Source organism: Gossypium hirsutum, chromosome D12, assembly GCF_007990345.1.
Source record: "Gossypium hirsutum isolate 1008001.06 chromosome D12, Gossypium_hirsutum_v2.1, whole genome shotgun sequence".
Taxonomy (NCBI): domain Eukaryota; kingdom Viridiplantae; phylum Streptophyta; class Magnoliopsida; order Malvales; family Malvaceae; genus Gossypium; species Gossypium hirsutum.
Window position 1 is genome coordinate 41,299,175 of NC_053448.1, and position 72,089 is coordinate 41,371,263.

Sequence of the window (72,089 nt, forward strand, 5' to 3'; positions counted from 1 at the left end):
CATGCATACATATAAATGAATTACAAATAATTACACGTAAATTTATATACTAAATCAACTTTCCAAACATATCAATAAATATGAACAATATAATTAATTAAATTATTTGTTTGTAACACTTGTTGATATCCCTTTTAATATTTTTTTAAATCTAAACCGACCTTCTTTTTATAATTTTTAGGTACAAGTATCATGGAGGCTTACGTATTAAGAATCAAATTGCATTTTGCCCCTGCTTAAAAAAAATGGGGTTGTTAGTCTGATTAACGAGCAAATTGGTTCTTCCATGGAGGCCCTTGTACTAGGAGTTAGATTGCATTTTATCCCTTCTACTCGGAAAATTGGCAAATTAGTCTTTACACATTAAATCAAAGAGCAAACTAATTATTTTGTTAAAAATTCTATCAATTTCTACTGTTAAAAACTGGTCCCTGTAAGTCAGAATAAGATATACGTTGCATGCTACGTGTAACTGTCTAGTTATTCTATCTGTCACGCTAGTTTTTAATAATAAAAATTGATGAATTTTTTAATAGAAATGATAAATTTACTCTTTAATCAACATATAAAGAATAATTTACCTATTTTTTTGAATAAAAAAATAAAACAAAATCTGATTTATAATACAATAATTTTCATGAAATTTTATCAAAATTGCAAGGTACACCCTACCTCAAATATCTTAAAAAAACCCTAGGGTTGGTACCTTAAAATTTTTTTGTTGTGTGGGGGATCCCCTTCCATAAGAAAAATTGAGCACTAGGCCAAAGGCCAATCAAAAGAAACACAAAGTGAAATTGGTCTCCGCATGGGGTGTACGATGGACATTCACCCCCAAAGACCACACTTTGTCCCACACCAATCATCCATTTCCAGTAATATTATTATCTCCCTAAAAGCCTCTAAAATTTTCTCTAGTCAACCCCTCTCTCTAATTATTTCTTTTTAGATTTTGAGATTTTGGGTATTTTTTAAAAATTTAGAATTTAGTTCTTTTATTTTTTTAAATTTCAAAATTCAAGTTGAACGGTTAATTTTTTAAAATTTTTTTGTTAAACTCAAGGTTATCACGACGTTATATTTTTAGTTACATAGTTATCAAATGAATATTTTTTTTATTTTAAAATGTCACATCTATAAATTTAATAAAAAATTTAACAGTATTAACAATTGGATTTCAATTATGAAATTTGAAAAGTAGAAGAACCAAAATATTTTAACCAAAGAAAAATGAGAACAATTCATTAAGATTCTATCAAGATACAATAGCTTTTCTTTTTCCACTTTATATAAATATATATTTAATTGATTTACTTAATTGAATCTAAAATTAACATATTCATAATTTTTTTACAATCGATTCCTTAATTGAATTCATCAATATAATTAAACTTATCATGTAAATCGATCTAATATATTTATCATATTAATATAATATAATGCCTTTTTCTAATATATCTTTGGTGGTCAAAATTTTTTTACGCTAAAAAATAATTAAATATCGTAAAAAATGATAAGAATATGTAAAACTACTATAATTGATGCCATTGAAGATTTAATTTATTTTTTTATAAGATAATTATGGATCTAATCTCTAATCCTAAAGGAATCTGCTGGATTAGATTGAAAAGATTATGCAACAAAGAATAATTATCTTAGCCCTAAAGAGTTGCAAAGAGCCAATTTTTTTTATTGGATTAATTAAATTTCAAGAATCAATATTACTGATCATAATAAACAAATAATTAACATGAAAATTAATTATAATTTCTTTTCTATAGTCAACATGTGCGAATTTACAAAGTATATTTAGAATTTATTTCTTTTGCTTTTTGGATTGTTAACATTATTATCAACTTTTTAATTCTACTAGTACCAACTCAGTTTTTTTGAATTTAACCCAACAATTTTAATGGTGTTAACAATTAAAATTAAACTTAAATTTTGAAATTAGAAAAAGTATATAGGAGACTAAATTCTAGAAAATTAAAGTAGAAAGACTAAATTTCAAATGCACGAAAAGTATAGGGACTTGAACCATATTTTAACCAAATATATAAATAAAAAATCTACGTAGTTATCACTGTTTCTTATTAAAGAGACAGCTTGAAATTTTTGACAAGCCATTATTTGTTTATTCATTTTCGTCCTTCAACTAGAATATGATTTGTTTCCCCTTAATTTCTCTGTTGGGGTTTTTTTTTTTAATTTAATTTAGTCAAAAGAGTTGCTTATAATCTTGAAAAGATTCAAAGTTAGAATAAAATCTTCATCTTTAAGCTTAACTAAAATTTTGTTCTACAAACATCAACTTGCCCCTCTCCTCTAATTATTATTATATAATATTGTTATGGATACTGTATAGCCTTGGTTGATTAAAATAGTATTTTTAAGTTATAATTCTATTTCTAGTCCCTGTATTTTTTCACACATTTGAAATTTAGTTCCTCTACTTTTAATTTTATTCATTTAATCACTCTATTATGTTGATTTAATAATTGAAGTTCAAATGATAACACGGATAAAAGAATTTTCATTAAACCAAACTGTGACAAAAACATCGTTTTAGAAAAAAGAGTAAAAGTCGAAACCTTTTTTAATGTTATAGTCAAGAAACAATGAAAATATTAATTAAAGAGGATCTCAACAACAATTTGTGTCTGAGGTTCATTTATATTTATTAGGGTTTATCTCCTAACTATAAAAATTAATTGCATATAAATTATAACTACATATTAAAGGGTATCTCGACACCCACGGATGTCATGATTATATGTCAATTATAATTAAAATATCCAAAAACCATAATTAAATATAAAACATTTATTTGATGTATAGATAACTCAATATTTATGGATATCAAGATTATTTAATCATGCGCCCAACACCGAAAGGAGTTAGAGATATCCTCTAAAAAAGTGTTTTGAGAAATAAATTTGGGAAAATAACATAAGATAGGAAATAATTAAAATTTTTAGTACATTGAAGTAAAAAAAAAAAAAAACTCAAAGTAAACACATATTTTGACAATATTCGGTTGTTTACCGATTTAAAGTATAGTTTCGATAGTAATTTTTTAATTTTAATTGAGGACCAATCCGGTCTTTTTTTTATGATATATACTTTAGTGAATAGTATAAATAAAATATTTTATTTTAACTTAATTATAAAATTATATGTTATTTAAGAATTGTTAAGTTTAATCTTGCTATTGATATGTAAAACGAGTCTTATGAAATTTGGAGTTGTTGAGTAATTTTATTTCGTATCTTATTAATGGGAATATTTGAGTATTTATACATATTATTACTGTTCACAACATGGCCCCACTGTTCATGACTTGACCACACTGTTCCTAGGATTGACATTCTGAACAGACTTCAGGCATGTTGGACACGTGTTTCACTCTAGGTTGCCTGCCAGACCCTGTAACCTCTCTTCTGCGAGCTCATTGAGTATATTATATGAGAACTAAGACCACGACCTTCTCTTGGTTCATGCGAGCTCTCCTTGAAAGCTGGGTCCATGAGCTCTCCTTGTTGTCTTCTCACGGTTTGCCTCACACTCAATCATCTGGTGGGACCTATACGGGTCGCGGGTAGGAGACCCAGATCCTACCTAGAATTCAAACAAGTGATCACGGATGTATAACAGAAGTGGAGTCAAGTCGAGTTTCTAAATAAAATTTAAAGGTTTTTTAAGATTATTTTATTTATATGTTCACGAAAATCAAATTCAAAACTTTATTATTTTTTTACCAATAATCATTTCAAAGTTAATTAGTATTTTTTTCATTTAAGAAAAAAAAACAAAATCGCTATCAAATATAGTGTATTTTATCTTCTTGTTATTGTAAAATTATTATAAAAAGGTAGCCATTATAGACTAAGAGATGTTAATTTATACTAGTAGAATACATAAAAAGTAGGCATAGGCAAGATAAATAATATGATGGTTAGATTCAAATTGAATCGACTGGTTGAATCGCGAATGATACTATAAAATTAACAGAAAATTAAATTAGTGTAGAATCGATTCAACCATTAAAAGACTAATTAAACCAAGTGAAAGACTAATTAATAAAATAATTTGAGATAACTTTTAAGTTAAATTAAAAAACGATTGGCTGATTGAGTTTTAATTCGATTGACATCGATATCATTATTAATTCAGGAATACATAAGTTCGAGTGCATTAAAATGTATTATCCTCTTATTTAATAGTTAAAAAATGATAATCAATTAAAAAATTAAAAATTGATAATTCAACTAATTCTATTGGACAAAAGTTATGATTTTGAGACAGGCAATTTAAAGACTTTAAATGCAATGGTGCTGGCGTATAGTATATTCGTATTCAGTGTCAATTTATTGCATGATTAAAGTCATATCCCTATTTGTGGTTGGTGGTTCAGTTGACAACGTGTTATGTCCTTGTTCCCAAACATGACATAATTTTGCCTCTCAATCTTAATTTCAATCCCTCTCAACATCAATCAAGTTTTTTTTTTTCTTCTCAACATCAATCAAGAAGTGTTGAGGGGTCTTTTGATTTAGTTCAAATAGTAGCATAGTTGTGCATAAGAGTCTTATATCTTGTAAGGTAGGCAGGGTGAAATTAAAAAATTATTTTAAGGGAGTTAAGATAAATCATAAATTTTAGAGAGATAAAATATAATTTTATCATTATATTTAATATGTATTTTCATAAAAAAATTAAAAGGTTAAATTGTAAATTTATCATTTGGCGGGAGAAGGGCAAAGCTACTACCTACCCCTTTGTGTTCGCCCTTATTGTAAGGTATGAACTCAAATCCTACTAAAGACGAAATGTTTACATTTTGTTGGTAGCTCGCTGTGTACTACCAGACCTGATCATGGATCGAGCTACTTGTTTAGGTTTGAAGACCCATCTGAAAAGTGAGAATATTTGGGTAAAAATATAAACTCAAAAAATGGACTTGGACAAAAAATAAGACTCGTTTTCTAAACGGGTCGAGTCGGGTCTTGGGTAGGATTTTTTTTGCTCAGACTCGAATCAATTGTTTTGTTGTCATTTTGTTATTGTATTATTACTATTTTATTGTTATTGTTTGGATATTGTATAACTATTGTTTTATTGCTAATTTTATTACTATTTTAGAGACATTTGCTTGTTAAATTGCAACTATCTTAGTGTTATTTAAGTATAAAGATTTTTTTTATATTTTCAATTTGTTGGGAAACATTTACTTTGATATTTTTAGTGCATTTGATGTATTATATTTTTTAAATTTATTTTTTATAAAAAAATAATCTAAAAAAATTAATACAGGCGGACTGAGTCGAGCTCAGGTTTAAAGTTTAGCATTTTTAATCTAAGTCAAACTAAATCTAAGCCTAAAAATGGGTTTAAAATTTTGCATCGGCTTGGCCCATAATTAAGTCTCTGTACTATATACAGTACCTCTCAACAAAGCACTCTTACTCTATTGATTATATTGCCTCTTCAAACAGTTTCAAGCACTTGGGGTGGGTATGGATGGGCGTTGGGATGCGGTGCGTTTAACTTATTTTTTATCTCACGCTACAGTATCGTTATAGTATCTAATATCACCACCGTGGTTATTTTTACACTAACCACATATAAACGCACTGTCCATCCAAATCCATCATCAAACTTTCCACATAATCACGACAGGTGCTGAAATTTGTGTCTCAAAGAACACTTGGTTGCTTAAGTTAGCAAAGGTTGAAGTTGAGACAGGAGAGTAAGGTAGCTTAAGGCGATAAAGAGGCAAACAGTCGAGATAAGATGAGAGTCATATATTGATATATTTATACTTCGGCTCGTTCCTTAAACTTTCCCCAGCCTCAGCATGTGAATATTAGATTTTTAAAGTTAAAAAAATATTAATATTTCAACAAAATAATTATAAAATTAGAATTATATTCGTCGCCCAAGCTAGGTTTATAATATTACTTTTTCATTGCATATTTAATAATAAATAACATAAATGGATTTTCCTCTAGATATTTATTTGGCTTTATTAGCCTGCTAGCTGTTGATTATAAGCAATATTCTTGGTTTAATTCATAGCATGTAAGATTTTCGGAATCTATATTTGATTCTAAAATATGTTTTTGGTACAATTATTTTATCCCCCACGTGTTGTATCGAAACCTAAGAAAACTAAAAACCTAATAAACCAACCGTAGATACTTGTTTTTTTCTCCTAGCTTGCCAATCAATAATAATTCCGAAAAACATTGTTCCTTGCATGAGGGACCTCCAGAGCACTTTTATTTGGGAACAACTCTGTATTGCTTGCGAATGACTCTTCGGAAATAAACTTGGAAGGTTGGTGGGATGTTCTAGAGAGTATAGCTTGGAGGCTCATATATAAAAATTATTAAGAGTTTCTTCGTACCTTTTCTTTCTTATTTCTTTAATGAACAAATGTTATATCGTCACTTAAAAGGCTTTCATTGCTAAAATACTTCAAGTGGGTGCAACTTTTATTAATCGCCATTATACCCATCATATATATAAGTTACTTTCCATTTCCCACATTTAAGTAACTGTCTTTAATCTCGCCACCCCATTTTAGCATGTTCATGCCCACCTTTTCTTCATAACTTCCTTTTTAAAGGCTTACAAGTAGAAGTTTGAGTATCTCATTTGAGATTTTTTTATCTTGTGGCAAACTTAGCTATCTAAGTATTCTCTCTGCAACTTTCTTTTGATAGCCACAACCACCACCACAGTTCTTTATTCTTTTCAGCTCATCACTTGCCACCTCACTTGTTTCCCAGAGTCTGCTTCGATCTTTCTCTTGCCATTTCTCCACGACATCTTTTTTTGCTAGATTATAGTGTCTCTTCACCTTACCAAAAGAACCCTCAACACCAACAAAAAATGAGACTGAGTATTAAAATAATAAAATCACATGGAAAACATGAGGTTATATATCGATCATTGTTGAATTGAGTGATAAGGAAATCAATGTCTCTTTTAAGTATTCGATAGGATGAAGAAAATAACATTAAGAGAGATTAATTCCCGTTTAGAACAATATTATTTGAATTGAACCTAAACAAGTGGTTGGATCCGAAATATCATTCCAAACATAGGGGTTGAATCAACCTCTAAGCAAACTGTTCAAAATTGATAGGAAATAAAAAAAATTGGTACAAAAAATGACTTTTGAGTTGATTTATATATATATATTTAATTTTTATGAATTTTAACTAATTTTTTAAGTAGTGTCAAATAGAATATCAAACTGGTTGAACCAAGAACTAGTGATTTGATCGATTAGACTCGAGAGAGGTGAGAGAGGGGCAATGTAGTGCCCAAAAAACTAAAAAAAGAAAAAAAGAAAGAAAATTTGCTAATATAATTCTTTTAGTTATTAGGAAATCACAATGTAGTATAATGATAAATTTACACTTTTACTCTTAAAATTTTTTTATTGATTTTTTGCCTCAAATAATTTCCTAACTTAGCCCTGATTAAACTATCAATTCGATTATTAAAACATTAATTTATAGATTTAATTCAACTTGATTTCAAATTTAATCGTAACTCAATTTAATTATTAAATATTGAGAAATCTAGAGAGAGAAAATAAAAAAGGAAATGATGTTTGGATTTTTTTTTTTAAATGCTTCTTTTTCTTTTGCACTATTTAAGAAATAGGAAGCAGAATGTGGTGCATTGGAGAAGGGAAGACAAGTCAGATGATGACACGTAGGTACGAAAACGACCACACCACGTGGCTGAACTTTATGAGGTTCCAGTTTCTTACGTGTACTTTGGACCACAACACCCACTAACAAATAGGCGTGCTATGCTCTGTGAGTGTGCTTATCACTGTCTATCTCACGTGTCTACTCCCAAAGGGTAAATAATATTAGTGTTCTAATTATTAGTAAATTTTTTTAAAAAAATTTAATTATAAAAAGTTAAAAAATAACATTTAATTATTTAATTTTTTATTGGTTAGTGGTGAAATTTTTTAAAATTATAATAATAGTAATTTTAACATTCAACATTTATACATTATGTTAAATTAGTCTTGGTTTATTTTAAAAAATTTTAACCCTCAATAATTAGCATGTTAAAGTTGATATTATGCCATTTTTTAAAAGTAGTCATCGTTAGTTAAATGAAAACCTAAAAAGAAATTTACTAATAGTTGGATAATAATTTATTATTTCATAGTCTGGTGACTACTAGTACAATTTACTCTTTTGTAAATTATTTAAGCTATTATTTGAATTTGAAAATTCGAGCTCGAGTACAATTACAAATAATAAATATTTTAGTTAATTATAATCAAAATTAAACATTACAAATTACAATAAGTTAAATATTGGAATGTATTCAGAATCAAACTAGAATTGAATAGCTGTGGAGAAAACCCACATATGATGAGATTTAATTTGGAATAAATATGGAAGGAGCTTGCACCGTCGCACGTAATTTACATATGATGAAACTTGAATCTGAACATTTAAAATCTCAATCTTTGTCAATAATATCAAGGCTTCATTGCCTTGTTAGAAAGAATTTAATTGTCAAACTCGAATAACTCAAATTCAAAAAAAAGTATTAACCTAAACACTCAAAAGTTTCAAACTCTTAACCTTCACTAACATCATCAAGACCTTGCTGACATTGTTTATTATTTTTATACCTCATAAATAAATTAATATACACATAAACATGTATATATATATTGCAAATGAATTAATATATATCCAAATCATTATAGTCATATTTAGATCATTTTGATGATAATTATTCGGGTATGTATTATTTGTATTTATAATATATAATATGTATAAATCATGTCTGAATTTATTCTAATTTAGATAACAATCATGCTTTATAATAGTTAATTATAATGATAGTTTTTTAGACGTGTATTATAATTGTGATTGTATTTTTAGGCGAAAAAATATAACTTTGGTGCTTGTGATCTAGTCAACTTAAAGGAACTTTAAATAATTGTGTATTATTTGCTAAAGGAATTGTAAGTGTGTAATCAAGTCAAATCAAACTCGAATAAGGGTAGACCCTAACTTGATGAAATTAGGGACTCAAATTTGATCTGAGTTAGATTCAACGTCAATTTTTAAATTTGAGTTAGATTCAAGATATAATCAAGATACTTGATTTTGTTCTCATTTAAGCTCGTTTATGAATTTTTGTATTTAAGTTTAGTTAAGCTTGAGCTTGTTCATACTTAAGTTCTTTCTAGGTAAAAGTATCATAAAGGCCTTGTATTAGGAGTTAACTTGTATTTTGTCCCTATTAAAAAATTGAGCAAATTAGTCCCTATAGGTTAGATAAAAGAGAAATCTAGTCCTTCTGTTAAAAAATTCATCCATTTCTCCTGTTAAAAATTGATCCCTATATGTCAGCATAAGGTACACACGACACTCCATGTATAACTATCTAGTTATTTCATTAGACACCAGATTTTAAAATAGTAGAAATTGATTAAATCTTTAACAGAAAGGATCAATTTGCTCTTTGATCTAATGTATAGAGACTAATTTGCCTTTGAGTAAAAGAGGCAAAATGCAATTTGACTTCTAGTACAACGGTCTCTATGGCACGTTTGCAATTTCCTCTATATGTTATACTATACATCGATAATGGTAGTAGGAATGATCCTGGAGCAATAAGAAAGAAAAATAAGAACACGTAGATTTTACGTGGAAAAACCTTTATCGGGAAAAACCACGAGGAGAGGAGAAGAAATTCACTAATGTTGAAAAATAATAATACAAGAGGTTTTTGGTTATGCGTAATTTTTTTATTTATTTTAATCAACGTCTAATAGAAGAAGTATAATCTTGTATGGATTCAACTTGAGCGGCACGGTCCGCCCCCACAAATCCTTAATTTTGCGTCTCTATTTTATTTTTTTAACAAGTGAGTTGCACCTCGAACTTTTCAAGCCGGATCAAACGGGATTTAGGTCACACAACTCTAACACTACATAATAAGGGCAATATATAATTTCATAAAAATATATTAAAATGAAAAGCTTGATTAAGCTCGCGATTATACGAACTAAGTATTACGCTACTCAAATTCGACTCGATTGATATCTCGATCTACTTGAGCTCTACAAGATGTTACCATATCAAAATTGATTTTTTTTCAACTCAACCTCAAATAGTTTATGAGCAGTAGTATCTCATTTATTAAAATATTATTAATTAGCTTATTATGAATGTGTTATCAGTTGGACTTTAAAAGAGACACTTTTAAATATCAAAATATTATTAATAATACTATCGATTGGACTTTAATTTTTAAATTAAATAAAGAGAGAATAAATTCTTAGAATTAAAATTAAAAGAAAAACTAAATTTCAAAAGTTTAGAAAGTATAGGGACTAAGAGAAGAATTAAACCAACTTTAAAATATATCAGTACGAGATTATTATTAAAAGAAACAAAACAAATGAAGACGACAACACAGCTTAAGATAGCAACAACACATCCAGTCCTACATTAAGACAACTGCTTCACCAAATAAAGACCATATTAAAGATTGTTAAATTTGTTTTCTTTTTTTTTTTTTTGAAGTTGAATTATTCAAGTATTGTATTAAAATTAGTATTTTGTTTTATTTACTCTAAATTATTTTATAAACTATTCAGTGAAATTGTGATTTTACAAACATAGAAAAGCTTTGAAAAACCTTGCATAGTCGTTACAGGGAAACTACCTACCAACAATGAATCATGAATTCACACACACACACATATATATATATATAATAGCCGTGTCCATTTAGTCTTTTATTTCATTATTTTTATATTTATTTTCTTACAGTTTCATGGGGGATCTTCTTAGCTCTCACTAATGGGGTAGACTTTGCCTGCTCCAAAGACTTATTATTATTATTATTTTTTTTTTTGGGGGGGGGGGGTTGCTTTTTAAGCTTATAGTGTTTCTTCTTCAGTGTTTTAATGGCTCAACCAGAAGGTATTCCAAGGGAAACAGGTGAGTTTTGAGATATACAAAAATGGGTTCTTTTTTGGGTCCCTGTTTGGCTACCGAGAAACTACAAGGGAAAAAGAAAGAAAAACTGGGTTTTCCTTATGCTGTTGTATGGCTTATTGTACGGACATCGTTTTGTATGTTTAGTTTTTTCTTAGCAACCAAACAGTGTTTAAAGTTCTATTAATTTATTTTTTTTGGTTATAGGTTTGGGTGTTGATGATCTGTATCCAGAACTATGGAAATTATGTGCAGGCCCTTTAGTGGAGATTCCTCATGTTCAAGAAAGAGTCTTTTATTTCCCTCAGGGTCACATTGAACAAGTAATTAATCTAAAAATTTGATATTTTTTCTTAGCTTTTATGTTCAAAGATTTCATCTTTTTTGATATTTTCTGCAGTTAGAAGCATCAACTAATCAAGAACTTAACTATGAAGCCCCACTGTTTAATCTTTCTTCAAAGATTCTATGTCGTGTTCTTCATGTCCAGTTACTGGTACTAAACCATTTTATTTTTAGTATCAAATTATTTTAATAATTTTTGGAGCTTGAAGAGAATTGAATCATTTTAACAGGCTGAACAAGAAACAGATGAGGTTTATGCACAAATCACTTTACAGCCTGAACCAGATGTAAGTCAATGGTATTGGTTTCCCTTTGTATGATCAAAATATGTGTTTTTTGATGATTGATTTACTTGTTTTTATCATTGCAGCAAAGTGAACTGACGAGTCCGGATCCATTCCCGACCGAGGTTCCGGAGAGGGAAGTTCATTCCTTTTGTAAGATTTTAACTGCGTCAGATACAAGTACTCATGGAGGGTTTTCCGTTCTACGGAAACATGCCACCGAGTGCTTGCCTCCATTGGTAATATATATAAGAATCTCTTGTTTAGTGTTGTTGCACTATGGTGTTTTGATTTGGATTATGTTTTAAAACAGGATATGAATCAAGCTACCCCGACACAGGAATTAACCGCGAAAGATCTTCACGGATATGAGTGGCGGTTTAAGCATATATTTAGAGGTAAGTAATGGTTTTGGAACATTCCGAGCTCTCATTGTTTGTTCCATTTACGGCCTGTTTTTAGTTTTGTAATTATTACAAACGATCAGGACAACCTCGGAGACATTTACTTACGACGGGGTGGAGCACGTTTGTGACTTCGAAAAGATTGGTTGCGGGAGATGCATTCGTGTTTCTAAGGTACTTGGTCTCTTCGTGCGCGTCTGTGTGTGTGTGATGTAGCTTTGGTTGTAACTGCATTGGCATGTTTTATTAGAGGTGATAACGGAGAATTAAGAGTTGGGGTTCGCCGGCTTGGTAATCAACAAAGCACAATGCCTTCGTCAGTCATATCTAGCCAAAACATGCATTTAGGAGTGCTCGCTACTGCTGCTCATGCCGTTATGACTCAGACCCTCTTTGTTGTGTACTACAAGCCGAGGTCATAATTTTTTTCTCTCTGTTTAAACACGATTAGTTTGTAATTACGATTTATCTCAGGACTGTGTTCCTTATGTTCAGGACGAGCCATTTCATAATAGGAGTAAGTAAGTATCTCGAAGCTATTAACAACAGATCCTCCGTTGGTATGCGTTTCAAGATGAGATTCGAGGGCGAAGATTCCCCCGAGAGAAGGTAGGTTTTTTGCTCTATATGTTGTTGCCTAGTGTTTAGATTTTTGTTTTCACCGATTATTGAGACTTACTTTTTCGAAATCAGGTTCACTGGTACCATAGTCGGGGTTGGAGATGCTTCCCCACATTGGTCAGAATCTAAATGGCGGTCCTTGAAGGTTGAATATAGTTTCCGATTAGTAATTTCGAAATGCTAACATAAACTTGTTTTTCTTTGTTTTTGATAGTAGTTCTGCCCAACTATTTCTCGTTTTAGATTCAATGGGATGAACCTGCAATGATACAAAGGCCAGAACGAGTTTCCCCTTGGGAAATAGAGCCATTCTCGGCTTCTGCTTCTATAAACCTCATACAACCAGCTGTAAAGAGCAAAAGACCACGACCGGTTTATATTCCAGCTTCTGGTGGGATGAAATTATTCTTTCAAGCATTTTTTTTCATAAGATTCTTGAGTGCCGACTTTATTAACGGTGGGATTCTTTAATTGAAATTTGTAGAAACGACTACAAATTCAACCGGTTCAGCCTTTTGGTGTCACGGGTCAACCAAATCACATGAACTAGCCCGAGCAGGAAGCATAGCTGAAGTCCAAAGCAGTGAAAGCAGCCAAGTTGTTTGGCCTATGAGACAGAATGAAGCCGATAACACGAGGGCTCGGCTCGAAAATGCTTGGCCACCTTCCTCTCTTGTGAACGTCTCTCTAAACTTTTTCCGCAATCCAGCCGATGCCTCTCCTGTTGAATTGAGGACAAGCAATGACGTTATGCGCGACCAAGTTGAAAAAGGAAAGAAACTCGAGATTTCCACAGGCTGCCGTTTGTTCGGTTTCAATTTGACAAATAGTAATAGTGCAGTCAGTGGAACCGTTATAGCTCCGTCCCATATTGATGAAAAACCCGAAACTTTTCAGTCACCAAAGCAGCAAAAGCAAAATGCATCAGAGACATCAACCAAGGAGATAAAGGCTAAGCACGGTACCACTTCTTCTATGAGAACTCGTACTAAGGTAAATCACTGGGTATCTGTATCCGCTTTTTTATATTCATATCCGTCTTGTTATTCAAGATATGTGTATTTTCCCAAAGGTTCAAATGCAAGGGATTGCCGTCGGTCGTGCTATTGACTTAACCGTATTAAAAGGATACGATGACCTCATAAATGAGCTAGAGAAAATGTTCGATATTGAGGGAGAGCTTCGTCACCGTACTAAATGGTCTGTCGTTTTCACTGACAATGAAGGTGATATGATGCTTGTGGGCGACGATCCTTGGGTGTAAGTAACCTGCATTTTGTAGATTTTTCCCATAAGCCGGTTCTTATAAAATTCGGTCACCCTTTCTAATTTCAATTTCAGGGGATTTTGTAAGATGGTGAGAAAGATATTCATATATTCGGTCGACGAGGTGAAGAAGATTAACGCGAGATGCAAATTTCAAGCCTCGTCTTTAGAAGGCGAAGGCACTGTTGTAAGCTTGGGTTTAGAGCATAGGTCCGGAACATGAAAAGCTCGAAACTTGAAACACCATCTTTATATATTTGGTCTTATTTTTGCTTTCGAAAGTGTTTAAAAATGCTTGGGTGCTTGCTTGGTTTTTTGCCGTGGTCTGGTTCGGTTTGAGGAAAGCCGATGACGAAGTTGTGTCGTTGTCTTTGCCTTGAGATTACTGCCTATTTTGTCACCATTCGGGACCGATCTCGATGGTCTCGGTGGCTCTGCAAGAGGACCCCAATGTACTGTCATTAGCACTGCCCAAATGTAGTGCCTGATGGTCCCTATTAGCGCAGATTTGCCCTCTCACAAAAGTTGTCAAAGTGTATGGTCCTTAAAAGTTAGGCTTCAATTAAATCTAGAGTCGGGACTATTCTTTATACATTAAATTAAAGAGTAAATCGGTTTTTGTTAAAAATTTCATCTTAATCTACAATTAAAAACTAGTTCTTGTACGTTAGAATAGGGTAAATGTAGTACATTATGTGTAACTATTTGATTATTTTGTTAGTTATGTCAGTTTTTAACAGTTGGAAGGGATAAAATTTTTTAAAAAAAAAGTTAATTTATTTTTGAACTATTATATGGAGACTAATTTGTTAATTTTTTAAATAAAGTGACAAAGATGCAATTCTATAATACTTTTACGAACCCAAAACTTTGTTTGAAGGGATATCAAACTTGTTATCATTCGATTAAGCTTGATAATTGCAAACTCATAAATAGAGATTTAATCTCGTAAATCAGACATTACAACCTTGCCATTAAATGATTAAGAATCAATCTTCACTATAACTAGAAACGAAAGAACACCAAAAAAAAAAAAAAGATTGGAATTTCTAAATCTGCAATGCTAAGAAAATAGGGTGTGAAAAATAGGCAAAAGGTGATGTAGGAAAACAATAAAAACTTTATAAGTAGGTAGAAAATCCAAGTGATAAAGACATACCACGATCTTGTCTAAATTTTTATGAATATGTCCATGTTCGTCACCCTATTTGTTTCCATTTTCAACAGCCGCTTTTTTATTTTTAGTATTTGTCAATTTCATATTTTAATTTCTTTTCTTTTTTTTATAAAAAAAGGTGATATGTGGGTCATATTTGGGATTTAAAAAAAAAAAAAGTTTTCAAGATCATCACTACATTATCACTTTAGTTCTATTTTGGTTATTAAACTGTCAATTTTTTTTAATTTAGTCATTAAATTTTTCGAAATAAAATATTTTGGTCACTCAAAAGTTGATTTGGGTTTTTTTATTGGTCTAATAATAGATTTAGCCCTACAAGATATCAATTTGATCCTAAATATAAAATATTCAACAAATTTAGCCCTTGATCTTTACAATGTTTGTCATTTTAGTTCGAATTCTAAAAAATCTACATAACTTTATCTATAACTAAACAATTCATTTTCCATTATTTTACCTTCTGTTTTGAAGCTGGAGATGATAACTTGAACTCACCCATTTTTTTTCTATTTCAAGTATCGAATTTTGTTGTTTGGGGATTTTTTATTATTATAAGTTGGCTGGCCTGTTGCAACATTTTCCAAAGATTTGTAATCGACTTTGTTTCATCAATTGTAATGGTTTAAATATCATTATTATATGGTGTTCTTTTCATTCTTTTTTTTTCCTTTTTCATGTGTTGGGTTGGTAAACAAGGTGTATAAAAACGGTCTATGCCAAAGATGATGTTAAAACTTTTATATTGGAGTAGGGTAAAGTTATAAAACTTTGAAACCTAAAGTTAAGATTTCTGGGTTAAGAAGCTTAAATTATTATGTAAAGGACCAAAGACTAATTTGTTGAATTTTTTAGAATTAGAACTAAATTGACAAAATTTGTAAGTTTGAGGACTAACTTTATTGAATTATTTATAATTCGAACTAAAAATACAAATTTTACAAACATTGAAGGCTAATTTTGTTGAATATTTTATATTTAGAATCAAATTGATATAATGTGTAAACATTGGAGGGCTAAATTTATTATTAGACCAATAAAAAGCCCAAATCAGCTTGACCAAAATATTTGATTTCGAAAAGTTTAATGACTAAATCAAAAAAATTAATAGTTGAATGACCGAAATAAAACAAAGGTAATAATTTAATGTCTATTTTTATAATTTACCCTTAAATTTAAAAGTAAAAGATTTTGTACACCTAAGTATGTGCTCCTTGATTCTTTTTCTAGCACAATTATAATTATAATCACTAAATTTGAATAATTACAACTAAAATCAATAATTACAATGTATAATTAAACTAAAAAATATAATAAACTTAAACAAAACTCACGCATTAAACCGAAGACCTTAAAATCTCATAACTTCTTTTAAGTTTTAACTTCATAAGGTCTATCTTAGCACTCATGTACTTTGATAATCAAGGTTTTTAGAATCAAATCGGTGGTTGAACTAGTTAGATCACCGATCACCGATCACTGATTCTTCGCACAACTAGTTTATCCAATTCAATTAAATAAATAGAAAAATTGATTTAACAAATGATTCAAACGGTTCGATTGACCAATTCTATTGATCCAACACCTTATTTCGGGCCATTACTCTAACTGATTCCTTATCCTATCTAATTCCAAAAACAATGTTGATAACTCATTTTTCCTCATTTCCGTGAACTGGTGAAATGGCTTCTTTAGTTAGAAGAGAAGGTTATACTTAAACAAAGCAATCTAATTTATCTAGAATAATTACTTAATATATTAAAAGGTAAGATTTTTTGGATTAAAAAACCGCTAAATATTATTAATTGGTATTTAAAAATTTAAAATCAAATAAATAACACACATCGCAATTTCTTAACCCCTTTGAAGAGTTAAAAGCCATCAAGCCCATTTTATTCATCAACTTAGCCCATTTTGGAAAGTTTTGATAACTTCGGCCCAAATTTGGGAAAGAGTTTTTGTAAAAGTTTTTTTTATTACAATCAAACCTTATACTACCTTGGGGTAACTTAACATTTAGTCATTGAATTTATAATTTTTTTTAGCTTAATTTGGAAATTGGTAATTTTCTCATTTGGGTTGTCGGACGAGGTAATTTAAAATTGTGCCAAGTCATCATTTAAAAATTTAAAATTATATGTAAAATCTAAAAAATATTAATTTTTTTAAAAAAAATTCAATTAACGATGTGACATAATTTTAAAATGTCACATCATCATACCTTAATGAAATCCAAGTTCAGGGATGAAACTGAAAAAAGCTACTAAATTCTAGAATTAATGTAGACAAAAAAATTTCAAATACGAAGGTGAAAGGTTACTTTATCCCTACTACATTCCAAGTAGAGGAAAAAAAAAGATTATGTACACTAAGCTCGAACTTTGAATTGATCCGACTATCGATTCAACCCACAAGTTTCAAATAGTTGGCTCAAAGACCAAAGTAATCTTTTTATGTGAATAAGTATAGAGCCCTGTTTTTCACCTATGAATCACAAGGAAGTTGCATTGTATCCAACTACTCCCATTTATTTATGAGATTTTTCTACCTGGGCTGCAACATTTCTTTATTCATTTTCAATGATTTTTGTGGTAAGAATCCAATGATACCAAAATAGTGAGAGCTCCAGACAAAATCTTATCAAATTTTATTGTAGAATTTGGATTTTAATCATGCTTTTTCGATTTAACTTCGGATTAATTATATTTTTAATGGGCAATTTAAATTAAAAATATCTTACACTTATCAATATTTTGTTAAGGGTTTGTTTGGACAATACAGAATAATTGAATGAAAATGTAATTATCAAGGTAATAATAACACTCATATTTACAAAATATCGTAATTCCCTAGATCTGTTTGACTGACAAAATGTAATTACGTCATAATTTCCTATGTCATGTTTGGTAGTACAAAATTTAATTACAGGATTACATAAAAATAAACATTACTATAAAAAATTATTAGTGTGATAAAAATTATAATTTCTAAATAACAAAAATTAAAATCAAATCATCATATATATATTATGTTGTCTAAAAAAGTAATTGATAATACGATTACTGCAAACAATAACAAGAAAATAAACATTATGTGCAATTTTATCTAATTGTTCTAGTGCATATTTATTAGATTATTACCTCTTTAATATTTAACATATACTCATTATCATCATTTGTTAGTACTATGTAATTTTTATACCTTGTATAAATTTAAAAATAAAAAATAAATTTGGGTGTAATTACCTACGTAATTACTTTAATTCTCACCCTCTCTCTTAAGAATTAAAAAATATAATTGAGGTGCTCCAATTACACCCAATTCGACAGGACCCACCAATTACAATGGTTACCCAAATATATCACCATTGTGTAATTACAAGCCCGAATTCAATTACTGGGTGACTTCCCAAACACTACCTAAGTAATTATAAAATAACATATTTGATTTTAAAATAAGAGTTTTTTTAAACGAATTAACTAACTACTTTGTTTTACATAATTTAATTTTAAGGGTAAACTATCAAAATAGTCACTTTTGTTTACCTCAGATTACATTTAGTCACTTATGTTTGAAATGTTACGTTTTAGTCACTTACGTTAATGTGTTGTAACATTTTAGTCACTAAGCCATTAATTATTGTTAACAATGTAATCGTAAGCTGATGTGCCACGTTAAATAATCATTTCAAACAAAAATTTTATGTTAAATTATACAATTGGTCCCCATATTTTTTCGTTTTAAGCAATTTAATTTTTTATATTCTTTTAAATTTCCTTTTTTTCATTCTCTTTTGCTTCTCCATTTGTTTTCCTCCATTCTCCATCTCTTTTAAGGTAGTTTTTATATATTTTCCATTTGTTAAAATTCTAGTCCCTATACTTTTATTTTTTTGAACAATTTAATTTTTTTCTTTTCCCTTTCTTCTTCCCCTTTAGTTTTAACAAATGGAAAACATAAAAAAAAAACTACATTAAAAGAGATGGAGAAGGGAGGAAAACAGAGGGAGAAGCAGAAGAGAATGAAAAAAAAAAAGAAAAAAAAGAAAAGCTAAAAGAACATAAAAGAAAAAAATTACTCAAAACGAAAAAAATATGGGGATTAATTGTGTAATTTAACCTAAATTTTTTGTTTGAAATGATGATTTAACATGTCACGTCAACTTACTATTACACCATTAACAGCAATTAACGGCTTAGTGACTAAAATGTTACAACATGTTAATGTAAGTGACTAAAGCGTAACATTTCAAACATAAGTGACTAAAATGTAACATGAGGTAAACAAAAGTGACTATTTTGATACTTTACCCTAATTTTAAATTGTATTAAAATTATTTTATTATATATATATATGTATATATTATATTACAGTGTTTTATCTAAAGAAAGAAACACTCAATTCACATTACAATGATACATAATACCCTCCATTTGAAGTACTTATTTATAATTTATTTTCTTTCAAATTTTTATATTATAAATACAATAAAATTTATTTTAAATAAATTCTCTCTTTATTTTTATAATTAAATTAACTTTTAATGTTATAATATTAAAATTACATAATATTCAATTGTTAAGCTTAAAATATAGTCTTAATAAAAGGACACTTATTAATATAGTTTAATTATTAAATATAACAAAATCGTGCATCACACGGGATAAAAAAACCAGTATATATGGGGAGGGATCTATTTACACAAGTGTAAGATTATAGTAGTTTTATACCATTTTCATATATTTTCGTATGATTAATATTTTAACAATTCAACTATTAAACTTATTAATATAATTGTACTTGTTATGCATGTAAATTTTCGAACCGATATAATATTTCTATCATATTGATCTTAAATATTGTATATAGTAATATTTATTGAATGATTGAAAGTTTTTTTTTACATAAAACAAATAGTTAAAATTTTAATTTACATCAAATTTGACACGTATGATCTATAAGAATAGAATATAAAATATGACGGTTTGATCGTTAAAACATTAATCGTATGTAAATTTTATACAGATATAAGCATATCCCTCCCTTTATATATATTAGAATAATAAAATTATTTAATCAAATTCAAGACACATATGTACGAGTCCGAATTTTAAACCAACACTTTTTTTGAAAAATAAAAAATAGAAGGTAAAGATTATCCAGAAATCTAATCCGAAATTGATGTTAATTAAAGATTTGAACACGTTCCACCAATGATTCAGTCGATTTTATTGCACCTAAAAAAGGGTCAGCTAGCGTGGAAATCGACTTTCCGTGACTTTGGTAATTAGCTTGGTGTTGAAATTCAGATGGTAAGGAATTTGAGGTCAAATATCTTACATAAATTATAAGGTAAATCTATCCATTATGTATAATTTTTCGTTTTGATCACTTAATTTTAAAAAAGTTATAATTTAGTTATTTTCTTTAATCTTTAAGTGGCTAACGCTAATGGTTAAATTATAATTTTTTTTAGTTAAGTGATCAAAACGAAAACTTATGTGCAATTGAGTGACTATTAATATAGTTTACCCTAAATCATATACTTTATTGTTTTTTCTTCCTCACTATAAAACAAATCATATATGTTCTATAAATGTTGAGATTTAAACTTCACGTGAACTGAATAGAATCTTTTTAAAGAGATAAGTAATTGAATGGAGTGAAGAGCTTATCTATACATTAGATAGAGTATGAAATATATATACAGATTACAAATGTGATCTTGACTTATCTAGTAAAGCTTAACAATCTATTTAAATAAGTAACAACCTATTTGAATAAATAACAAAATATTAGCAGATTTATCTAAAGTAGAATACTCAGTCAACGAGGCCTAAGAAATAGTATTGTTAGCTTTGTTACGCCCCTTCAAGTTGGTGGTTGGCTCGACAAGCGACCACTTGGTAAACAATCGATCAAAGGTTTTACAAGAAAGCGGTTTAGTAAGTAAGTCAGCCACCTGATCAGCAGAGTGAAGATACTGAACTATAATTCGTTTGTTCTCAACTTGGTCACGGACAAAATGAAAATCGATGGCAATATGCTTCATCCGACTATGTATAACTGGATTTTTGCACAAATAAGTAACACCGACATTATCTGTATGTATAACTGGTGGTGTTGAGAGAGTATACCATAGCTCACGTAGCATATTAGTGAGCCAATTAGTCTCGGCAACGGCAGCAGCCACAGCGCAGTATTCAGCCTCTGTGGAGGAACGAGATACAGCTCGTTGTTTCTTGGACGACCAGGAGATAGGTGTACTGCCCAAGTAAGTAATGTACCCCGTTGTGGATGTACGATCAACTGGATCACCAGCCCAATCTGCATCGGAGTAGACAAAAAGACGTGGATTGTTCTCTTTGACTATTCGCAATCCATAGTTTGATGTCCGATTGAGGTACCAAAGCAATCGTTTAAGGGCCCTCCAATGTGATGCTCCAGGACAGTGCATAAACTGAGCCACTTTGTTTACAGAAAAGGCTATATCTGGTCGTGTGAAGGCAAGATATTGAAGTTTACCCACAAGCTTGCGATATCCCGTGCCATCAATTATCGAATCAGAAGAGAATGCAACAAGCATTGTGTCAGAGCTCATTGGAGTCAAGACGCCCTTAGAGTCCTGCATATTGGCCTCATGCAATAAATCTGTAACATATTTTTGCTGAGATAAATACAAACCTCCCTGAGATGGGGCTACCTCAATCCCAAAAAAGTAATGTAATGTACCAAGATCCTTGATTGAAAAACGTTGTGCCAATGGGGTTGTTTCAAGGCTTGTTTGTAATTTGTAGGCAAGATGTGTTCGATTTTAGTAGTGGTACAAGCTGCGAACAGTTTTGGCTTTGTTATATTATTTTTGGATCTAGTCATCATGGGATGCATGTTGGTAGTGGGTTGCGTGTTGGCTGTGGGTTCAGGTTGGCTTGCATTATTTGCGGGATTAGCCGAGGGTGTAGGTGTGCTGGTTTCAGCTGGAGTGCGAGGCGATGGGAGAAAAGTGGGGCAGGTGGTGGTTCCAGTTGAATTGGGTTCAACGTCGGGCATAGGGCAGCAGGAGATGCAAGAGTACCTGAGCACGGACGCAACCCTTGATGTTGGTCGATGGAGATGAGAGACAATAGTCGGAAACAATCACCTGCATGCACACTAAAATCTGTATTTTGATTGAGATTATTAGCCTCTTGTTGTTGATCAATTGATTCCCAAAATGCAAGTTTGAAATTCAATTTGAAACGGTCACACATAGTTTGAAATGGAAAATCATTTTCATAAAACACAACATCTTGGGAGAGATAAATTTTGGAGGACACCGGATTAAAACATTGGTGACTATAGTACTTGGATGAAAAACCAAGATATACACACGGATTGGATTTTGTGACTAGTTTATGTTTCGCATAGGGTCAGAGCCATGGGTAACACAAGCAGCTAAAGGTTTTGAGGTTGTCTAGTTTTGGTTTAACCTTGAATAGTATTTCATGAGGAGTTCTGTTTTCTAGTGTTGGTATCGGCATTTTATTGATAAGAAAAACAACATGTTGACAAGCAAAGGTCCAAAATGTACTAGGTAGACAGGCTTGGTGCATTAGGGTCTTTGCAGTTTCAATGACATGTCGGTGGCGTCTTTCAACAAGGGCTACTCGTTGTGGTGTGTACGGAGGGGAAATTAGATGTTGAATGCCATGAGTGTGTACATACGGTATTAGCCCAAGATACTCTTTACCACCATTGGTATATAAGGAATAAATTTTAGAGTCAAATTATCGTTCTAAAAGAGGATGAAGTGTTTTAAAAATGTTTTGAACTTCATCTTTTGTTTTTAAAGTGTATAACCACATGTAGTGGGAGTATTGATAAAAAAAAGAATATAATATCGCTTTTGATCAATTGAGATGACTGGGGAAGGACCCCATAAATCACTAAAAAGTGTTTGAAGCAGTTTGGTGCTGGGCAATGTATTTTCAGAAAATGGCAACCTGTGCATTTTATTTGAAGCACATGAATTACAAACGGATGAAATTTTTGAAGTAGAAAACAGAATTGAAAACTTATTTAAAATTTGAAGTAAAGTTCGACGATTGGGATGTCCCAACCGTCGATGCCATAAGTTTAAATTTTGCACCGCCACATTGCATTTAGGAGTGGGAAGACACAGATTGTTTCGCGGCCACTCGTACAAACCATCTCTATTCGGTCCTTGCATTAGAGGCACTCCCGTACTCAGATCCTTCACAACAAAGGAGAAAGGAAAGAATTCAATTGATATATTGTTATCAAGGCAAAATTGTGAGACAGAGATAATATTATAGGCAATATTAGGAGAGCATAGGGTATTGGATAGTTGAAATTGTTGATTTGAAGTATCTAAGTAAGTGTTACCAGTATGGGAGATTGGAATGGTATTACCATTGACCATGGTGATCTCAGTCGATCCGTGGTAGTCATGTGCATGGACCAAGTTTCCAGAATCCGATGTCATGTGGTGACTTGCTCCGAAGTCAAACACCCATATTTGTTCAGATTGAGAAGTGTAGCCAGCATAATTAGCACGAGCCTGATGATGATTATGAGATTGTGACCGACACACCTTGGCCGTGTAACCGATACGTTCACACAACTGGCAACGAGGTTTGTCATATGAAGAGGTGGTCGAGTTACGCTGTTGACGCCATGGAGTATTGTTTTTGGATGTAGAGCGCCAATTTTGATTTCTTGGGATGAATGGCCTTTGATTGGAATTGTTTTGGGCTACAGCGGCAACAACGGTTGGTGGTTTCTTTCTCTCTTCATTTTGAAGGAAGAGTTCATAATCAAGAAGCTTATCATACAATTCCTCATATGAGATCGAAGTTGATCGAGAGCGAACGACAACAGAGATGGCAGTATATTTTGGCCCAAGCCCTTGTAGGATGCGAACCGTAAGTTGAACATCAGTCAAAGGTTCACCTGCAATGGCAAGTTCATCGGCAATGGTTCTAATATCATAGAGATAATCAGCAACAGGACGGGTGTCCTTTGTGAGTCGGGCAAGATTATCTTGCAGAGTAATAAGTCAGGTTTGTGATTTGTTTGCGAAAGCAGTTTGAAGGGCAAGCCAAGCTTTGTGGGCTGTTGGGGCATTGGCCACGGTTGAGGCAAGTGTTGGTTTAACCGAGGCTAAGAGAGCATTTTGAACAAGCTGGTCTTGTTGAAACCATTTTTGATATGCTGGATTGATGACATTGTGGTTGTCAGTTGTGATCGTTGGTGGTGGGGCGGATAAAGAGCCATCAAGGTGGCCAAAGATGTTGTGGCCGTGCATCAACATGGAGACTTGAGCTTTCCATGTGGAGTAATTTTGGCTACCGATTAATTTGATCGGCAGCTGGGACGCAGGATTGAATTGGATAATTGTATTGGTTGAGGGAGTAGTGTTGTCGGAGTTAACAACCGTGACTGCCATTGTTTCAGAGTAGGAGAGAGTGGGAAAGAAGAAAGGGGAAAAAAATTTAACTCGTGTGAGTTTGAGAGGCTCTGATTACCATAAAAAGATAAGTAATTGAATGGAGTGAAGAGCTTATCTATACATTTGATAGAGTATGGAATATATATACAGATTACAAATGTGATTCTGACTTATCTAGTAAAGCTTAACAACCTATTTAAATAAGTAACAACCTATTTGAATAAATAACAAAATATTAACAGATTTATCTAAAATAGAATACTCAGTCAACGAGGCCTAAGAAATAGTATTGTTAGCTTTGTTACTTTTAAAGAGTAAATATGAAAACTAACCCGAAATTTATCAATATTTGATAACACCCTTTTAAGATTTGTTGCTTTTAAGTATATGATTTTATGCAATAAATTGAAAGTCACTTTCAATGGATTATTTTTGCTAATTTAATGATCAATCTTTATGTGTATGTACCAAAGGATGAGGCTGGAAATGTTTAGAGAGACTTGTCGGTGCTTTAAAAGCTTGAACATGAAGAAGAAAAAAGAAGGAACATATACTTTATTGTGTTATATATGGTTTTTGTTTAAGGCTAGTGGCATATTTTTTAAGACACCTTAATCATGCTTGTTCAAGTTCATTAATTGAATAATAAGGATGATTATTTTTGCTTTAAGCACGTTTATTAATGGATAATGACAAAAACCCTTTGCTAAATCAAGTTGGAAAATATAGGATTTATTATAAAAATAAATAAATATGAGTGGTGATGCACCCACTCTTACTACCCATAGTCCTTATATTATGCATGTGCAACAAAATAATACAAATATATATGTATATACACATAAAAAAATATCATAAAGCTTGCTTTACCTATCTCTCTTGTGCCTTTTTGACCTGTTTTTTTGTTTGTCCATGCATCTAAATAATTCTTCATGTTTTGGCCACGTTTAATCACCTTTTGTTGCTCGGATGACTGGACTTGCTCAAAGGGTTACAGAGTTGAATTTGGCAAATTTCTCCAACCTGGTCACTCAACTTTTTTTTCCTACATTAGTTTTGACGCATGGTAACTTTTCCAAATTTTAGTGCATGCATCATCTAAATTAGATGATGACATGTACAATTTCAGACAATCACCTCATCACAAGGACTAAAATTGGGAAAAGTAGCCAAGTGTCAAGACTAATGTATGAAAAAAAAGTTCAGTGACCAAGTTAGAGAAATTTACCAAATTCAAGGACTGAATATTGCCTTGTCCCAAAATATAAAGAAAAAAACTTAATAGTTTTTTAGGGTTGATAGCACCGGGCATCGCTAAATTATTATTTAAATTAATTCTCAAACTATAAAATATTCTAATTGAGTCCTCAAACCTATTAGTAATATACAATTAGGTTTTATTGCCAAGATAACAACCGGTTTGGGCATTTAACGTTAGCTCAAGATCTAATGTGAGATATATTTAAAATATATGGATCAAATTTTAAATATGTTTGTACTTGAATTGCATGGATTATATCTTTTTTAAAACACATCAAATTTAACTTATCTATATAGTAAGTATTTACGCGTTTTTAAATATGTTCCACTTGTCATATCCAAACACCACCTTAATTGACCTTTTAGATTGACGAGTCTAATTAATACAATATTAATATTGGAAGAATTCAATTAAAACATTTTAAAATTTAAATCAATTTGAAACCTTTCCTGCAATTAGCCCTTCAAAGAGACCCATAAAAGGTCAAAAATTTGAAAAAACTCATTAAACCCTTCAAATGTTTTTAAAAGCTCATAACGTCCAAAGAGGGTTTTGTAACGAGCAAGGCTTTACTGTGGTGAAAAAAAAAGGGAAAATTGGTAGCCATTAACGAATGATTGATGTTTGATGGCAACCCTACATGGAAGTGTTAGAGTGTTCACTATTTCAAGTGTGATTTAAATTTGAGTCACATTAATCGTTTATCTTCTTTTTATTATTAAAAAAAAAAAAGCTTGAAGTCAAAAGAGAGACCCATTTTTTATTTTTACTTAATATTGAAGATGATGAAATTTGTTGTCAGTTACTTTTTTTTCCACATAATTCAACCACTCTCTTTAATAAGCTTTGTCTTTATATAGAAAAATCATATTATTAAATTAATCCTTCTTCTTTTTCTTCTACCTTTTTGACTTTGAATTATTTAAGATGGCTATAGAATCCTCTCATCCTCTGCTGTTAGTCACCTTCTGTCTTCTTTTTGCTACCAAACCTGTAAAGTAAGCCTAACTATTTGCAATTTCTACCCATAGACAAAATCCCCACGGTTAAAATTTATATTATATTAATGTAATCGAGATATCTTTTGTATTTATTTTACAGTTCATAAAGATTAGTTTTTTTTAGGTTCATGGTTATCCCTCCCAATAATATTATTTTAGTGTTTGAATTTAAATTTAGTATAATGTGCTTTACCATTGCACTCAACTCTTGTTATGTATATATCACCAATGTGTGCTAAGTTAAGTGTCAAAGAATTTGATCCCCTTATGTTTTTCGAGCCTCGTGGATTCAGAAAATAATATTGAGAGAATTTTACTTCTCATTTAAGAGTTTAATCTGACTTAACTTTGGATTTAATCTGAGCTCAATAACATTATCGGATACTAGTTGGTCTTAGAAAATATATATATTTTGCTGCAGTAAGAGGCAACACCAAGAGGGGCAGTAAGGGGCTTTGACTCCCAAAATGGAAAATTTTGTTGTTTAATCCCTTCATAGATGATGAAATTGTAAGTTAATAAATGAAAAAGTTACACTTTGCCCTTTAAAATGAAAAAAAAATCTATTTAATCTCATCAAAATAATAAAATTATAAATTAATACGTGATAAAATTACACTTTATGACTATCAGATGCAACAAAAAAATGTATATATCAACATTAGTTGCAATAAGAAACAACCTCGGCCCCAAGTAAAAAAATTATTATTTAATCCTTTCATAAATGATGTAGTTATAAAGTAATAAATGGTAAAATTACGCTTTACCCCCGAAAATGAAAAAGATTCGAACTAATCTATTAAAAATTCATAAAATTATAAATAAATACACAATAAAATCACACTTCAACTTTTAAAATTTTATAATTCAATTTCACCTTCAAAATCAAACTTCCCATAGAAGCAATTAAGACTGTCAAATTATGGTCTCCATATGAGACATTTGCATTAATGAAAAATGTAAATAATTCAATTTCTTAGCATGTGACAGATATGGAACAAAAATCTGTATGAAAACGCCATTAAACTTTCCAACTCAGGCTTGACATGGATCCACCAAACTTGTTGTTGAAGGTACATAAAAAGTGTTTAATGGCATGTTTTTTTGAAAAAAAATCATTGAATCTATGATTTTTTTGCACATGTATGTTTTCTTAACCAACAAAAAGGTCATAAATTTATGAGGATTAATTGAACATTGTGCATTAATGAATGATAATTAATTTTTCGTTAAGTTTGTACATTTAGAATTAATGAATATGGTTTATACAGATAAATTGATGAATCTTATGTTCATAAGTAATAAAGTTTAGCATTTGGGTTAAAGAGTGTGTTTCAAAAGCATTGTGGAATAATCATTAATTTATTTTTTAATATTAATTTACTTCTTTTATCACTTTAGTCCTAATTTCTTTTGGGATCACTTTGGGTCTCAACATTTAAAATTTACTCAATTTGCTTTCTTTTAATAGCACTAACATAACCACTCATATAGCAATCCATGTATACTTCATAAAAATATTTAAAAAGTCAATAAATTTAAGAAAAATTGACAAAATTTTAGCAAAATTATGCCATTAAGTATAAATTGATTACATTAAAGTATTATAGAGACCTATACTAGGAGTCAAATTGTATTTTCTTTCCTTTTACTAAAAAATAGACAAATTAATCCATGTACGTTAAATCAAAGATCATATTAGTTCTTTCTGTTAAAAATTTTATCTATATGTACCGTTAAAAACTGACATGATTGATAGAATAACCAAATAGTAATACTTGGTACCGGGAAAATGCAATATGAGAGTATAGCATTGGTTAGGGTTGAAAATTAATTTTACAAAGAAGTTATTTTTATAGACTCTTGATAATATATAAAAACGGCCATGGACTTATAACCCTTTTGCTATGCCATGACTTTCCTTCGTCTCCCCTTTTCATACGTTAAAAACTCGTCGCCACTCCTTTTTGCTTATATAAACAAATCATTTTTAGTCACCATTTTTATTTATACAAAAAAAACCATGGGATCCAAAGCAGAGAAAGAATGGAGTTCCACATCAAAGCTACCATTATTTTCATCCCCACATGCACACATGCAATCACCGGAAAAACAATGGGTTTTGACCCCACCACACCATGCTTTAGCCTCGGTTCCGTTCCGGTGGGAAGAAGAACCAGGGAAACCCAAACCATGTTGCACAACAACACTCACCACTACTTATGACTTGGGTCGAAAGTGCTTGGAACTGCCTCCTAGGTTGCTGATACTGGATGCTGCTAAGAACACCGCCGGCGGCAAGCTTTATTCGCCGATCACGGTGTTGGATGGTCCTTATATGGGCAAGGCTAGGTTTCAGTCTTCTTCTCTTAGGATAGGAAGTGAGTGTTATGGGTCGTTTCGTAGTGGTAGTTTTAGTCCTGAAAATATGGTGGTGCACGGTGGTAGTGGTGGTGGTGGCATGGTGGTTAGTAGCAAGAGAGTGAAGAGAGATAAAGGGTTTCTTGGTTCTCGAAGAAGGGATGTTTTCCCATCTTTTGGAGATGAATATGGTAGCAGCTTTAACACTCTTTCTCGTTCCAAATCTCATTTCTGGGTAAGTTTTTGTCTTTGTCTCCTTTGTACATAGGTTAATTTATGATTTTAGTCCCTCTGTTATGCTGAAATTTGGGTTTAGTCCCCCTACTTTAATTAGCCTAGTTTGGTACTTTCCTTTTACAGTCTATATTACAAATTAAACACTTAAATGAATTTGTGTTACGTGTCCAGTTAACACATAAATTATATTGTTTTGAAGGTAATCTTGTCATTTTATATATTTTATATCTGAAAAATATACCATTATAATTTCCTATATTTGGAATTTAACATTCTAACCAAAATATCATTTGTAATTTATATTAATATTTTATAAACATATTTTTTATTTATATTTGTTGTTGCCTAGATGAATTTTAAAAAAAAACAAATTTAAGTTTTTGATTGATTGAATATGCACGTAGCTCTGAATGTCTGATCCATGTCATTATTTGATGAGAGGCTTTATCATCAATTTCAACCTACTAAATAGGTAAATGGATTAAACCATAAAACCAGAAATCGACCACTTTGTTATTATGATATTATTTTCATATGGTGCAATTTTTTTTAAGAATAGTCTTGCTTTAAAGTCACAACTTTATAGAGAAATGAACAATACATATAGGGCAATAAATTAGGTGTACTGCTATTTTGCTATGATAGGCAGGGTTTGGTTGCCGTAGGATAGGAAGGACAGGGGTAAAATTATGTGACCCACCGGCAAAATTTTCTAGATTTGTAGGCATGCATCTACCTCATTTTCGCCTTATTTATGGTTATGGGTTTCAATTGTGTTTATTTCTTCATTTCAGTCCCTGTCCTAGTTTCAATAAAAAGTTTTAATTGTTTTGTTTTTAATTCTTACACTACTACATCCTAGAAAAGTTGTTTGATTTGGTGTTTGGACATGACAGGGAAGTATCTATCAAGGCTTAAAGCAAGTGGTTCCATGGAGCAAAAGGGGAAAGAAGGATAGGTTTATGGCCTGATCTTTCTAATCCAAGGCAAACCCTATTTTATAACATGAGGTTGAAATGAACAGATTTATCTGTGTCGGCTGCAGTAGTGGCCAAAATATTAATCCATTTAAGCAGCTTGATATTTTCCTGTAAATGAAAGTGACTAATTAAATGTAATATATATCTACTTTTATTTGGATGGCTATGGCTATGGCTATGGCTATGGCTATGGCTATGGCTGTAATGGCAATCTTTTGCATGTATAAATATGACTGTGTTGGCCTAGATATCGGATGGTCACGTTGGATCCTGATTAAATTTGGGGTTAAGTCGAGTCAAACCCCTAAACTGGCGATAAGACTCCTAATGCTTATTTTCTACGTTCACTAGACTAAACCGATGATTTGACTATAACAAGACATAATGAGGTATTGACAATGAGAGAGGTTTACCAATTGAGCAAATAAAAAGAACAATGGATTTTAACCATGAAAATCAAAATATAAGTAACACTCATATTCTCATACTAAACATGAGGTTGAAAGGCACTTTAGAAAGTTCCTCAAATTAAAAAAGTTGGACTTATTTCGTCGGTGATTACAAGCTACACGTAAATTTTTGCCTCTTTTCGATCCATAAATCATATCAACCCCGTTTTTTACCAGTCACACCTGAAACCACCTGCAACAATGGAGCACATCAATCTGTTAAAACGAGAACATAAAAATACGACACTGTAAGCATAACTAAGGCTATAAAATTTATAGGGTGAGTGTTTCATAGATCCTTTTAGCATTAACCGGGATTTAGATATCCAAAGTTGAAAGAATTTTGGAGCACATACGAAAAACTAATGTAGTTGATCTAGCTCATAAGCATGATAACTCCGACAATGCTGATTCAAACCAGTGTTCTTTTTCCAAAGAGATGCATCAAGGACAAGGCACACATTTCAGATATAAAGAAGTTTTTATTAAGCATCTTATCCTATATGCATTGAAGAAAGCAAGAACTTCTATAGTGGTCTCGTATTATAGTATCTATTCTCCCCTTCAATGATACCAATCAATCCTAATACCTAGATGAAAATGTATATAGTTTTGAATAACATAATAGTCACAAAGGGTAACAGGCATTAATAGCAACTTTGACATCCAAGTTCAAATAAGGAAGATCTGCAGAAAAAGAACAACTCTCTTTAGTGCAGCTAGAATGTAAGCATTATCAGTTGTAGAAGCGTATTGATGACAGCTAAAACTCATTGTACTGAATGCTCTAACTTTCCACCATTTTCAAATATAGTCTTGAAACTCTATGCAAGGATTAGAAATCTGCCATGTCAAAAGAAAAGAACAAATACCCCGTAACTAGAATCTCAAAACTTCTCTCCTATGACATGTCTAAACCCAATTATTGTGGTTAAGCTAATCCACAAACAAAAATAACAAATAAAGCCTGTACAAAAAGATACGTGCTATACTTACGTCTCTTAAAGCAGGTTGAGGGACTTGCTTTGATGACTCCATGGAATCTAAAATGGGCCTTACAACAGCTGGTAGGAAGAGACCTGCATAATTTTCACAAAAATATCAAGCACACAACAAAAGAGATAAAAAGGAAAAAAAAAAAAAAAGGCTCAATCTTCACAAAAATGCAGGAAAAAGCCAGAAAATTCAAACACCAATCTTTGCGGAATATTGTTCTTTCTTCAAGATAGATTCATACAATCAACAACTGAAAACACTATCATTTCGGATTCATATACTCATTACCCTAACTGCAATAATCGCGTGTGGTCACAATGTGTGTTATCTCAAGACCCGCATTTTCCCCTACCACTGTTGTTTCGATTATTAGACACAATATTAACTCGATCGCAGCGATTTCAGCCATAGAATGTACCAACTTTATGCATCACTTCAGATCTAGAATCCTTCTTTTTTAATGACTAAGATATCCTTCACGTCTGTTTGATGGTTCACAACTAATCCTTTTGGAGTTCATGGCTACCCCTTCCCCCACAATGGTACTTTCCCTTACCACTGCAGTTGTTAATAGATCTAGAATCCTTTGCATCATGACATATACGTATAAGTCATACATTGGATGATAATTTATGAATCGAATTTCAGATTATTCAAAAAGAAAAACACACACAACTTTCAACTAAAAGCGTAGATGATTCTGAATTTCCTAATAAAGCCAATGTTTCTTCTAATTCCAAATTATACTAAACCCAAACAGCATATAACTAGGGATTAAATTAGCAATGATCGAAAAAAAAAAACTAACCAAAACCAGCGATGAGGCAAGAAGCAGCTACAACTGGCTCTTGCACTACGAATATCTTAAGCTTCTCCATCACCGCCATATCTTAAATCGAAAATTTCCGTCTTTTACAACCTTTTCTTCTCGACGAGCCAACTCTCTGTTCTTTGATGAAAGCCCCCAAAATTGAAATGGATGATCCCAGTCTTTAGGAAATTAGAAATCAAGATTCAAATCAATATTGGTGAATCTCGGGTCGGGTAACTGAGAAAAACATACCAAAAAAAAAAACAATAAAATAAAATAAAATATGCTATAAATCAATGTAACTTTCCCATATTTGGAATTTAGTCGTTAAGCGGTAAAAATTACTCAATTTTTTTTAAAAATTAATTAAGACCTTACTCTTTTTTTTTTCGTTCAATTAGGTATTTAAAATTTTAAAATGTATCAAGAAAGTCCTTAAACTTAAAAAAATAATAATTAAGCCCATGATTTTTCTTTTGCATTCAATTGGATTCTTAAACTTTCAAAATACATAAAAAAATGTCATTTGACCATTAACTTTAACAGTTGACTATTAAAGTTAACTTCACCTAAATTTTTTCAGTTAAAGTCATCCCGTGTTACAACCACGGCGTGACATGTAACAAAAAATTATAAAAAAATAAAAATCAATAAAATTTATAAATATTATTAAATTTTAATTAAAAATATTAAAAATTTATTAAAAGTAGAAAAAATATAAAAATTATAAAATTTTATAAAAATTATAAAAAAATTATAAAATGCATCAAAAAGGTTCTTTAATCATTAACTTTAACTGTTGACCGTTAAAGTTAACTACCCCAACTTTTTTCAGTTAAAGTCATAATGTGTCGCAACACAGTATGACATGTGACGAAAAATAATAAAAAGTAAAAATCAATAAAAATTATAGAAAAATTATAAAATGCTTCTTTTAGTACAAAAATTTTTATAATTTTTTTATAAATTTTATATTTATTTACATTTTTTTATAATTTTCTTACAACTTTATGGAATTTTATAATCTTTTTTATATTTCTATATATTTCTATATATTTTATCATTTTTAATATTTTTTTATATATTTTATTAAAATTTAATCATTTTTATAATTTTTATTGATTTTTATTTTTTTATCTTTTTTGCCACATGTCATGTTGTGGTTGTGACACGTGATGGCTTTAACTGAAAAAAATTAGGGGCGGTTCAAGTATCCAAGTGAGTGTAAAAAAAAATTAGGGCTTAATTTTTTTTAAAGTTTGAGGGTCTTTTTATACATTTTGAAAGTTTAAATACCCAATTGAGTGTAAAAAAAAAGGCTTAATTACTTCTTTTTTTATGTTGAAGGGTTTTTTACACCCTTAAACCTTTTATTTTTATTTTAAAAAATTTAGTCTTTTTACTTTTTAGATTTCAAAGTACAGTTGAAATCTTTCTTACTTAATAGCAATGTAACAAAAAATGATTCTGAATTGAACTTGAATTTAATAGAATAATTTTAATTGTGTCAGCAACTCGACTTGCATTTTTAAATTTGAAAAATAAATGGATTAAATTTTTTGAAATAAATTATATTAAAACAGACGTGACTTTTTTTTTTAGTATTATGTAAAAATAACAAGTTGAGATGAGGTTGTAAAATTCTAATGCAAATTTCAAGTCCATTGACCTTCCTAACCCCAGTAGCTAGGTAGTTGATTTTATTGCCAATTATTATAATTAAGGGTTAAATCACTTTTAGGGCAACTTGGTAATTATTCGCATATTAGAGCTTGAACTTTTTTTGTCCAAGTTAATCCATAATATTTCTTTGAATACCCTAAAATCCGGGCTCAAGTGTACCCCGATATGCAAACAGTTGTCAAGTTCAGGCTAATATGAGAACAATTGAGAAATTTAAGGATTAACTTGGATAAAAAAAAGTTTAAGTTGCAATGCAAAAACAATTACGTAATTTAAGCCTCAATATAGAAGTAATGAACTTAGACGAAAAAAAATCCAATTCCTAATGTGAGAATTGTTACGAAGTTCAAACTCCAAATAATAACGAGTTGAGTAACAATAAAAGAGAGCTCTAAAGTTTTGGTGTATGTTAATGTACATGGCAACAAATGGGATTCGAGCTTGCATTGCCAATAAAATTATCTCATTGGACAAAAATTAAATTGAATAGTTTAACTTTTGAAATCTAAGCCGTATTGAATAAAAATTAAGGAATTTGACTTCCACAGTTTTTATTAAATTTGGGCTTTTCTAAAAGAAAATAATATCACCTTGTTTTGAATTAAAAAATATCTAATATTGAATTTTTTTTATCTTTTTACAACAATCATAATACATGCTTTAGACTAGACTTGCCCATTAGTCGGGCCACTCGGTCCAGCCCGAAGGTTCACCCGAAAAGTGGGAGTGTTTGGGCAAAAATATAAGCCCGAAAAATGAGCTTGGACAAAAAAATAAGACTCCTTTTCTAAATGGGCCAGGCCAAGAGTAAGCTTTTTTGCCCAGACCCGACCCGACTTGAATTTGTAAAAAAAAACTTTTGCTGTTTTTTACTATTTTGCCACTATTTTTCATTGTTTTGTTATTATATCGCTATTATATTGTTACTATTTTGTTGTTATTGTTTGGATATTATTTAAATCTTGTTTTATTATTAATTTTGCTACTATTTTAGAGGTATTTGCTTGCTAAGTTGCGTAATGGTATAAGCCTGCCTGACTGTGAGACCGACTGGTCGAACAGAGACGAAAGTCGGCCATAGTGATCTGGGAGTCCCGTGTGGAAGGGCTCTCACTCAACAGATCAAAGGTACGCTGGGGATTACAGGCTGATGACTCCCAAAAGCTCTTATCGACGGAGTCGTTTGGCACCTCGATGTCGACTCATCACATCTTGGGGTTGAAGAAGGTCCCAAGGGTTCGGTTGTTCGCCGATTCAAGTGGTACGTGAGTTGGGTTTAGAACGTCGTGAGACAGTTCGGTTCCTATCTACCGTTGGTGTTAAAGGGAGAACTGCGAGGAGCCAACCCTAGTACGAGAGGACTGGGTTGGGCCAACTTGAACTTGTTTTAGTGTTATTTAAATATATATATTTTTTAATTTTTTTCGTTTGTTAGGAAATATTTATTTTAATGTTTTTAGTGTATTTGATGTATTATATTTTTTAATGTTATTTTATAAAAAATAATATAAAAAAATTTAATACGGGCAGGCCGGTCTTGGGTTTTAGCATTTTTTTATTCGAGTCGAGCTAGGGCAAAATTTTAAGCTCAATTTTCAGCCCAGGATTGAAAACGAGCCTAAATTTTTTACTTGACCCGGCCTGGTTTGTGGACAACTCTATGCGAGACTCATTTATGCATTTATAAAGTGAATCATACAATTAAATTAATATCATAATCATCAATAAGACCATTTAAAAAATCATTTTTTGTTAATCTATTATGTTGATAAATCATTCAAAGCTGTTAAAAGGAAAGCTAATACATAAATTATTAATATACCTAATGATTTTCTGTCTCACTTTTTTAATTAGTTTAATTGTTTGCTAGTTTTAATTGAGTGATTATGATATTTCATAAACCATTTGTTATAACTGAATGATTACAATATGTCATACAATCGATTAAATTCATAACTATCAAATAATAATAATAATTGGGTTAAATGAATTAGTCCATATAGATATTAAAATGGTCAATTTATTATTCTATTAGGACTATTCTATTCCTTTAAACATAGATTTTTTTTTCATTCGGTTTGATTTGAATAAAACAAGTTCCTTGTGCAAAAATCAAACCCGAACCAAATTGTGCGGTTTGGGTGAAAACATCAACTAGGTGAGAGTCAGTTTGGTTTGATTTTTCAAACCGAATTTTTTTGGTTTTACCCGAATTATGCACACCCCTATATAATCACCCTCAATCTTCACTTAACATAATCAAATGTTAAATTATTTGTATTTTATAACTTTTAATGTGTAATGATAGCAACAAAAAGCACCTTACTTGGAAATGTTAATAACCATAGCCAAAATTTTAAAAGTTTTAACAACAACATAATAAGAATAGAAAAAAGAACATAGTACATTATAAGTAAAAAAAGATATGAACACTAGAATTCTTGGAAGTTTTAACAATAATAATAAGTAAAAAAATCTGTGAGAGATTGATACTGAAATTAGATTTAGGGTTTATTTTTTTCATTTTTATTTAATTATAGAATATGTAAAAGTAAAGTTGAGCAAAAAATCGAGAAACCAAGCCGAACCGACAATTCAATTTAGTTCAGTTTTGGTTTATTCTATTGAACATCGAATAGTCCAAAAAAATGTTTAAAAATAAAAATAAAAAACTAATATTTTTTTGTACATATAAGCCCAATATATAGATCCATTTAAACCCCCCCCCCCAAAAAAAAAGAAAAACCATTGCTTCTAAATTTTAAATATAACTTTTAATACATTTTTACATATTTTATAATTAAATAAAAAAATAAAACTTAAATATAATTTCATGAATTCATTTCTTATTTATTATTATTGTTAAAACTTCCCAGAATTCAAGTGTTTATCTCTATTTTTATTTATTATGTACTGTGTTCTTTTTTCTATTATTATTTTTGTTAAAACTTTTAAAATTTCGGTTATCATTATTAACATTTTTAAGTTGGGTTTTTGTTGTTGCCATTACACACTAAGAGTTATAAAATATATATAATTTAACATTTGATTATGTTAAGTTAAAATTGAAAGTGATTAAATCAAGCTTTAATTAGATTTTTAATAAATAATAATAATTATAGATTTTACAATTTATGTTTTAGGTAAATATATTAATTGAGATTTGATGTATAATTGAAAAAAAAATTAAATTTTCAAATAGTGTCTAAGAAACATAAAACAAAGATAATTTTATCAAATTAAAGATGAAAAGTTTAAATCTAAAGACAATTTTGTCTAAATAAACCCCAAAATCTCAAAGTCCAAAAACAATATAGAAACCCCAACCGAACCGGTTTAGCACAGTTCGGTAATAACCGATTTCTCATGTCTACCAGTTTAGTTTCGGTTCAGAAAATGGAATAACCAAATATCTCGATTCGGTTCAAAAAAATCGAAAAAACCAAACCAAACCAATCTCACCCTTATGTAAAAGCTTAATCAAAGTTTTATTTGGAATTTTGAAGTAATGGGTTTTATTTTGGGTTTTAAATGACTTTATACATTAAGCTTATATGTTTAAAAAATATTGACTTTTTTTCTTGAAAATTTTAAATGTTTTTTTGGACTTTTCGGTACTTAATGGAATAAATTGAAACCGAACCAAATTGATGTGGTTCAATGACATCATTTAACCGAAACCAAATTATAAAAAAAAACTCAAATTGAACCGAACCGAAAATTATCGGTTCGACTTGATTTCTCGATTTGATCCATTTTTTTTACTCAACCCTAATATCAGTCCAAAATCAAACTGAATAATACAACTTGAACCAAATACATAAACTCAAATGGATTTTTCAATTTTCTCGATTTCTTAGTCATTGAAGATTGTACAAAAAAAAATATTCCAGGATTAATGTCAACTATAGATTTGATATAAAAAATATTTTGCTCCCACCACCAAAATGAAAACTGATCAATATGGTCCCTTTAATTTTTATAAATCATAAATTAGTATAATAATAAAATTCCACTTTTTAAAATAAAAGCTGCTGCACAATCAGAGCATGGCATAACGTAAAAATGCGCATCCGGGGAATCGAACCCCGGTCAGTACCGTGGGAGGGTACTATGATACCACTACACTAGATGCGCTCCGTTGACAAGGATTATTACTTTTTTTATTTATATCTTTAATAAATAATTAAAATAAATGTATTATAAAATACATATTAAAATAAATGAAAATATAATTTGATTTAACTAAAATGAATCAGTCATTCAAAATGTGATAAAAATATTTAAAAAATATTATATTACTAAGGGAATGTAATCTTACGTAAGGATGATGTTATATACAACTTACTATATATGTTCAAAATTTGACACTAGTAATAAAATCATATTACCGGCTCAAAAACATAGGAATGTGGTTACGAGGGAAATCTGATGTTTCCTCAGAGTGTAACTTATGTATTATTAATAAACCAAAATGATAACGTATGATTTAAAACAAAGGTAAATAAATACTTAAAAATGTTAAATGGTGTGTCATTATCCATTTACTATTTAAAATCTATATGAAATTAAATGTTGAGATTATGTCTACATGAAACTAATTGTTGAGGTAAACCATAAGTGAGGAAGAGATTTGTTTAGGGGAGGTCACTTTTTGTGTTTTTGGGTGTTTATATTTAATTTTAGTTTTGAATTTTGTCTCTTTACTCTAAGAAGAGTTCAAAAGAGTTTATAGAGTTTGGCGACGGCGCCTAATCCACCAAAAAAATGCATTTTAGTATTTTTTACTTTGATGGGTTCAAACCCATGCCCCTTAAAAGATTTTAGTGAGTAAAAATACAATTACATGTTCTTAAAGGGTCTTGGTGGATTAAACGCTCCCATCAAACTCTATAAATCACTTTAAATTCTATTCGGAATCAAGAGATAAAAACCATAAACTAAAACCGAGCATAAATGCTCCATTAACAAGATTAAATAATATAAATCCTATACTTAATTTGTCAAAAAGGAGAAAAAAGAAAAAGCTTGAAAAAGCAGCAGTCAGAGCTGAGTTGACCCTTATGGGGTTTGAGTTAAGAAAAAGCAAGAAAAGGAACAGTTGAAAAAAAAACCAGAAACTTTAGAAGCAAAGGTGCCAAGGGACAGAATCACACACGCATGGGCAGGTAGCGTGACATTGAAGTTACAACATCATGCATGTCTGCATGCATGCATGCATGCAGCCCTTGCTTTGTGCTATATCCATGCGACATAATCATATTATTTTACCCTTCCAACATACCCTTGTTCTTTTTTTGTTTCATTGAAACCTCTCAGCACTACTCTCTCATTGTTTTGTGTTAGAAAAAATGTTTTATTTGCCTATTGTGTGTTATATATATATATACTTATTAATTTTAGGTTAATGCTTAATATAATTCTGTTTTTTTAGTATTGCGAGTGACTATAACTAGGGGTGTTCAAACGGTTAATCGAACAGAACTAGTATTAATTGAATTGACCAAACTTTTTAATTTTTTAACCGTTAACTGAACCGAAATATTTCGGTTAATTCGGTCGGTTAATCGAATTAACCAAAATTTATATGTTTTGTTTTTTTTTTGTTAAAACAAATATAAAACATATAAAAAATTGATAATGTTCATTTGATTGAATTATCCGAATTAGTAATAGCCTAATACATATAATATATAATATTATTTATAAAGTTAAGTTAATTACCCGATTTTAAATTGAATTAACCGTTAACTGAAATTTCAAAAAACTTTTAACCAACTTCTGACCGAACTAGATCAGTTAACCAAATTAGATTGATTCAATTAATTAATTCAATTTTAACTGAAATTTGAAGACCGTGTGAGAATGTGTTTATTATCAATTTTAAAATTATAATGTGATAAGTGGTTTTTTGTCTTCACCTAAATGTGGTGACCAATTTGTTAGGCTGATGTTATCTTATATTGGTGAAATCATGATTCTTAGTGATCTTTATATATATATATATACACACATTATATTGCAGAGTTTGGAACTATGGGCCTTAGTAAAATTTTGAAAAATTATAGGAGTTTAATAATTTAAAAAAAAAATTGGGGTGTAATTAAAATTTTTGTGAGATTAATGAAACTTTTCAAATTTCACAAAAAATAAAAAATATAAGATGAGAGATCAAATGATGAAAATAAATTTTTTGGTTCAACAAGTAGGTTCCATTCATGGAAGGTGAAAATGATGGGTCATAATATAATTAAACCCGTTGAAAGAAAAATCAAATTTAAGTTAAAACAAAAGATGGTTTTACTAATATACTGAAAGAGATGCATAAAAAGAAGAGTTAATCACTTGGGATTTTAGATATATTTGCAGAGTGGCCCTTATTGTTCATAGCTATCTCTGTAAAAGGTGGTATAGGAAGGGAGTGTTTCAACCCAACATTGCTTATGATTGAGCAAAAAAAAAAGGCAGTTGTCTATGAAAAGCACTACAAATTAAACCCATCCATTTGCTCTCTATTTCTTGCTTTTATTTTTAACTCAAACCCTCATTCATCTATTGGACATTGACCTCCTCAAGTGTAAGGGTGGACCCTCCCTTTTTTTTCCAGGTTTACGCGACACCATTAAGATAACATATTAACTCGTGTAATGCTAATATAATTTGTTTGTACTAAATCTCGTACAGAATAAGATGGATCTTCAAATACTTAGACTTCAGTAAATCTTGTCGCCATAACCTTAACCATATGATCAGTAATTACATTGTGAGTTCTTGGGATACTTGGACGCTCCCTTTTTTACTCATTATATATACACATAAAACATTGATGAAGGGATTTATTTGTGTTGCATGAATAATTAAGATTTGATGTGTTAAAAATAATAAATTCATGTCAATAGCGTCAGATTTAATATCTATATGTAATATATGTATACTCTTGTTTACAATTTAATCCACGTGTTCTAAATACAATTAACCTTCTTTATAACAATCACCTGCTATAATAGCATTTCGCTATATTAGCAACATCCATGGTTATAAAGTACATTCTTTATTAAATTAGATATTCATGACAACATATTGTCTAAATTTTTAAGTATATTATAGTTATTTCATACAAGCAAGTCTATTAATTATCATTTATTAAATGAAAAATATCTTAATTAAAATATTATTTGAATAAAATGATTAAAATTCACGTGAAGAAATCTATTAATTATATTTTATTAAACGAAAATAATCTTCAATGAATGGAATTAAAGATGTCAGTTTAATAAACTATTAAGTTCCCTAATTAAATTTTTTACTATGAATTTGGAATATCATAAACTTATAAATTGATTATTTGAATTTAGTAACTCGTGAAAAATTAATTTATTTTGATAACTCATTGATTAATTGAACTTATTAGATTTATGAACTTTATAATTAATCATGTGAAATTCACGATATAAATTCTATGGCAAGCTTACAACGATTATCTCATTATAACAGATAGGTGTACAATAAACAACTTTTTATAACAGGTAAAATCTGGACAAATAAATGGATTGTTATAAAGAGAGTTGACTGTATATATATTCCACATAAGATTTATGCTTACACTTAACACTCAAGCTAATGATTAAGTTGATAGAATGACTTAATTAGGCAACTACAATAATGATACTTTGAGGATTTAATTAGAATGTTATAAAATTCAAGATCAATTTAGAATCTAGAAAGAACTCAATTTTAAACCCTGTAGATGATATTGTTGGGAAGGACAATCACAAATCATAAAAGGATTAATCTTTATAAATCACAAAACAAACATGAATGATACTTTAGTTGGAAAAGGAGATCAAAACCAGAATTTAACCAAATATATACGGGTCAGTGTAGCTTACATGGCTGAAACCTAGATGATATAATCCTCCTTGGCGATAAACAATGTTTCTAAAACTGGACTGATGGTGAAACCGTCATGTTACTGGATCAATTAATAAAATAAAAATTATTAACAAAAAAGTTCAGTTCAATTATCGGTTTAATTGATTCATATCGGTCCACGCTTCAAAGTCTCTCTCAAGATTGATATCTAAACCGATTTCTAATTCAACCGGTTGGATCGGGTTAAAACATACGTGGAATAGAGAGCAAAGAAAGTATCTGTTTGATGTGGGGTTTGAAATATATTTTCAGTCAAACAACATAATTCAACTGTTTGACAGATTTTGAACCAAAAAAACAGAACGTAATCTACTTTGATTTTTTCTGTTTTGAAGACACAAAAAAATCCCTTCCCAACATTGAGGGTCACATTGAATAATCACACCTCCCCGCCCCCAACACCTTATTATCACGTTAGTCGAAATCATGAAAGCTGACAAAACATAAATACAATCTACTTTTTTGTTCTGTGTTTTTTGCTTTCCCATGGCTTAAATTTTGCTCCCTCTCCTTAACCTTCACTACAACACTCATGTCTTTAATGGCTAACTTACTCTGTTTCAGTGTCTTGTTCTTAACCATGTCGTTTTCATACTGTTGTATGGCACATAAATGGCCTGCAGGTGGTTCAACTAGGTTCTATGATTTCAAAGTTCAAACCATGAAGGTTAATAAACTATGTAACACCAAAGAGATTGTCACCATTAATAAAATGTTCCCTGGACCTATAGTTTATGCTCAAGAAGATGATAGGATCATTGTTAAGGTCACTAATGAGACCCCTTACAATGCCACAATTCACTGGTATGTTTTATGTTATGACCATGGTTAGTATTTAGTGCTAATTATATGTTATCTTTAACCATTGTTGGTTTTTCTTCTTTTTAGGCATGGGGTCAGGCAGAAGTTATCGTGCTGGTTCGACGGTCCGTCGTATATTACACAATGTCCTATTCAAGCAGGCGCGAGTTTCACATACGAGTTCACGTTGGTGCAGCAAAAGGGGACCTTTTTTTGGCACGCACATGTTTCTTGGCTTAGAGCAACTGTTTATGGTGCTATTGTTGTGTATCCGAAGACGGAAGTACCGTACCCTTTCGAACATCCTTACGAAGAACATATCGTGATCTTAGGTACGCTATCATTTTTAATCCGATATACCTGTAGTGTTATGTGGTATATTTATGTTTGGAATTTGATAGGGGAGTATTGGTTGAGAGATGTTGTACAACTCGAACGGGAAGTTCTAGCGAGCGGTGGTGCTGCTCCACCGGCTGATGCGTTGACTATTAACAGTCACCCGGGACCAAACTACAACTGCTCTCGAAATGGTAATTAAAAAAAAAATTTATATCGGTATCGTTATTGTTTGATCATTTGTAATGAATGTTATTAATTATTGATCTGCAGATGTATACAAGATTGATGTTGTACCTGGGAAAACATATTTGTTGAGGCTAATCAATGCAGGACTAAATATGGAGAATTTTTTTGCTATAGCTTATCATAAATTAACGATCGTGGAGTCCGACGCTGAGTACACCAAGCCATTCACTACGGACTGTGTGATGTTAGGACCGGGGCAGACCATGAACGTCCTTGTTACGGCTAATCAGCCGATTGGGAAGTATTCCATGGCTATGGGACCTTACATGTCTGCTCAAAATATTTCATTCCAAAACATATCAGCCATTGCTTATTTCCAATACTCAGGTGCTGTCCCGAACAGCATATCGTTACCGGCTAAATTACCGAGTTATAACGATAATCTTGCTGCAAAGACTGTCATGGACGGACTTAGAAGCCTTAATCCTGTTAACGTCCCTAAAGAGATCGATACTGAATTGTTTATCACCGTGGGATTAAACGTCAACAAATGTCGGTCCAAGACACCACGTAACAACTGCCGAGGCATGAACAATGGGACTTTTGCAGCTTCAATGAACAATATAAGCTTCGTAATGCCTACTGTTTCGATTTTAGAAGCCTATTATAAGAAGATTGATGGTCAGTTCAAAGTGGATTTCCCCGGTGCACCGCTTCAGTTTTACGACTTTGTCAATGGGGCACCGAACAATGCTCCTAATAACACACAGGCCATTAATGGAACAAGGACCAAAGTCCTTAAATTTGGTAGCAAGGTACAACTTATCTTCCAAGACACTAGCACGGTCACCACCGAGAACCACCCAATTCATCTCCACGGCTATAGTTTCTACGTAGTTGGATACGGTACCGGGAACTATAATCCACAGACTGCAAACTTTAACTTGATCGATCCACCTTATATGAACACCATTGGAGTCCCAGTAGGTGGATGGGCTGCAATACGATTCGTTGCCGATAATCCAGGTACGATACTCAACTTTGAACAACTTCATTAACATTAGTAGTACTATATATTTATGTTAATCACATGTTAATTCGATCTTTGTCTCGTATTTAGGGGTTTGGTTCATGCATTGCCACTTAGAGATACACCAGTCATGGGGTTTAGGTGCTGTGTTGATAGTGGAAAATGGAGAAGGAGAGCTCGAGACATTACCTCACCCTCCGGCAGATCTGCCGAGGTGTTAGAAGCTATCGTGTCATGGTCCACCCGTGTCTTGGTTCGTGACATTTTCATTTAAAGGATGCTTTGTTATATTTCCTGCTCGATTTCTTTTAGATCATCAAATTGTTATGTATGTAAAGAAGTAAAGATTGGAGGAATAAAACTGCAAATTTCTTCACTTTTTCAACATAGATTCAACCATGCATAGCTTAGTTGCTTGAATTGGAAGGCACCATAGATTGATAGATACTTCCATTTCCATACAATGAAGAGTTAATTCAATCTTAAACCGCATACTCTAAAAGATTGATACATTTATATATATATATCAGTGAATTTGTTTATTAATGCATCGTTACTTTGTCGGTAAAAGTATCACGGAAGTCCTTGTACTTGGAGTTGGATTGTATTTTGTCAATTCTACTTAAAAATTTTAGCAAATTAGTCTCATTAGACCAAAGAGTAATTGGTCATTCTATTAAAAAATTCATCCATTTCTACTGTTAAAAATTGATCTATATACATCAGCATGAGATACATGTGGCATTCCACGTGTCACTTTTTGGTTACTTTGTTAACCATGTCAGTTTTTAACAATGGATGAAACTTTTAACATAAATAACCAATTTACTCTTTAATCTAATCTACATGAACTAATTTACCCATTTTTTAGTAGAGAAAGCAAAATGCAATCTATCACCTAATACAAGAGCCTCCATGGTATTTTTACCATACTTTTCCATTGAATGTAATACAATGAACTAGATAGACCATTGTACAAATGAGCATATTATCAAGTATTGACCCCAAATTTCAACAATTTTCTAAACACGTGCTAGGGGTAAACATTCAATTTTTTCAGTTAATTTTCCAATTTAACCAATTTAATTGACAACTTTCAACCTTAGTTGAATCGAATGACCGACTTAAACTTAATTAACTTAATAACCGATTAAACATTGTCGATTCGGTTGGTTAACCAACTTATCGTATATTATAAATATATTTAAAATTCATAACCGAAAACTACTTAATCAAGATCATAATCAACTAAATTAATAAAGTCGACTTAACTGACACTAGCTTAACTGAATAAATCAATTAAACTGATATAACCGGATTTTGCTAACCTCTAATATTGAGCCGATTTTTGTTTGAGTTGGATAATAATTTAATTTGGGCCTAATGTTTAGCATTATTCATTGGGAGTGGCGTATAGAGTCCATTTTTGAATAGCTGAAGTTAAAAAGTTCCTATAGAAATTGCATTAGAAATTTATAACTAAATATTAAGAATTTTATTTTAATATAAAAATTAGGATAAATTATACTTGAGGTCACTAAACTATTACAAAATGGTCATTGAATTCTTCAAAATTTTTATTTAATTCACTATAATGTTAAGTTTTTCCTTTAAATGGTTCGGCTATTGAGCTCCGATCGACGATTCGATGATCGGTATGATGGATTAGTACCTATTGAGTAGAATAACATACATTATATCTAAGTCGATTTGATGGAGAAAAAACTGTTTGGATTTTAGTTCGCAATTCATGGCATTCAAAGTTGTTTCATAAAAAAAAATTGAACCGTAGAGAGAAAGGGAACGAGATCTTTCGATTGGTGCAGACAATACAAACAGAAAAAGGCCATACAACAACGATTTTAACAACTCGATGGTTTAAATAATTTTTTTGAATAACTTAATAATTATTTTATAACTTTTTAAAATTAAATAATCAAATCATAAATTTATTAATAAATAGTTTGCAACCAAAAAAAATCTAAGCAATCTATCTAACTGTCCGCAATCAATAGGACACCTAACCATATCAATAATTTATTTTAATTTATTATTGTTTATGAATTGACCTACCAAAAATTACTATATATATATGTATATTCTGTTTTCAAAGAAATGAGGGGATCTGTAGAAGATTAATTATTTTCTGGAAGGTACAATAGGTCTTAGGCATAAAATTTTCCAACTTCCATACCAACCTACGTTGAAGGTTATTCAATTTATTAATAAATTTATATTTTAGTCACTCAACTTTAAAAAGTCATAAAATGATCATTGAATTATTCGAAAGTTTTCATTTAAGTTATTAGACTATTATAATCGATGTTGTATCTATATGGTCATCTCTATTCGCACTGCTTGTATAAATCAAAAACTCTCATTTCTCTTTTCTTTTACAGTTCAATTTTTTTCATGAAACATTTTTGAATATCGCAAATCTGCGAACCAAAATTCAAGTAGTTTTCTTCTCTGATCTTCGACATTGATCGTCAAATTGACTTGAGTTTATGGTATATTCTTCTATTCGTCAATGGATTTGTTCTACTATACTTGATCGTCGAATTGTCATTTAAAGCTTGTTAGTTGGACTTTTTTTTTAAAAAAAATAATAGTCTAGTAACTTAAATAAATAAAACTTTCGAATAGTTCAATGAATTAAATGAAAATTTTTGAAAAGTCAGTGATCATTTTGTAACTTTTTGAAGTTGAGTAACCAATACGTAAATTTACTAATAGTTAGTGACATTGAGTGTGGTTTACTAAAAAAAATTTCATTTGAGTACTAATTCCTAGGGGTTATATTGGTTTGGTTCGGTCAAACTTTTTGGATTGTTGTCCATCATAATTCATTTCGGTCTCAATTTTTTATATTAAAATTTTAAACTTATTTTGAGAAAATGTTTGAGAAAATGAGTTTTACTTTTTTTTTTTTGCTTTTGAATATTAATTGGCAAAGTTTCAAATTTTACTTTTATATGATATCTTTTGAAAAAATACTTTTATATAGAACATTTAAGTTGTTTTCATTATTTTAAATATAAAATATTTTTTTATATCATAGAAATTATAAATTAAATAAAAATAAAATTCAGGTCGGTTTTAAGTAACCATGGTTTATTAACTTGCATTCCATAAATCATCCAAACACTTCGATTTGCGTTGGTTTTCAGTTTTTCTTGCTTAACTCTACTAATTTTTGTTACGGAATTCAAATATAAGTACTTAATTGGAACCCAAAAAAATCTTAATACCAAATTATACATTAAAACCAAACTCAAATATCAAACAGTACATAGCCCTATAATTAAACAACATCATCTTGAAAAAATAATACAGGAATGGGTAAACCACATCACTAAACTATAAGTAAGTTTATGTTTTGGTCACTCGACTTCAAAAAGTTACAATAGGGTCACTGAACTATTCGAAAGTTTTCATTTAAGTTGATGAACCTTTCAAAAGTTTTTATTTAAATTACTGGACTGTTAAGTTTTTTTTAAAAAAGTTCAGCTAATGAGCTCTAAGTGACGATTCAATAATCGATATAGTGGACCAGTACCTATTGACAAGTAGAAGAACATACATTAGATCTAAGTCAATATAACGGTTAGTGCCAGAGATCGGAAAAAAAAATCTATTTGGATTTTGATTCACAAAGTTGTGACATTCAAAGTTGTTTCATTAAAAAAATTGAATTGTAAAAAAAATAGATTGAGAGCTTTTGATTGGTGCAAGCAATATGAACAGAGAAGATTGTACATCAATGATTTTATCAGTCTAATAACTAAAATGAATATCTTCAAATAATTTAATGACCATTTTATAACTTGTTAAAGTTTAACAGCTAAAACGTAAACTTATCAATAGTTTAATAAACTTGATTGTAGATTACCTTATAGGAATAATTAAAAAAAAAAGGACTAAGCAAAAAGATCAATTGAGATATACCAATCATGAACATATTAAATGATTATTCACTCTTTAAGAATTACTTAGTGTTTACTTTTATAACATTAATGTACTCTTATCAAACAGTTCAGTGCTTACAAAATTACAATGAAACTGCAATTCTACAGAAGAAAGTTAGATGTATGTCTATCTATATATTCCTATTAAAAAATATATTTTAAATCGACATGATAAACATATTACATAGATTTAAAGGTTTATATGCATAATAAATACTATTATATCATTTTATGATTGGGAGGAATATTATTTTCTTCAACGATCTTCACCAAGGGTAAAAGTGAGGGTAGGCAAGAGCTACGCCCCCTAAAATGATTTTTTTAAACCCCTCAAGATCTATAAAATTATATGTTAATACGTGACAAAACTATAGTCCCAAAATGATAAAATTTTTGATTTAGTCATTCTAAAAAGGGATAAATCTTAAAATTATACATGAATTTTGATTTGGTGAAATTATACACATTAAAAGAAATAAATACATCAATTTATTTTTATATTGGATAAATAAAATTATATGTATATGTAAAATATAAATATAAAAATAATGCTATATCAATAATTGTGTTAATAATTTGTGAAAATTGAATTAAATTAAAATTTCAAATATAAAATTTCACAAAATCAAAATTCATATATAAAATTGAACATTAGACCAAAATTCATGTATAATTTCGACATTTATCTCTTCCAAAATTTATAAAAATATAAACCAATATAGCAATAAAATTATGTTTTAACTCTTATAAAAATATACAATTTAATTTCGCTCCCATTTTTCTCTTCGTCTCCCCCCACCAAAATTATAATATATATATACCCTTTCTCCTCTTAAATGTCAGATTTTGACTTTTAATGGAAAAATAATTTCAACTTTGGCAACTTAATTTTTAAAAATAAAAGAAATTGCAAAAAATAAATTACAAAAACTTTCAAAGAAATAAAATTTAAAAACTATTTATTATAAAATTTAATTAATTGAAATATTTAAAATAATTAGCCTCAAAAAATATCAATCGTTACATTTTTACTGAAGCCATAAAATTTGGATGTACCAAATTTGCTATAGAAGTTAGGTCACGAGGCCATCTAACTTGGAAAAGCCAAATCAAAATTAAATGTGAAAAAAGAAGGATCTACGTATATGTTGCCTGTACCTCAATTATGGGGTCTGAATTAGCTTCTTCTCTAAAACTCGTAAACATTGCTTTCATGTTGATGTTGCCATTTTGTTTGTTACCTTTCAAAGGCATATATATGTATATATGTATATATATATATGCATGTGTGTATGTATATAGGGATTAATTTTCAAAACACTTTTTGTCATTTATCTTGTTCTAGCATAATGAGTTACTTGCAAGAAAAGGGAAAAAAAAAAACATTTCAATTTCTTTTGTCTCCTTTTTGAGTTGAAATTGAGATTTATAAGCCATGTATTCAAGTTATTTTTTTAGGATAAATATCGAAATTATATATGAATTTTGATGTAATGTATAATATCATATATGAATTTTGAATTTATGTAATTTTATATACATGAAATTTTAATTTGATTAAAATTTCACTAATCACTAGCAGCATTATTGAATAACATCATTTTATGATATATTGCATACATAAGCATTGAATTATAAATTTTTGAGAGGTTAGAATATAATTTTATCATATATTCATGTGTATAATTACATCAAATTAAAGTTCATGTATCAAATTGTACATTGGACCAAAGTTCATGTATAAATTTAATACGTATCCCCCTTCTTCTTCTTCTTTTTTTATCAAGGAGCTTCAATTTCTACTTGATATACAATTGGGGTTGATATTAGTGGTTGTTGACGGTTTACATGATGGTGCAGAGAGTTGTATAAAAGGTTCTTTGGGACATTTTGCAGAAATTTAGAGTATGAAAGAGCAGATGATGAGATTTCATTGATACAGAACCAATTCCAGTAGACTTACTAGAGGGTCCTATTAGCGTGCATCCAGTAGGAATTGAACTTATAATTCGTCAATTATAAATTGGACGATTTAACCATTCAACTATGGATGCTTAATGAGGATCCTTGTATATGATGAATAACCAAATTCCAATTAAAATGAAATATTTAGGATAAATCAATGCAATTTAGGAGGAATCAATGAAAGGATATCAATTCAAATCTTTCATTTTCGAATTGTGAGAGATATTGAGTATATATCTTGCAATGGATTCTAAAGTCAGGAAAATTTTCTTTTAGATGCTAGAATTAAATTATAAATTTTTGGGAGGGATTAAAAATGTAATTTTATCATTATATTAACTTATAACTTCATAATTTATGAAGGGACAAGATACATAATACTTCATCTTTTTTTTTTTGGAAGGCTAGAAACAAATTGTAAAAATCTAGAGATCAAAATGCAATTTTTGAAGGGATTAGACCATTATTGCACTAGATTGGGGTGAATTAGAGATAAATCATAAATTTCGAAGGTTATTAAATTACTTTATAATTTTTTAATTTCATCAATTTGAGTCTTGCCTACACTTTTGGTGTAGTCGTTGAGTACAACCCATTTGTTGGGGGATGAAGCAACTTACTAAATTATGATTGACCTCAATACATGCATTTAGACGTATTGTAGATGAAAATAAATGTTGATGAAGGAAATGTTGCTTGTTTTAATAATATCAAAGACAAGAAGACAACAAGATTTCAACAAAGAAATATATGTTAGGAAATAATTGGAAGTTCACTTTGCAACCTTTTTGACTTACAATAATTGCTTCCTCAATTAAAGTTCCTTTTTTAGGGTTTTTGCCTTCTACTCTCAGAAAAGAAAAATAGGTATTGCAATTTCATACGTAAACCCAATAGTATGCACATAGTAGTAGAAGTCTTATTCTTATAGTATTTAATTACACTGATGCTAATTTAAAGAAATAATCTTATTTTTAGTATTCTAATGCTACCTGTTATTTTTAGAACATAATTGTCTGTAATTTAGGAAAAGGGTATTTAATTATATCATTAATTCAAGCATTTAAATAATTTTGGTATTAATTATAATCACTAGGATTGCTGGAGGTGGTCAAAGTCGTTCAAGATTTTTCTCTCATAAGTTCGAACTCTGCCCTCATTAGACGTATTCATCACCTGTTAGTGAACGCAAGATTTTGGGTCATTCACCATTTTCCTAGAGAATGCAACCAAATTGTTGACTGCTTGGCCAAATCAGCATTGGCAACAAACCAATGATTGAAGACATTTAAGGAGATTCCAAGAAAGGTGCCAACACTTTCTTCTATTGACAGTATAACACCAAGAAATATATGTAGTTAGTTTTATTTGTTTGTTTTTATAAAAAAAGAAATTTTGATGTCCTAATTATATGATAATTATAGGTTTTTTAAGGAGAATACAAGTATAAATAATTTTTTAAAGGTTAAAATATGCAATTAGTCTCTAAATTTTAACAAGATTTGATATATAATTTATATATTTAAAAATTTAAAAATAAATCCTCATAATTTTTTAATTTAAAATTTTTGGTCTTAATATTTTCCATCATTGTCAACTTTAGCATATTATTTAATATATAAAGGCAACTTATTTAATATACCACATAAAGCGTTAAAGATTAGATTAAAAATTTTAAATTGAAAAAAAAATATAATTTATCTCAAACTTTGATAAAGTATATATATTTAATCTTTCTTTACACCTAAGGGATATATATATAAGATTGGAATATAGTTCGCCAATTTTTTATGTTAAAATTATGTTTGTTTCATACATATTTACACAATTCTTGTTTTGTTATAATTCTATATAAGTTTTTACATATTAATATATAGTATTCATAATAATTTTAATGTTTTATATTAGAGATAAAGTAACATTTAGTCTCTGAATTTGGTATTATTTTTTAATTTAGTCCTTAAATTTAGATTTTGTTAAGGAATGATGATGTGCCACTTAAAGATTGAGCTATGCCATCACTTGATTTTTTGAAAAAATTATATAAATATAAAAAATACAAAAAGGAATTAATTTTTAAAAAAATTATAAAGGAACTTTTTTAAGAAAAATCCAGGTGGTGTAATAGAATTCAAGTTTAGAAATCAAATTGGGAAAAAAATGTCAAGTTTTGAGACTAATGTGAACCAAAATAAGTTCAGAGACCAATATGAGAAAAGTTGTCAAGTTCAAAGACTAAATGTTACTTTATCCCCTTATATATTTATATATTTGTCATACTCGAATCATAGAATTATGTTGGTCATTACAACATATGCAAGAAAAGCTTTTCCACATACTTAAATGCTTGGAAGATACTTAAATCTTATGTAAACTATTTTGCTAGTTTTTGTCTTTGTTTTCTCATGTGCCTTAATTGGTAATTAAGGAGAGTTAATGGAGATTGATAGCATTCATACCAAGGAAAAGAACATGCCAAACAACCATAAAAACTGCATCAAAAGCTTGTAGGTCCTAGAGCTATGAAGCTAGGACTTTTGAAAGTAATGTCTGAGAAAGCTATTAAGCTAGGACCTTTAAAAGCGATTGTTCTAAAAGATGACCCTTGAATGGTACAATTGATATTTTCAAGTTGGAAAAGAACATTTTCCTTTTTTTTTAGTGATGAAAATGATAAAAGAAGGGTTAAGGTCCAATGTTCATGGTCTGTTATGGAAAATCATATTTGTCTCCAAGACTAGCCTATAGGAGCAGTGCTGGAAGAACTAGACTTTTCAATGTTTGAGTTCTAGGTCCAGGCCTCTAATATTTTTCTACATCTGTTGACCAAAGAAAATGTTATTAAGATAGGGAACCTTTTCCCTCATCTTATGGAAGTTGACTTCAAAGTCAATGAGTCTGTTAAGTGGTTTGGTCATTAAGGATAAGAGTTGAAGTGTTTGTTGATAGACTCCTAAGAATTGGGTTTAAATGTAAGTGATCGAGTAAAGAGATGGTTGAATCAAATTTTAAATATGAGGGGTTGTCGAAGTTTGTTATAGGTGCAGTTGTTTGGGTCATAGGTCTAAAAGAGACACTCTTTAGACTGATTGAGGAAATTACTAAAGCAAATGGTCCTTGATTGTAGGTTGCATTCTTGGCTTGAAAAGTTAGGGGTTTTGGTTTCAAAGGTGATCTACTGTAATTTGATATGTCAAATTAGGCTCTCTTAAGTACTTAATAAGCTTGTTCTTAAGTAGTTTACAATTATTTTTAGCACTTTTTATCGATTCCTAGATTTTAGTGTTAATGATAGTTTTTCTTATATTTGACCTCTTTTGAGATCCAAATTGGCAAAACTATGTCATTGTGAGTCTAATGATTGATTTGAGCTTGTGTAAGGAGATGAATAAGGCCAAACATCAAGAAGGACCTTAACTATTATAGGGGTCGCGACACTGGTGCATGAATGTCACAACACCGACCTTCCATCACCTCAAGGAAGTGAACTTCAATGAAAACCCAACTTGGAGCAACCTGTCATTGAATTCGCAACACTAAGTGTGTGGTGTTGTGACATCGAGCCTCAAAGTCACAACTATAAGCCCTTGAAGTCGCGACTCCAAGCCAAGTTTTGGAGTGAAGAAACCCAATGCCCATTGTCATCGAGGTTGCGCACCTGCAAGGTTGTGTCGCGACACCAAAGCCTGGGTGTCGTGACATTGAAGTCTGATGGGGTGAAAAAATTACAGAGGCAATTTTGTGTCCAAACCCAGTTGAAGTTATATAATTTTCTTTATGCCATAACTAAAAGAAGGGATCTTTATCATATTGTTTTGAACATTTTTTATTCATTTACCATTTTTAGCTTTCTAGGTTTTTCCTTTCTTAGCTTAGTAGTTATTTTTGTTGCTTTATTCTTCATTTTTACTGCACTTTTAGTTTTCTTACAAAAAGATATATGAACATTTATTGTTATTTTGGGTTTTTCTTCAAAGTATTAAATGGATTTACATATTGTTAGTGTTAGAATTAAGTGACCCAAATCCTTATTTAAATAAAATCCCTATAAAATTATACTTCTTTTATTTTATTTTAGAATAAGGTTTTTTAAACCTTATTAAACTCCATCTATTTGATATTGATTAGAATAAGGTGTTTCACTCCTATTAGAATATGGTTTTACAAGCCTATAAATAGGCATACTCTACTCTTCTTGTAATTAATTCGAATTCAACATAGTGAATTTTCTTCTCCTCTGCCCGTGGTTTTTTCCCGAAAGGGTTTCCACGTAAAATCTGTGTGTTATTTATTTTTATTTTTATTTCTATTTTCTTTGTGATATATTATCATTACCGATATTCTATTTTTACAAATTGGTATCCGAGCTTCTGGGTTGTTCATCTCAATCACGGTAATGACACTTTGAAGTATGAAATTCCACTGTTGGATCGCAACACCAGATTTGCGTTGTGGTAGATAAAGATGCAGGCAGTTCTTGCATAGATGGACTTAGAGGAAGAGAAAAAGCGTAAGGATCGAGAGGCGTTAACACAGTTACATCTGTATTTGTCTAACAAAATTTTACAGGATGTGATGAAAGAGAAGACTGCCGCTGGATTATGGAAGAGGTTGGAACAAATATGCATGTCGAAAACTCTAACTAGCAAGCTGCATATAAAGCAACGTCTTTATGCTCATCGTTTGAAGGAAGGTGTATCTGTGCACAAACACTTAACAGTGTTTAAATAAATTCTCTCAAACTTGGAGGCCATGGAGGTTCAGTATGATAAGAAAGATCTAGGGTTGATTCTACTTTGTTCATTGCCCCCGTCTTATTCAACCTTTAGAGATACGATTTTATATAGCCACGAGTCTCTCGCAGTTGATGAGGTTTATGATTCTTTAACCTCGTATGTTAAGATGAAGCATCTTGTGGTTAAAATCGACTCTCAAGGAGAGGGTCTTATTGTTCGTGAGAGACAAGATCGGAATGCTGATGATGATCATGGAAGGACACAGGAACGAAATCCTCGCAATAAATCTAAGGGTAGATCGAAGTCTTCAAACAGAAGTAAAACTTGTAACTTCTATAAGAAGAAATTGTACATTAAATCTGAGTGCTATAAGTTATAGAACAAGATCAAAAGGGGGGCTGCGAATCAAAATGGAAAATAACTGGAAAATTCCAGTAAAGCTGATGTTGTAGAAGACTACAGCGATGGTGAACTTCTAGTCGCTTCTGTCAACAATTCTAAAGCGAGCGAGGAGTGGATCCTTGATTCGGGTTGCACCTTCCATATGAGTCCCAATCGGGATTGGTTTACAACTTACGAAATAGTGTCTGAAGGTATTATTTTGATGGGAAATAATGCTTCATGTAGAATTGCAGGTGTTGGAACAATTAGAGTTAAGATGTTTGATGGAGTTGTCAGAACACTTAGTGACGTACGACATGTTCCGAAATTAAAGAGAAATTTAATTTCGTTGAGTACTCTTGATTCAAAATGGTACAAATACACACATGAAAGTGGGATTTTGAAGATTTCCAAAGGTTCCCTCGTTGTGATGAAAGGGTAGAGAAAGACTTCTAAGTTATATGTTTTGCAAGTTTCTACTGTTACTGGTGATGTAGCTGTCGCATCCTCTTCCTTGTTAGATGATGATATTACTAAACTTTAGGATATGCACCTAGGGGATATGAGTGAGAATGACATGACATAATTGAGCAAAAGAGGACTTCTTGATGGGCAAGGAATTTACAAACTGAAGTTCTGTGAGCACTGCATTTTTGGGAAGCAAAAGAGAGTTCGATTCACCAGAGTAATCCATAACACGAAAGGAGCATTGGATTATATTCATTCTGATCTGTGGGGGCCATCCAGAGTGCCTTCGAGAGGTGGAGCTAATTATATGCTAACTTTTATTGATGGTTTTTCCAGAAAAGTGTGGGTGTTCTTCCTGAAGCAGAAAAGTGATGTGTTTTCCGCATTTAAGTCTTGGAAAACCATGATTGAAAAATAGACGAGAAAGAAAATAAAATATCTCCGCACAGACAACGGTTTGGAGTTCTGTTCTGATGAGTTTAATAAACTGCGCAAGTCAGAAGGGATCGTAAGACACTTGACAGTTCGTCATACTCCACAGCAAAACGGCATTGCAGAACGAATGAACATAACGATTATGGAGAAGGTTCGATTTTTTTGTCAAATGCCAACTTACCAAAGTCATTTTGGGCCGAAGCAGCTTCTACTGCATTTTTTTATCAACCGATCTCCATCCATTGCCATTGAGAAAAAGACTCCATAAGAGGTATGGTCTGGTAATCCTGTTGACTATTCTGATTCAAAGATCTTTGGTGTTCCTGTATATGCTCATGTTGATAATGGAAAATTGGAATCGAGATCCATTAAATGTGTTTATCTTGGTTATAAAGTTGGTGTAAAAGGGTATAAGTTATGGTGTCCTGAAAATAGAAAAGTTGTGATTAGCAGAGATGTTGTTTTTGATGAAACTTCTATGCTACCTAACTTATCTCTTAAAGACTCTTCCAATAAATAAAATCAAAAGTATGTGAAGCATGAGATTAATAAAGAATCTACAACAGAGTCGACTACTGAAGCCAGTACAAAAATTCAAAATAGAGTTGCTTCTTCACCACAATACTTTATCGCCAAAAACAGAACTAGAAGAGAAATTAAACCTCCAAAGAAGTATGCCGAGGCTGATCTTGTTGCTTATGCTTTAAATGTGGCTGAAGATATAGATGCAAACCAAGAGCCATCTAATTATTCTGAGGCGGTTAGTTGTGAAGACTCAGAAAAGTGGGTCTTTGCTATGCAAGAAGAGATGGAATCCTTATACAAAAATAAAACATGGGATCTTGTGAAACTTTCTAAAGGTAAAAAGGTTGTTTGTTGTAAATGGGTGTTTAAGAAGAAAGAGGGGACTCTAAGAGTTGAAAACCCTAGATTTAAAGCAAGGCTTGTTGCAAAGGGTTACAGTCAAATTCTAGGAGTGGGCTTCACAGATGTGTTCTCTCCAGTTGTGAAGCATAGTTCAATTCGAGTTTGCTTGGTATTGTGGCCATGCATGATTTGGAGCTTGAGCAGTTAGATGTAAAAACTGCATTTTTGTATGGATAACTTGATGAGGATATTTACATGTAACAGCCAGAGGGTTTTACAGTCTTAGAAAAAGAGGACTACGTTTGCTTGCTAAAAAAGTCCCTTTACGGTTTGAAACAGTCATAAGACAATGGTATAAGAGGTGTGATTCCTTTATGACTTCTCATGATTTTAAAAGAAGTAGCTTTGACAGTTGTGTTTACTTTAAGAAAAACAGTGATGGTTCTTTTGTGTATCTACTCTTTCATGTTGATGACATGTTGATAGCAGCGAAAGATAAATGAGAGATAAGAAAGGTTAAAGCCCAACTAAGTGAAGAATTTGAGATGAAAGATTGGGACCAGCAAAGAAGATACTTGGTATGAAGATTCTCAGAGAGAGAAAAGTAAGTAAATTGTACCTAAGTCAGAAGGGGTACATTGATAAAGTTCTTTGCAGATTCAATATGCAGAATGCTAAGCCTGTTAGTACTCCTTTAGCAGCTAATTTCAGACTTTCATCGGCTTTATCTCCACAATCAGATGATGAGATTGAGTACATGTCACATGTTCCATAATCTAGTGCAGTGGGATCTCTCATGTATGCCGTGGTTTGTTCACGTCCAGATTTATCATATGCAGTTAGTGCAGTTAGCAAATACATGATGAATCTCGGTAAAGAACATTGGAAAGTAGTTCAGTGGGTTTTAAGATACTTACGAGGTACTACCGATGTTTGATTACAGTTTGGAAGAACTAGAGATGGAGTCATTGGGTATGTTGATGCTGATTTTGCTGGAGACCTCGATAGAAGAAGATCTCTCACAGGTTATGTCTTTACAATCGGAGGTTGTGTAATTAGTTGGAAAGCCACTTTGCAAACTACAGTCACTTTGTCTACCACTGAAGCTGAGTACATGGAGATTACTGAGGCTTGTAAAGAAGCTATTTGGTTGAAGGGACTCTTTAGTGAACTCAATGAAGTCCTTCAAATTAATACAGTATTTTGTGACAGTCAGAGTGTCATCTTCCTTACAAAAGATCAAATGTTTCATAAGAGAACAAAACACATTGATGTTCGGTATCATTTTGTTCGTGATATTATTGCTCGTGGTGATATTGTTGTGAGCAAAATTAGTACTCGTGAAAATCCTGCAGATATGATGACTAAGTCACTTCCTATAACCAAGTTTGAGCATTACTTACACTTGGTTGGTGTTCATTGTTGAAGATAAACCCTTATTGGGTTTTATGGAAAAGGTGGAGAACTTATTCGTTGAGAGCTTACGATGAAGAACTTGTTCATTAAGAATTCGTGTCAAGGTGGAGATTGTTAGAATTAAGTGACCCGAATCCTTATTTAAATAAAATCCCTATAGAATTATACTTCTTTTATTTTATTTTAGAATAAGGTTTTTTAAACCTTATTAAACTCCATCTATTTGATATTGATTAGAATAAGGTGTTTAACTCCTATTAGAATATGGTTTTACAAGCCTATAAATAGACATAGTCTACTCCTCTTGTAATTAATTCGAATTCGACATAGTGAATTTTTTTCTCCTTTGCCTGCGGTTTTTTCCTGAAAGGGTTTCCATGTAAAATTTGTGTGTTCTTTATTTTTATTTCTATTTTCTTTGCGATATATTGTCATTACCGATATTCTATTTTTACAGTTAGTTATCAAAAGTGCAAAAATGTTAACTTGGGTTGTGGTTTTATCACCATTTTTGTTGTCATCATCTCCATCAAGGACTTCTTCAAGAGTCACTCAGCATCTCTAAACCGTTGTCTCTTTTGTGGTTAATTGATGAATCATTTAAGCATGAAATTGGTTGAAATCTGTATTTTGATGATGAGTAGGAACTAAGTTTTATATTGGTTAGTTGATTGAAATGTTGCATGATTAGTTTTAAGGTCAAGGACTAAATCGTAAAAATTAGACTAAATCAAATAGACTTCAAAATCTAAAATTGACGAATCTAGGTGAACACTTAGATAGGTGAGATTGATAGGAGATCCTATTACGAACTAACTTGATTGTCTCGATTTAGTTTAGTGAGGTCAAGAGATAAATCGGACTAAATTGTCTAATTGGGTAAAACAGCGACCGAGAGTTAAAATTTGACCAATTAGGAATTTGAGCAATTTAGAGTCCTAATCTAAGAATTAACTAACCACATGGATATCAATTGACCACTCTATTTCATTGAATTAATATTTTTTTGTACTTTTGACTGTTGTTCAATTTAGTCCTCATAGGTATAGTTTAACTTAATTAACCTTGAATTATGAATTTTCGAAATATAACACTTAGTCATTAGCTAGTTAGACTTCTTAATTGCATGCTTGATCATTTTCATTCATCTTATTGCCCGACCTCTCTTGGGTTCAATCCTTGAAATACACGGAGTGTTCCATTGTAACAGTTATAAATATCATAATTAACTCGCCACACTTGCAGTAGAATTCAATTTTAAATTCATATATTTTTTGCTAATTCTCTACTCGACGTTCGTATGCCGTAGTGTGGTCAAAATGAGATAGCTTTGAAAGAAAGGGGAAATCTGTGATGCATCAAGCAGTTGAGGGAGACCAAAACCATAGTGAGCAAGCATTGTTGGGAGCAAGTTATGAATTACCATTAGCTGTCAGAAGGGTCCCATGAAAGAAGACAAAATTTGTTATCCACAAGGATTTTGTTACGTAAACGCAGAGGAATGTAATTGATGGGTAGTATGTTATAGTATAAATAAGGTATTGACCTAAGAAAAAGGGTATGAGAGAATTCTAATATTTAAATACTGTTGTAACCTCTTTTCTAGGCTGATATTCTTGTACTACCATCCCTTTTTTTCTTTTAATTCTATCATATTCTTCTATTTCTTCTCTTCTTTTACGCTAATTTCTAGTTGATATCTATATGTTATTGGTTAGATCTAATTTACTATTGCTCTTACTCTCCTTTCTATGGTTGATGGTACTCATTTAGCGAAGTTGGATCTCGTCGTTGCTAAGCTTCAGGAGGACTCCAAGTTACAATTTAAAGCCCTATTGTCACATCCAAAAAAATGGGCTGGTAGAATTGGGATAGTAAATCGAGGGTTAGTGAACTGTAAACCGTAATAAAGTTAGATCATTAAAATAATTAGGAATTAATTAAACAAAATATTAAAATAAATATAATTTATAGTTTTAGGTTAAGACATTAAAATTGAGTGTTCGATAATTAATTTGGTTAAAACAAAATTTTTTTAAAAAATCGGGTTTGAAAATAATTGAGAAAAATGTGTTTTAATTAAACTAATGACTGAATTGAAAAACAAGGGGAAATTTGGAGTTTTTAAAATGCAATTTTCCCTTAATTTAAAAAAAAAAACTGCTCATCTTCATTCTTTAATAGCCCCCACCATTTCCTTCCCTCCCATTTTTCATCTTCTTCAAAAATTTGCCAAACACCAAATCAAAGCTTTTCTCCCGAAATTAGTTAATCCTCTTTGATTTTTAAGCTCTCTAAACACAAAATCTCTCTTCAATTTTGAAGAATACTCATGTTTTCAACCTCAATTTCTCTAAAGTTCTTCACACGTTCAAAACTCGAATTAGCTTCGTAGCTCATCGATTTTACAAAATTAAGATAACATTTTGACTTTTCATGATCAAAATAAGTGTGTTAGCTTTCAAATTGAGTTTTAATAGATTAAATCAAGATATCAATAAATCATTTGATTTTAAGCTTAAAGATGGTGGATCTCGTTTTACTAAGGTAAGTTGTGGTTCCAAAGCTATTTTCAACTTATTTTGATCTTATTAAAAGGTTTTTAAAGTCAATTTTAAATATCTTTAAAGAATTCAAAGGATTTGGATGTTTTCCCCCTTTTGATGAACATGTTTAGCTTGATTTTTTCAGAAAAATGAGATCCATGTAATTGGCCTAAATTGAAGGTCTAAATATGTAATTAGATAATATTTAGGATGTTTGGAATCGAAATTAAGGTTTAGCAACTAGATTTGAGTAGTGAAATCGAATTTTTGGCAAAACTAGCTAGTTTTCGGTAAGTATGATAGATGAGTTGTGGTTTGTATTTTTGATATGATTTACATGTGTTTGAGGATTTTTATAATGTGTTTGTAATGTATTTAATATGAGTGCAAAGTTTCTGTAACAGCCCGTTTTTAGTGATGTCAAAAATAGTGGTTTTGGGACCACAATTCTGACGAGTGAGTTATTATTTTAATATTTATTTAATGTCTACGGGATTATATTAAGGTTGTATTAAAGTTTCGTTAAGAAATTTTAAAGTTTACATAGTTAATTAGGTAAAAAGGACTAAATCGTAAAAGGTGCAAAAGTGAGTATCTATTAGTTTAAAAGGCTAAATGGCTAGGAAAGGAAATCTAAAGGGTCTAATTGGTAAATTGATTGTCACTAAACTAGCTATAATTACGACAAAGCCCAGCGCACTTATCGAACAATAGTATAGCTATGGTGAGTAGAGAGTATCGTATCCACGAGGACTAAAAATACTAGTAATAACCGTTTTTCTATTATTTAGCCGATAAATTGGGGTGATTGTTTTTAATCTAAATTTACTAATCTAAATTAACTAAGAACGCAACAGAAAATGAAATAGGAAATAATCGAATAATACCAAAGAGAAAGACAATACCCAAGAAAGAATCCATCTAGACTTCACTTATTATTCTGAATCTGAATTAAACAATTTATTCACTTGTGTCTTGATCCATAGAAATCCCTAATTTATCGTAGTATCTCTTTCGAGAGTAAGAACAACTGACTCTAGGTTGATTAATTGAAATCTCTTTCTAATTAAAACCCTATTGTCGCATTAACTCGATCTATGGATTCCCCTATTAGATTTGACTCTAATCCGGTAGATTTATGTCATCCTATTTCTAGGATTGCATGCAACTCCACTCAGTTATGCTAGATCTACTCTTAAATAGAGACTTTTGCTCCACTGAAATAAGCACATTAAACATGAATTAATATCCCAAAAATATTAAAACACGAAATAAACATACATAATTGAGAACATGAATCAAGTATTTATCATGTAATTCAGAAATCAAATAATAAGATTCATCACGGGTTTCATCTTCCCTAGGTATTTAGGGATTTTAGTTCATAAACTGAAATGAAAACATCTCAAAGTCAGAAAAACCACAAGACATAAAGAAATTCACTAAAACTTCTAAAGAAGTTAAAAGGAGATCTTCAATCTTTAAGGAGATCCGCTTCTGAGTTGGCTTCGATGGTGTTTTTTGAGTAATTTCTTCAATCTTCTCTGGGTGCTCTCTTAGGTCTTCTTCTAATTGTTATTTATAGACTTTAGAATGCTCAAAAAGCCTAAAAATTGAGTTTTTCTGCGTGTTTGGGAAACAGGGTGCAAAATCGACATGGGTTGGCACATAGGCGTGTGGCTATCCCGTGTGGAAATGCTCAGGCTGTGTGGAGGGTGAAAACAGCTCTTTTTACTCAATTTTGGCTTTTTTCGCTCCTTTCGCTCCTCTATGCTCACCTAAGTATAGTAATATGAATTTAAAGGATTAGGAGCATCAAATTCACTGATTTACATAATAAATCATCCAAAAATGCATGAAGAATGGGATTAAAAACATGTTACTTTTATAACTTATCATAATTATACCATCCTTAATGTTAGTGGACAAATATGAACATGATTTAGTTTTTTTTAAAGTTAAATTAGTAAGGGTAAATTGGTAATTAGTTAAATAAAAATAAAACAAATGTCAAAATACTATCATCTTCTTCCTATTATTTTTGTTTCAACCGAATTCTCTATGGAAGGAGAAGCTTGAAGTTCGGCTAGGTCAAAATCCCTGCATGGTATGATTTGCAAACTTGTTAAAGATTGAGGGACTTTCCATGGATGTTTTGAATAGGTTTTGAAGTTATTTGATAGATTATTAATCTTGGTTGTAAAATAAACATGTTTTGTTTAAGTGATTTTTGGTGAAATTGCAATCAGGGGTTAAATTATTAAAAGTGTAAATCTATGAGTTTTATTGTGAAACGTTGGTAATAATGGGTTGTTTCAAGATCCCTTGTAACATCAGTTAAGTTGGATTTAGGCTAAAATGGGTTATATTTATGTTATGAGCTTAAGGACTAAATTGTGAAAAATTAAAATGTTAGGGGTAATTTCATAATTTTGCATAAATATGAATTATAGATTAAATTTAATACTTAAAGTACTTAATTGAATGAAATTATTTATTTAGATCAAGATAACCACAATCAAACTTAAATCGAGGAAAAGCTAAAGCTTTGGATTAATTCCACTCGACTACTACGACCCTAGTTATCGAGGTAAGTTCGTATAAATTGTAGTTGTGTTAATGTTAGTTAAATTGACCAGCTATTATATTATGTTAGATGTAATTGGTTTTGAACATATATGTATCAATGCTATGATGAATTGACGGATAACGAGCCCCGTTTAAACTTTAGGAATTTTTAGGATACAAATGACATGTCATTGGGGATTTCATGTTTCGAGTGATGGTCTTGAATGTTTTACCAATGGCTGAGGTCCTGCATTTGTTGCGAGTTCTCCATAGCTCATGTGAGCAGCATCTTGTAGCTTACATTCCGACCCACAACTCGTGTGAGTAGGCCCATTTCACAGCTCGTGTAAGCATTAATTTAAAGGAAATGTTACAGTTATATGTAAAGACATAATATGTGTGAGCATTCCTGAGTATCCGATGTAATTCTAGATGGTTCAACAGGTAAGAAAAGGAAATGAAATGATAAGTATGCAAATAGAATGAATCATGATCTTATGAAAATATTTATGAGCTAAGTGATGTATCAACATATGGAAATCTACTTATCTTATGGTTGAATTCATTTGTATCATGGACAAGTGTACTAACTTGTGAGTTTGATGATGTTGTATAGGCTTATACTAAGCTTATGACATTGGTAATGATTTTATACTTAATCTATGAATTGTATTAATGAAATGGTAAGTTATGTTTAACTTTATATGAGCCTACTAAGCACTCATTGCTTACGTAGTTACTTTCCTTTGTTTTATAAATTATTGGAAGCTCGATTAGTTGGAAATTTTTCAGAGACTTATCACACTATCCAACAACCATTTCTGTAGTTTTTTAGTATTTTGGCCAAGGTTAATAATGGCATGTATATGATCTTTGTAATATAAGTTTTGGTATGTTTAAGGTTTTGAAGTTAGGTTTGGTTTGGTGAACTTTAATGCCTTACCAAGTTATGTCATATTGGTCACTTTTAAGTGCTTGTAAATAAGATTCTTTTGGTATGTTTTAATGGCTTGCAAATGGTAATGTATGGTATCATGTGGTAGTTAATTGAACTAGGTTATTATGCTTGGGAATATGCAATATTGATTTGTTTTAGTAAATGACGTTTTGATATAATTGTGGTGCCTTTGGAATGGCATCTTTATATGTGTTTGAATGATGTTTAAATCCCTTGAATGTGTGCCTAAATGGTCTGAATGGTTAGGTATGAATTGGACTTGAAATGGCTTGATTTTAGGTAAATTTTTTGGTTCACACGACCTGTGACACGAACTGTCACACGGCTTGGTACACAGCCTGCGACACAGCCGTGTGTGGCAACTCAGAGAGTTACATGGCTTGGCACATGGCCTACGACACGGTCGTGTGACCCTACTCAATGAGTTACACAGGCTGGGACACAGCCGTGTGTCTTTTTGTTTGAATGTTACATGGCCTGGCCACACGGACGTGTGATCCCTGTTTGCACATTTATGCATCTTTTTCTTAAAACTTCTATTTTTTTCTATTTAGTCCCGAATTACTTCTAAGTTATTTTTAGGGTCTCGAAGGCTCAATTTATGGGCAAATGCATATGATTTATATGATTTCGAATGAGATTAATCTATTTAATGATATGATGTTAAATAATTCTCGATTGATCACTAATGCTCTGTAACCTTAATCTGATGATAGTGACGGGTTAGGGGTGTTATAGTGTCAGACTCGTCAAGAGCTTCCACGAGCAAGGCGAAAGGGAAAGAAAAGCTTGGTTGGCATTGTTGTGCAAGAGGTATCGACAAGGTGAGTGGTTTGGTGTGCTACAATTAAACACAATTCAAAGTGTTAAAGGGGAGCTTAGGTAGCCTAATCACCTATCCTAAGTTCCATGAGTAAATGTTTCTACTTAAATTAATGATGATTTGCAAGTGATGCTTAAATGCGATATGTTATGTGATGTATATTGAAATGACAATGAAAATGTTATATGTTTATGATTGATTATGACACGAGTCTTACTAGTTTTATATACACTATATGACATCTATATGTTGTGGCCATTTGAGCATAATGTGAGCACTTGTACGTACATGATATGAGACTAGAATATGTGATATGAACATGAGTTGTGTGACATGTGAAAGTGTGTATAAAATAGTAGGTATACATGTTTAAGTGGATATGTTGAAAGGTATATTGGTTGTGTTTGGAGGCTATACTTGGTTGTGTTCAGAGGTTATACATATGGTTGTGTTTGGAAGGTATATTTGGTTGTGTTCGGATGGTACATATGGTTGTGTTTGGAGGGTAAATTGGTTATGTTTGGTGGGTGATAGCTTTATGCTACAAATTATATTGGTTGTATTTGGAAATCTGGTTATTCGTTGTAATATATTTTGTATATATGCTTCACAATTACATTGTGCCAACATATCAATGTGAATGCTATGAATTATGATTGATTACTTACCATGATTAATTGTGATTGTATGCTTTCATTTAACTTTGGATATTGTGATTACTTGGCAATCTTTGAGCATTCACTAAGCTTGAAAAGCTCACACTCTTATATTTTTAATAATGCAAAGCTATAGCTAAATCGAGGAAAATTTACCTTAAGTATGTTTGATGTGTTTCCAACTCAATAAGGAATGCAATGGAGGACTAATCTAGAGGGTTTTAGGCTTGAACTATTAATGGTTTGTAAATGGACAATATAGACATTTAAATGGTTTTTAGAACTTTTAAAATTGGTTCGGACAAATGTTTTCAATGGATTACTTATCAGGCTAAACTATACAGTTGGTTTCTAACCAGATTACTTAAATCTAACTAGCATATTATTCCATACAATCCAGACGTATTACACCTTTGGTGAATGCTCATCCTATATTTCCTTTTTATCCCTTAACACGGACGTCTCCTTAATATATGGTAAAACATTAGAAAATCAAATTCTTACTTTCTTTCGTAGCGGTTAGTACATGCCCACACGCATATGCCAAAACAATCTTTTGGGTGGATAATGCTACACCAGACATACTTTTACTGCTATACGCCGAAACTTTGGATCCGCCAAATTTGGGGTGTTACAGACTCCCAAAAGATAGCAATATATATGTGACAGAACAGATTGACAGAATATCAGACAGAACCCAAGTAGAATATATCCTAGATTCGCTTGTGGATTTATTCACTAGTGACATTCATAGTGTGGCATAGTTTAATTCTGAATGGATGATGGACTATGTATGTGTGACTCATGTACTTTGATGTAAATGAAAGCCGAAGTTTAAATAGATAATGAACTAGAAGCTAATATGTTGGGTATACGACTTCTACAGTATGTAGCATCACTCCACAACAATAGAATTCATAGGCCAATGAAGGGTAAATGATATCCTTTCATTTGCATTACATGATATATAAAAAGTAAATGTGACCATGAGTCATTTGTCTTCGTGACAAATAATTTAATTACGAATAATTACCAGTTTATAGAGAGAACTTACTTTCTTACTGAAAGTAAGTAAACTGTTTTTATTTCTATGTCTTGGTTCGTGTTGCTCGAGACCACACTCATTACAATTCTGGTTCGAGGATAGTGGAGAAGGTCGTTCGGTTGAAAGCTAAGATCAACTTGAGTCCACCTCACACAAAGCACATATGTAATTTTGGTTTAGGTTTATTGATATAAATAACACAACGACTCGGTTTAAATTTTTTGAAAAAATTTCCCTGTAACTAAATAACTATTTTCTTAATCAGATCTTTCCAACATAATTAACTTTCCCACTGAAAGTTAAGAAAAGTTTTCCAACATAATCAGATATTCGACCGTTAATTCCAAGTAAGTCTTTATCCATTTTTCTTTGATTTTTATGGAAATTGAATCATAAGATCTTGTTTTCGCTAGCCCATGTACCAATTTGTGAAACTAGTAAAGTTTTTTTAAAGTTACCATTGTTGAGAATTGAATAAATTAGGTGTGAATTTTTTAGAAATTAAGCTTAGATTAAGAAAATGACTAAATTGTATAACTTAATTGTTAGTTTTGTACATTAAGGACCAAATTAAAAAAAATAAAAAAATGTTATGAAATTTTGGTAGAAATAGAAAGTAGAGGGTACCTAATGAATATATATGAAATCAGATTTTAATTCGAAGCTTTAAATTGAGAGTTATGCTTGTCTCGTTTTAGGGACTAAATTGAATAAATTGAAAAATATGCATAAATTTATATTTTGTTATGAATTGGTTGATAATTGATTATGTGATATGCTTTTTTACTACTTGGAGCTAACATCGATGCGAAACCTTCGAAAGGGAAAGGAAAAAGCGAGAGTTGTCGACGAGTGACGCAAGACCACGATTTGTATTTTTATGATTCGAGATAGATTAATTGATTTCCTACATGTGTTAATTAGATGATTATATGTCAAGGTGAGTACATGGTGATGTTGTGAATGGTTTTGATTTGGGTTAATATAGAATATCGATATGAGGACTAAAATGAATAAAATGGAAAAAGGCATGAAATACTTGAATTGTGATATTTGGTATAGAAATTGAAATGAAATAAGTTGTATAATATTAAATATATGTATTTGATGATGAAATATATGTGGATTGAATTGTAAAGTGAAATTGAATATTGGTACCCTATTAGATGTTCAGGTTGTGTCGAATATAGTTGGCATGCCATAGGATTGGTTTGTGTATAGGATTATGTGCTTATGTGCCAGAAGGCATTTCATGTGCCAAAATGCACCTCGTGTCCCAAGATGCGCTTCATGCGCCATTATGCATCTTGGGTGTCAGGATGCACTACGTGTTCCAAGATGCGCTTTGTGCGACAATATGCACTTTACGTGCCAGTTTACCTTACTTCGGTGTATCCGATGATGTAATTCGATGCCAATTTGGTGTGTCGGTTGGATGATCCTTGTATCCATTCAAGTTCGAGTCACATTATTAGGGATTTGTAATTGGTAGACTTGGTAAATGGCATATAAATGAAATGACATGATGATATGAGATGGTTTGTGTGCATATCTAAATTGAGATGATAAAGCAAGTGATTTTAATGTGCAAGTCAATTGAAAACGAGCCCTGGGGTTCGAAACAAATGCGAATAAGTCAAACGACTTCAGAAAAGAGATTGAAAGGTGGTTCAACAGGTAAATGTTGTTAATTGAATATGACATTAGATAGCATAATAATAAAGGTAAATAGATATATGTTTTTGATTCAAAATGATATTGAATTGGTATATATTCATGGATTTATAATTGACAAGTAAATGGAGTTGGTCATGGTTATGGCAATGTTGAATAAGTTGTTCTGACATGGTTATAAGTATGCTTTTATGCATTGTAAGATGATAATAATGGTTGACAAACTTGGAACATGACTTGGTTAGATATTGAGTACATACATACATACATACATACATACATACATACATACATACATACATGACTTCGTTAGATAGTGAGTACATACACACACACACACACCCACACCCACACCACTAAGCCTATCGCTCAGTATTCGGTATGTTGTTTCATGCGTAGGTACAGGTATTCTCGAAGCCCCGAGAAAGTGAAGTCAGCATCTAGATGGTAGCTATTGGCTCAACCTAAATTTGTATAATCTTTTTCATGGAATGTACCTAGGAACGTTGATTAAGTGTTAGAAATGGTATAAATGACTTGCATATAAGTTGTGGTTATGTGAGTTTAGTTATAACCATGCAAAAAATTGATGTTAATAGTTTGATAGTTATGTTTTGAGCATGCTCTAATGGTGTGGAATGGTTGGTTGAGTCTTTGAGGCCAAATTGTGTTAACTGTGCTAGGGTGAATCAAATGCAAATTGAAAAATTAGTGGTTTGTTTTCAATGTTGCAACTTCACACCTTGAATGTCGCGAGATTGCCCTCCTCATCGCGACATCCCCTGCTTGAGGTCACGACATCGACCCTGTTTATTTTGAAAATTTTACAACTTGGTCCTTAGGTTGGGAAGCTTGGCTACTGTCTTCAATGTCGCGACATCAAGCCCTGTAAGTCGTGACACCCACCTGAAATACTTTGAAAACTTTTCAAATTAGTCTTAGTTCGACCCGAGATGGTATTGAGCTTTCGTAAGCTCGTATATGACTTGAAAATGATTACATATCATGTTTTACACTTGTAATACTTATAATTTAATAATTAATGCTAAAATTTGTTTGTAATCGATCGTAGTTGATGTGGCATCTCATAGCTCGAACACGGCGATCGGATCCTGTATAGGGTGTTACATGATCCCTCTTGCATTTCTGCAGTTAGACAAGGTACAAGGTTTTCTTTTGCATTAGTAGCTTGGTTTATGAGACCTTTTGTTTGGGTTTTTGACATTGTGGATGTTAAAGCTATGAAAGGATCTTTTGCGACAAAAAACATTCTAGGAAGAATACAAAGATGTAAAACCAAAAAGATTTCATTAATAACAAAATAGGTAAAATACTTGAATGATGAATTATGAACTAGTACGAAACAAGATTGGGTGTTAAAAAGCTAATGCTCTATTTGGTCTCAGGAAATACATTTCTTGGAAAAAGCAAAGCATTAAAGAAAATGTGTTTGGTTGAAAATTTTAAAAAAAATGAAAATATGTGAAAATTAGAAAACAATAAAAAAGTTGTTTTCATTATTTTTATTAAAAAATTATTTGTAAAAGTGAAAATGATGCAAACAATGGTTTTTAAATTTAAATAAATTGGCCATAGTTCAAATTCATATAAATGCAAAATTATTTTTTTTTCAACAGGTTTTCAAATATTAAGTCCAGTATCTTGGCTTGAATACATATAAATGTAAAAATATTTTATGTTTATTTCTCGTATTTCTATTATGAAAAATATAGTTACCAAACATGTTTTCATCCTTTTATTATTGAAAACTGATTTTTATTTCAATTTATTAAACATATTTTTCAATTTTTCAATTTTTAAAAAATAAAAAATAAAATTTATTGTTTGAAAATGAAAATAAAAAAAATATTTTTAGGAACCAAACAATGTTTTAAAGTTCTTTAGAGAAAAAACAATATTGAAAAAAAGCTTATATTCCATTTAGAGGTATAATCCAACTACTGTGATTGGGGAAATAACTAGACAGCTATACATAACATGTCACGTGTATCTCATGCTAACATACATAAACCAATTTTTATTAGTAAAAATGAATGAGATTTTTAATAAAAACCAGTTTGCTCTTTCATCTAATGTACATGGACTAATTTACCTTTTTTTTTAATAGAGAGAGCAAAATACAATCTAATTCCTAAAATACGAACCTCTCTAATTTTTTTAGTAAAAATGACTTGTGTTAAAAAAGAAAATTACCTTTCTCTCTTCATTAATAAAAGGTTCTTCAATAAACTCAAAACCATTTGGCATTCATGGACAAATAACATAATTAAAAATCAACAAGATCCAGTTTATTTTTGGCACCCTTGTATCAATAATCATTGAGCAAAAGAATATAACTACACTTGATCTTCATTTGTCTTCGACAGTTGCAAGTACTCTTCCTATAGCTTCTTTGGAGAATTATTATTGTCACCTTCAGTACCTGCTACATGATGATGAGACTGTCACTTGAAATCTCAACTGTTGATAAAATCATGATCATCATTATAAGTAGCAGATAGAAAAACCCTAATTGGAAGTTTCTATTTATAAATTACAAAACAACTTCCTAACCTTTTTGACTTGCAATTATTGCTTCCTCTATCAAAATTCCTTTTTAGAGGTTTTTACAATACCCCAATTTAGCCTTCTACTCTAAGAAACAATGGGTATTGCAATTTAATACATAGTCCCCATAGTAGGACTCTTATTATTATAGTAATTAATTACATTGATGCTAATTTAGACAAATAATCTAATTTTTACTATATTAATGCTTCTTTAACCTATTAAAATACATGTCTCCTTTACAACATAATTGTTTGTAATTTAAATTAAGAGGAAATTTCTCTAATTAAATATTTAAAAATATTATGAGTAGAAGTGAACATTACATTTAAAATATTTAATTTATTATTAATTCAATCATTTAAATGAAAATTTATTTTTTATAGTGGTATTA

General features: G+C 30.9%; 4 protein-coding genes and 1 non-coding gene across 5 annotated transcripts; 3 read left to right on the forward strand and 2 right to left on the reverse strand.

The window, feature by feature from the left end:
* The first annotated feature begins 10,666 nt into the window (after positions 1–10,666).
* LOC107945001 (auxin response factor 18) lies at positions 10,667–14,200 on the forward strand. Its single transcript, XM_041106731.1, has 14 exons — positions 10,667–11,009; positions 11,214–11,329; positions 11,407–11,502; positions 11,582–11,638; positions 11,722–11,874; positions 11,949–12,033; positions 12,123–12,213; positions 12,290–12,454; positions 12,535–12,648; positions 12,733–12,805; positions 12,904–13,051; positions 13,145–13,653; positions 13,733–13,920; positions 14,002–14,200. The coding sequence occupies exons 1-14, from the start codon at positions 10,976–10,978 to the stop codon at positions 14,147–14,149; spliced, it is 1,977 nt and encodes a 658-aa protein (XP_040962665.1). The 5' UTR covers positions 10,667–10,975; the 3' UTR covers positions 14,150–14,200.
* A 14,497-nt stretch (positions 14,201–28,697) lies between these two features.
* On the forward strand, positions 28,698–30,642 carry LOC107948165 (uncharacterized protein At4g00950). The gene is made up of 2 exons (XM_016882634.2): positions 28,698–29,412; positions 30,311–30,642. Exons 1-2 carry the CDS (start codon positions 28,729–28,731, stop codon positions 30,383–30,385), a joined length of 759 nt encoding a protein of 252 aa, XP_016738123.2. The 5' UTR covers positions 28,698–28,728; the 3' UTR covers positions 30,386–30,642.
* A 168-nt stretch (positions 30,643–30,810) lies between these two features.
* On the reverse strand, positions 30,811–33,026 carry LOC121224124 (uncharacterized). The gene is made up of 3 exons (XM_041106732.1): positions 32,648–33,026; positions 31,840–31,922; positions 30,811–31,036 (listed from the first exon to the last, which is right to left on the reverse strand). The coding sequence occupies exons 1-3, from the start codon at positions 32,724–32,726 to the stop codon at positions 31,001–31,003; spliced, it is 198 nt and encodes a 65-aa protein (XP_040962666.1). The 5' UTR covers positions 32,727–33,026; the 3' UTR covers positions 30,811–31,000.
* Positions 33,027–38,399: 5,373 nt separating this feature from the next.
* Positions 38,400–38,470, reverse strand: TRNAG-CCC (transfer RNA glycine (anticodon CCC)). The gene has a single exon. It is a non-coding gene; the product is annotated as a tRNA-Gly (tRNA).
* A 4,302-nt stretch (positions 38,471–42,772) lies between these two features.
* On the forward strand, positions 42,773–45,027 carry LOC107948164 (laccase-6). Its single transcript, XM_016882633.2, has 5 exons — positions 42,773–43,069; positions 43,154–43,398; positions 43,468–43,596; positions 43,676–44,617; positions 44,712–45,027. Exons 1-5 carry the CDS (start codon positions 42,798–42,800, stop codon positions 44,840–44,842), a joined length of 1,719 nt encoding a protein of 572 aa, XP_016738122.2. The 5' UTR covers positions 42,773–42,797; the 3' UTR covers positions 44,843–45,027.
* The last annotated feature ends 27,062 nt before the right edge of the window (positions 45,028–72,089 follow it).

Bases quoted from the DNA above. Each gene is read 5' to 3' on its own strand.
- LOC107948164 (XM_016882633.2), top strand. From the start codon at position 42,798: ATGTCTTTAATGGCTAACTTACTCTGTTTCAGTGTCTTGTTCTTAACC. The intron at 43,597-43,675 runs GTAATTAAAAAA...ATTGATCTGCAG, and splicing joins CTACAACTGCTCTCGAAATG to ATGTATACAAGATTGATGTT. The intron at 44,618-44,711 runs GTACGATACTCA...TCTCGTATTTAG, and splicing joins ATTCGTTGCCGATAATCCAG to GGGTTTGGTTCATGCATTGC.
- LOC121224124 (XM_041106732.1), bottom strand. From the start codon at position 32,726: ATGGCGGTGATGGAGAAGCTTAAGATATTCGTAGTGCAAGAGCCAGTT. The intron at 31,923-32,647 runs GTTAGTTTTTTT...AAAATTATGCAG, and splicing joins TTGCCTCATCGCTGGTTTTG to GTCTCTTCCTACCAGCTGTT. The intron at 31,037-31,839 runs GTAAGTATAGCA...CCATTGTTGCAG, and splicing joins CTCAACCTGCTTTAAGAGAC to GTGGTTTCAGGTGTGACTGG.
- LOC107945001 (XM_041106731.1), top strand. From the start codon at position 10,976: ATGGCTCAACCAGAAGGTATTCCAAGGGAAACAG. The intron at 11,330-11,406 runs GTAATTAATCTA...TATTTTCTGCAG, and splicing joins CTCAGGGTCACATTGAACAA to TTAGAAGCATCAACTAATCA. The intron at 13,654-13,732 runs GTAAATCACTGG...ATTTTCCCAAAG, and splicing joins CTATGAGAACTCGTACTAAG to GTTCAAATGCAAGGGATTGC.
- LOC107948165 (XM_016882634.2), top strand. From the start codon at position 28,729: ATGACTTTCCTTCGTCTCCCCTTTTCATACGTTAAAAACTCGTCGCCA. The intron at 29,413-30,310 runs GTAAGTTTTTGT...TGGACATGACAG, and splicing joins GTTCCAAATCTCATTTCTGG to GGAAGTATCTATCAAGGCTT.